The 70,268-nt window shown below is 47.4% G+C and overlaps 3 protein-coding genes across 5 annotated transcripts; 2 read left to right on the top strand and 1 right to left on the bottom strand.

Annotated features, from left to right (window-relative positions):
• The first annotated feature begins 26,301 nt into the window (after positions 1-26,301).
• On the top strand, positions 26,302-43,733 carry ECI2 (enoyl-CoA delta isomerase 2). Of its 3 annotated transcripts, none has more exons than XM_005907022.3 (10): positions 26,302-26,431; positions 29,668-29,821; positions 31,843-31,941; positions 32,155-32,343; positions 32,567-32,636; positions 35,914-36,016; positions 36,701-36,821; positions 41,388-41,477; positions 42,738-42,881; positions 43,471-43,733. In XM_005907022.3, the coding sequence occupies exons 1-10, from the start codon at positions 26,376-26,378 to the stop codon at positions 43,624-43,626; spliced, it is 1,182 nt and encodes a 393-aa protein (XP_005907084.2). In that variant the 5' UTR covers positions 26,302-26,375; the 3' UTR covers positions 43,627-43,733. The 3 variants fall into 3 exon arrangements, with proteins under 3 accessions (XP_005907084.2, XP_070216872.1, XP_070216873.1); XM_070360771.1 differs by having other exon boundaries at positions 26,319-26,431; positions 29,545-29,821; XM_070360772.1 differs by lacking the exon at positions 26,302-26,431 and adding an exon at positions 26,730-26,868 and having other exon boundaries at positions 29,545-29,821.
• Positions 43,734-43,786: 53 nt separating this feature from the next.
• Positions 43,787-50,776, bottom strand: CUNH6orf201 (chromosome unknown C6orf201 homolog). Its single transcript, XM_005907024.1, has 3 exons — positions 50,584-50,776; positions 44,799-44,997; positions 43,787-44,060 (listed from the first exon to the last, which is right to left on the bottom strand). The coding sequence occupies exons 1-3, from the start codon at positions 50,774-50,776 to the stop codon at positions 43,787-43,789; spliced, it is 666 nt and encodes a 221-aa protein (XP_005907086.1).
• Positions 50,777-50,858: 82 nt separating this feature from the next.
• Positions 50,859-68,138, top strand: FAM217A (family with sequence similarity 217 member A). The gene is made up of 12 exons (XM_070361431.1): positions 50,859-50,986; positions 55,459-55,558; positions 55,627-55,799; positions 58,763-58,867; positions 58,927-59,073; positions 59,641-59,725; positions 61,717-61,842; positions 62,593-62,677; positions 62,841-62,854; positions 64,062-64,136; positions 64,228-64,295; positions 66,509-68,138. The coding sequence occupies exons 1-12, from the start codon at positions 50,859-50,861 to the stop codon at positions 67,719-67,721; spliced, it is 2,319 nt and encodes a 772-aa protein (XP_070217532.1). The 3' UTR covers positions 67,722-68,138.
• Positions 68,139-70,268: the final 2,130 nt, after the last annotated feature.

The following is a 70,268-nucleotide window of genomic DNA, read 5'->3' as shown; positions in this document are numbered from 1 at the left end:
GGAAATGAACAGAGATCATTCTGTCGTTTTTGAGATTGCATCCAAGTACTGCATTTTGGGCTCTTTTGTTGACTATGATGGCTACTCCATTTCTTCTAAGGGATTCCTGCCCACAGTAGTAGATATAATGGTCATCTAAGTTAAATCCACCCATCCCAGTCCATTTTAGTTCGCTGATTCCTAGAATGTCGACATTCACTCTTGCCATCTCCTGTTTGACCACTTCCAATTTGCCTTGATTCATGGACCTAGCATTCCAGGTTCATATGCAATATTGCTCTTTAAAGCATCGGACTTTGCTTCCATCCCCAGTCACATCCACATCTGGGTGTTGTTTTTGCCTTGGCTCCGTCTCTTCATTCTTTCTGGAGTTATTTCTCCACTGATCTCCAGTAGCATATTGAGCACCTACCAACCTGGGGAGTTCATCTTTCATCCTATCTTTTTGCCTTTTCATACTGTTCATGGGGTTCTCAAGGCAAGAATATCGAAGTGGTTTGCCATTCCCTTTTCCAGTGGACCACATTTTGTCAGAACTCTCCACCATGATCCGTCCATCTTAGGTGGCCCTACACGGCATGGCTCATAGTTTCATTGAGTTAGAGAAGGCTGTGGTCCATGCTTATAATATACAATTTAAGCTTGAATATAATTTAAATAATAAGACTGAACAGTGCCTTTACCAGCACTGGAATGCGTTCCATAGATCTTGGAACCTGGCCCATTGCCCTTGGAAACTAGGAGGGACTTGTCCCTGGGCTCACCCCCTCCGGGCTTGACTGGGATGGAGCTGGGGCCTCCCACCATCAGCTGCAGCGAGGCCAGGTCACCTGACTCAGATCCAGGTGTCGGTCCCCTGAGCCCCGCTCCCACCGTTTGTGCCCTCCTACCCGGCCCCCAGGCTTCCGCCCAGACTTCAGACCTGCCTTGTGTGTGTGTGCCAAGTTGCTCCAGTCGCGTCTGATTCTTTGTGATCCCATGGACTGTAGTCCCCCAGGCTCCTCTGTCCTTGGGATTCTCCAGGCAAGAATACTGGAGTGGGTTGCCATTTCCTGCTCCAGGGGCTCTTCCTGATCCAGGGGTGGAACCTGCATTTCCTTCTGCTCCTGCACTGCAGGGGGCTTCTTTACTGCTGAGACACCGGAGAAGCCCTTCAGACCTGACTTACCAACTTTCAAGGTGGGTCGTTCGTCATTCAGCATTTTTCCCAACTTTTTCCAGCTTAGCCCAGAACCACATTTTGTTAATTCAAGGGTGGATTCCATGTGAGAATTTCCTGGACTGTTTCACTTCCCTCCTGATCCCTGCAGCTGCTGTCTCCCAGCCACGTCCCTACTCAGCGCCCTGGAGGCTGTTACCCCTGGCCCGAAGCAGGAGACAGATGGGCCCCAGGCTGAGCACTGGAGTCTGTCTCCTGTGGACAGACTCTGCAAGGTGAAGACCACAACAGGAGTGAGGAGAGCTGAGTCCTGCACAGGTAAGAGAGAAACAGGTTACAGAGTCCTCGTTCTCCAGGTCAAGGAGACCGTCCTGACCACCCATGCACAGAAAGGCTCCTCGGGGCTCAGAAATGGAGGGGCGCCACCCCATCCTGGGTGATGCAAACCCACCCAGAGGCCTCTATGCTAGAACCTATCTTGGCTAAGAGATGGGCACACCCACAGGGGAGGACCCGGAGAGGAGCAAATACGGACTCAGAGCCGGGCAAAGCAAGGTGGACACTGGCCAGAGGAACCCAGAGGAAATGCCTCGGAGAAGTGATTCAAACTCCCCCGGACTCAGGGCAAGTCAGGGTCCCAGCGGTGAGGACAGAGCACCTGTCACCGCTCTTCTCACTGTGGGTGACAGAGACCTGACGGAGAGCAGCTTAGGCTATTTCTTTGGAATTTAGTTCTGTATTTTAAATCATTTTTTAAATAATTAAGAGTTGATTGGGGACTTCCCTGGTGGTCCAGGGGTTAAGAATCTGCCTGCCAAAGAAGGGGACACCGGTTTGCTCCCTGCTCCGGGAGGATCCCATGTGCCCCGGAGCCACGAAGCCCATGCTCTGCAACGGGAGAAGCCACCACAGTGAGCCCACGCGCCACAACAAAGCCCCTGCGCAGACAAATATAAATCAATTACATCAATAAATCTTTTAAAAATGTGAATAACGAACGCATCACAAGAAAAAGGACCAGCAAGGGGCACTGTACAGTGGCGGCAGAAGGGAAGCCACAGACACTTCAGGACGGGCTGCGGGGGCATCACACGCCAGCTCAGAGCCACCAGGGAGGCCTGGACCACGTTCAGTTTATGTTGTTTCAAGCAGTTCAGTTTGATTCGGTAGTTCAGTCCCTCAGCCGTGTCCCACTCTTTGCAATCCCATGGACTGCAGCACACCAGGCTTCCCTGTCCATCACCAACTCCCGGAGCTTGCTCAAACTCATGTCCATCGAGTCAGCTATGCCTTCCAACCATCTCATCCTCTGTCGTCCCCTTCTCCTCCTGCCTTCAATCTTGCCCAACATCAGAGTCTTTTCTAATGAGTTAGTTCTTCGCATCAGGTGGCTAAAGTATGGAGTTTCAGCTTCAGCCTCAGTCCTTCCAAGGAATACCCTGTTTCAAGCAGAGGATTTATACAATATTTAAGATTTTCATTAAAAATGGTGAAAAGTCAGTATCTATTTCCTTCGTTTCTGTGAAACAGTGCTTTCTTGATTTCTTTCTCTATGTATCTGTAATGAAGGAGCGTGACCAGCACTCATCACGTCGTTGACAAGGCAGAGACGATGCTGGGATCGGGGCTATAAAGACACGCATGTCCTGCTGCAATGAGCGAGGCCAGTGGGAGCTGAGGACAGAGGGTGTCGCTCAGGCCAGGGGGTCTGGAAGCTCCCAGGATGGCACTGTACAGGGTGAGAGGGGGCTGACTGGGGGGTTTTTGCTTGTGTTGACTGAAAAAGAGGCACAACTTGAGAGCTGCAAGTTCAGTTTTATTTGGGGCAGAATGAGGACTGCAGCCAGGAGGCAGCATCTCAGAGAGCTCTGAGAGATGGCTCCAAAGCGGCAGTGGGGAAGGTCAATGTAAGGTTCTGATGAAGTGAGAGTTGACTACCATTAATTACTCATTTTACAAAAGGTTTTTTGTTAGTTATGAGGCTCTGATGTCACCATGAAGGAAGTTAGTGCTTCTTTAGAGATGAGGAGGCTTCCCTGGTGGCTTAGCTGGTAAAGAATCCACCTGCAATGCGGGAGACCTGGGTTCAATCCCTGGGTTGGGAAGATCCCCTGGAGAAGGGCAAGAGCACCCACTCCAGTATTCTGGCCTGGAGAATTCCATGGACTGTATAGTCCACAGGGTCACAAAGAGTCGGACACGACTGAGCAACTTTCACTTCACTTCGCTTCACTTAGCTATGAGGAAATGCAAGGACTGAGATCAGAAAATCTGTTCCCAGAAACATCCAATGATCTAAAGACCTGTCCCACCAGACTCCCCGGAGCAGAGTGCCTCACTCCACCCTGAACTCCCTCAGGGGTTTATGGAACGCAAACAGCTATAAAGGGTTTTTCAGCACAGGGTTCAATCTCCCTCGAGGCAGATGGCAAGTGCCTTTCTGGTTCAGATCAGATCAGATCAGTCGCTCAGTTGTGTCGACTCTTTGCCACCCCATGAATCTCAGCACGCCAGGCCTCCCTGTCCATCACCAACTCCCGGAGTTCACTCAGACTCACGTCCATCGAGTCAGTGATGCCATCCAGCCATCTCATCCTCTCTTGTCCCCTTCTCCTCCTGCCCCCAATCCCTCTCAGCATCAGAGTCTTGTCCAATGAGTCAGCTCTTCGCATGAGATGGCCAAAGTACTGGAGTTTCAGCTTTAGCATCATTCCTTCCAAAGAAATCCCAGGGCTGATCTCCTTCAGAATGGACTGGTTGGATCTCCTTGCAGTCCAAGGGACTCTCAAGAGTCTTCTCCAACACCACAGTTCAAAAGCATCAGTTCTTCAACGCTCAGCTTTCTTCACAGTCCAACTCTCACAACCATACATGACCACAGGAAAAACCATAGCCTTGACTAGCCGGACCTTTGTTGGCAAAGTAATATCTCTGCTTTTGAATATGCTGTCTAGGTTGGTCATAACTTTCCTTCCAAGGAGTAAGCGTCTTTTAATTTCATGGCTGTAGTCACCATCTGCAGTGATTTTGGAGCCCAGAAAAATAAATCTGACACCGTTTCCACATCTATTTCCCATGAAGTGGTGGGACCGGATGCCATGATCTTCATTCTCTGAATGTTGAGCTTTAAGCCAACTTTTTCACTCTCCACTTTCACTTTCATCAAGAGGCTTTTGAGTTCCTCTTCACTTTCTGCCATAAGGGTGGTGTCATCTGCATATCTGAGGTTATTGATATTTATCCTGGCAATCTTGATTCCAGCTTGTGTTTCTTCCAGTCCAGGATTTCTCATGATGTACTCTTGCATATAAGTTAAATAAACAGGGTGACAATATACAGCCTTGACGAACTCCTTTTCCTATTTGGAACCAGTCTGTTGTTCCATGTCCAGTTCTAACTGTTGCTTCCTGACCTGCATACAAATTTCTCAAGAGGCAGATCAGGTGGTCTGGTAATCCCATCTCCTTCAGAATTTTCCACAGTTTATTGTGATCCACACAGTCAAAGGCTTTGGCATAGTCAATAAAGCAGAAATAGATGTTTTTCTGGAACTCTCTTACTTTTTTGATGATCCAGCGGATGTTGGCAATTTGATCTCTGGTTCCTCTGCCTTTTCTAAAACCAGCTTGAACTTCAGGAAGTTCACGGTTCACATATTGCTGAAGCCTGGCTTGGAGAATTTTGAGCATTACTTTACTAGCGTGTGAGATGAGTGCAATTGTGCGGTAGTTTGAACATTCTTTGGCATTGCCTTTCTTTGGGATTGGAATGAAAACTGACCTTTTCCAGTCCTGTGGCCACTGCTTAGTTTTCCAAATTTGCTGGCATATTGAGTGCAGCACTTTCACAGCATCATCTTTCAGGATTTGGAATAGCTCAACTGGAATTCCATCACCTTCACTAGCTTTGTTCGTAGTGATGCTTTTTAATGCCCACTTGACTTCACATCCCAGGATGTCTGGCTCTAGGTGAGTGATCACACCATCGTGATTATCTGGGTCATGAAAATCTTTTTTGTACAGTTCTTCTGTGTATTCTTGCCATCTCTTCTCTCTCTCTCTTTTTTTTAATTTTATTTTTTTTTTAAACTTTACAATATTGTATTAGTTTTGCCCAACATTGAAATGAATCCGCCACAGGTATACTGCTTCTGTTAGGTCCATACCATTTCTGTCCTTTATCGAGCTCATCTTTGCATGAAATGTTCCTTTGGTATCTCTGATTTTCTTGAAGAGATCCCTAGTCTTTCCCATTCTGTTGTTTTCCTCTATTTCTTTGCATTGATCGCTGGGGAAGGCTTTCTTATCTCTTCTTGCTATTCTTTGGAACTCTGCATTCAGATGTTTATATCTTTCCTTTTCTCCTTTGCTTTTTGCTTCTCTTCTTTTCACAGCTATTTGTAAGGCCTCCCCAGACAGCCATTTTGCTTTTTTGCATTTATTTTCCATGGGGATGGTCTTGATCCCTGTCTCCTGTACAATGTCACGAACCTCATTCCATAGTTCATCAGGCACTCTATCTATCAGATCTAGGCCCTTAAATCTATTTCTCACTTCCACTGTATAATCTGGTTCAGTCGTTGACAATGCTCTTGGTACATGCCGGTTTGTAGTTGACAGTTGCAAGCCCAGAATCTGACTCTGGCCAATGCCAGCAAAAGTAGGCCACATTAGGGACAATCTGAAGACAGATTGGGAAAGACGAGGGCAGAGCAGACGCAGGGCCCAGGGGTCCAGCCAGGACTTACTGAGCATCAGTCAGCGCTTCAGAGCTGGGGAAGAGCTCCTAGCATTTCCTGCCCCTCCTTGAGGCACGCCAGTCACGTTCCAGGTCCTGAGATGAGTGTTCAGGGGCCCAGCCTGAGTTCCATGTGCTCCCCGGGGCCAGGAGTGGGCAGAGCCCTTAACAGGCAGATGGACACTCCTGCACGTAAGTGTGGAGAGGAAACATCCCCTGCAGAGTAAGCAGGAAAAGCTGCCGATCATTAAACAAGCGGAGACCAGTACGCGGGGCGGAAATTAGCTATGGGGAGGAAGGGGAGAGCTCGGCATTTTTACAAAGACATGGTTGCGTGTTTATCGGAGCCAAAGGTCAGAAGTAGGTGATACCACAAAAAATCTCCCAGTCTGAGCTTTAGCTTGACAGTCTGAGAACCCCTGGAAGGTCTGAGGTTTGAGACTTGATGGGATTTATGTTTTTAAAAACTCCCTGCCTGGGACAACCCAGAGGGATGGGGCAGGGAGGGAGGTGGGAGGGGGGCTCAGGATGGAGGGGAGACACATGTACACCTGTGGTTGATTCATGTTGATGGCAAAAATCACCACAATATTATAAAGTAATTAGCCTCCAATTGAAATAAAGTAATTAATTAAATTTTAAAAAGCGAAACTGGAAAAAAACTGCTGTATAATAATATTTAATCATGTAACTGATGAGTAAAATATATGATTTTTAAAATAAAAGTGTAGGGGGAGGAGCTAAGACGGCGGAGGAATAGGATGGGGAGACCACTTTCTCCCCCACAAATTCATCAAAAAAACATTTAAACGCTGAGTAAGTTCCACAAAACAACTTCTGAATGCTGGCAGAGGACATCAGGCACCCAGAAAAGCAACCCATTGTCTTCGAAAGGAGGTAGGGAAAAATATAAAAGACGAAAAAAGAGACACAAGAGGGAGGGACGGAGCTCCGGCCCGGGAAGGGAATCTTAAAAAGAGAGAAGTTTCCAAACACCAGGAAACACTCTCACTGCCGAGTTTGTGCCGAGCCTTGGAAGCACACAGGGCAACATAACAGGGAGGAAAAATAAATAAACAATTAAAACCCACAGATTACGAGCCCAATGGTAACTCCCCCAGTGGAGAAGCAGCGCAGACGCCGGCACCCGCCACTAGCAAGCGGGGCCTGGGCAGGGAGGCGTGGGCTGCATTGCTTAGAGTAAGGATCTGGCCTGAATGCCCTGAGCTCTATCTGAGCGAACTAACTTGGGCTAGCAAACCAGACTGTGGGATAACTACCACGCAAAAAGCCAGCCCTAACCTAAGACACCACCAGGCCCGTGCACGGAATAAAGGACTGAACAGAGATAGCTGGCTGCAGACTATCCCCCTCCGGTGACAGGCAGCCAGAGCCGGAAGGTGGCAATTGAAGCCCCAGAGAGACATTATCTACAAAACTATAAGCAGGCTTCTTTGCTAACTAAGACTTCTTGGGGTTCTGGACGGTCAACATCCGCCTGAGAAAGTACGCCGATTGTACACCCAGATAAACGAGCCACGGGAGGCAATAAGTTGCAGCAACTGTGCTCGCCAAACACCTCATCACCTGAGCTGCTCTGCCGGGAGCCGGTGAGGCATTCCACTCGTGACAAAGGTCATGAGGAAGGAGGCTTGGCATACTCAAAGGCGGGATCGAGCCTCAGGAGTCCCCCTGGATATTCTCGAGCATCTACCCCAAAAACCAGAGTGGTACTTTATTGCTTTGTGCTCTCACTTCTGACTTTACTGGGGGCTGTCCCCCACCACCATCTCGCTCTCTCTGTCAAAGAGTTAACTTACAGCTCCAATTAATAAAGTTCCTGGGCAATTAGGAGTGTTTAAATCCAAAGCCCTCAGATGGCTCTCTAACTCACCTGACAAGTTTACCCGGACTCCTACAGCTATGCATACGATTGTTTACAGTCTAGCTTAGAGCCTCTCAGAGAGTTAGAAACTGTCAGAATAAACTAGTAAAGGATTTCATTGATGAGCCAATGCTTGTTGCCAAGTTTTCACATCCCCTGAATTGTATCCTTGAATATGTATTAATTAATAGTTGGTATGTAGAAAAAATAAGTAGTGGCCTTGGTATTAGTAACTTTAGACCCTTAAGGTAATAAATTCTTTCCTTTGTTGTAAACCCATTACATATCCGCCCTATAGGAATGCAATTTTATCTTTGGAAGATGGCGCCAAACCTTAAAATAATTACTCTTAGAGAAAATAAGTCTTTGTTGATAAGTCCTTGTCAAGAGTCATAAAATGTTAATAGGCCTTCTGGCCAGAAGATGATGTAAATCACCTAAACAATTTGTATACGATAAATTTGCAGGAAAGAAACCATGGTTTTTGATAAGGATCAAAAACTGCTGACTTTGCATCCCCTATTATCCTCTATGTGTAACTTAGGGTATATAAGCCCCTGTTGAAAATAAAGCTACGAAAAAAGAGAAAAAAGAAAGCTACGGGCCTTGCTCACCAACGCTTGGTCTCCCCATGTCATTCTTTTCACATTCTGGCTGAAGTCTCCATCTGGAGCGCGGAGGTCTTCTGCGACCATTTATTTGCCTGGGCTTCTAAGACCCACTTGAGAAGGTGTCTAAGGTGGGGCACTTTCCGCTATTCGAGAGGGCACCTGCGGCCTCCGTGGTCAGAGCTAACCTGGTGTCACGGGTTATATTGATTTTCCCCTTAAACCAAGCTACTCAGCCTCTTTTCTCCACTGAATTTTCCTACTGAGCTATCCTCATTCTATTACTCTTTATATCTCTAATTAACATATAAATAGTCGCCTAGGCCGTCTCTCCTTCGAATACCCTGGATCAGCCGGGGCTGGACCCCGGCACTGCTCGGACCTGGGAAGGGCACAAAACGCAGGCCAACTGAGTCTGTGCCTCTGAGGACTACCTGAGTGCCTGAACCTGAGCGGCTTGGACCTGGGAGGTACAGGCAGCCCAGGGCCGGCCTCAGATGGTTCCCGGCGGAGCAACCTAGAACCTGAACAGTGTGGGCAGGGAGGCTACACGCGCCATGAGCAGGGGTAGGCCCAGTGTGGCTGAGGCACTGTGAGCAAACGCCAGTGTTATTTGTTTGCAGCTTCCCTCCCTCCCCACAGCGTGACTGAACAAGTGAGCCTAAAAAAAAAACTGTCCTCCACCGCCCCCTTTGTATCAGGGTGGAAATCAGACACTGAAGAGACCAGCAAACAGAAGAAGCTATAACAGAGGGAACCGCCTTGGAAGCGACTGGCAATAGATTAAAACCCTGTCGTTAGTACTGACTACATAGGAAGGGGCCTATAGATCTTGAGAAATATAAGCCAGACCAAGGAACTAGCTGAAAATGAACTGACCCCACAATACCCACAAACACCAGAGAAAGTCCAAGATATATTTTTACTATTTTTACAATCATTCTTTCTTTCTTTTTTCTTTTAATTTTTAAAAAAAAATTTAAGTCCTCTATTACTCCTTTAATTTTCACTTTTATAACCTACTATTACTTTTAAAAAAAAAAAAAAAAAAAAAAGACCCTATTTTTTTTAAAAGCAAACTTCATATATTTTTTTTTATAATTTTTGTGACCTTGTTTTTTTTTTTTCCTTTTCTCTTTCTTTCTTTCTTTTTTTTTCTTCTTTTTCTTTAACATTGTATTTTTGAAATTCCAAACTCTAGATTTTTAATTTTAGCTTTTTGGTATTTGTTATCAATTTTGTACCTATATTTTTTTTTTTATAATTTTTGTGACTTTATTTTCTCTCTTTCTTTCTCTTCTTCTTTTCTTTAACATTGTATTTCTGAAATTCCAAACCCTACTCTGCTGCTGCTGCTGCTGCTGCTGCTGCTAAGTCGCTTCAGCCGTGTCCGACTCTGTTGCAATGCCATAGACAGCAGCCCGACAGGCTCCTCCATCCCTGGGATTCTCCAGGCAAGAACACTGGAGTGGGTTGCCATTTCCTTCTCCAATTATGCTTTTTGATATTTGTTATCAATTTTGTACCTATATTTTCTTTATAATTTTTGTGACTTCGTTTTGTTTTTGTTTTTTTTCTTTTTCTCTCTTTCTTTTCCTTCTTCTTTTCTTTAACATTGTATTTTTGAAATTCCAAACTCTACTCTAGATTTTGAATTTTTGCTTTTAGGTATTTGTTACCAATTTTGTACTAAAGGTACAAAAGGTTCTTCAAAGAGAACCCAATCTTCAGTATCCATTTTTAACTCGGGAGCAAGATTACTGGCTTGACTGCTCTCTCCCCCTTTGGACTCCCCTTTTTCTCCACCAGGTCGCCTGTATCTCCTCCCTAACCCCTCTCTACCCAACTCTGGGAATTTCTGTGTGTTCCAGACGGTGAAGAACACTTAGGGAACTGATTACTGGCTGGATCTGTCTCTCTCCTTTTCATTCCCCCCTTTTATCCTCCTGGCCGCCTTTGTCTCCTTCCTCCCTCTTCTCTTCTCTGTATAACTCCGTGAACATCTCTGAGCGGTCCAGTTGTGGAGTGCACATGAGGAAGTGATTACTGGCTAGCCCGCTCTCTCCTCTATTGATTCCACCTCATCTCATTCAGGTCACTTCTAACTCCCTCCTCCCTCTTCTCTTCTCCATGTAACGCTGTGAACCTCTCTGGGTGACCCTCACAATGGAGAAACTTTTCATCTTTAATCTAGATGTTTTATCAGTGGTGCTGTATAGAAGGAGAAGTTTTGAGACTACTGTAAAAATAAGACCGATAACTAGAAGCAGGAGGCTTAAGTCCAAACCCTGACTCCAGGGAACTCCTGACTCCAGGGAACATTAATTGACAGGAGTTCATCAAACGCCTCCATACCTACACTGAAACCAAGCACCACACAAGGGCCAAAAAGTTCCAGGGCAAGACATACCAAGCAAATTCTCCAGCAACACAGAAACACAGCCCTGAGCTCCAATATACAGGCTGCCCAAAGTCACGCCAAAACCATAGACATCTCATAACTCATTACTGGACACTTCATTACACTCCAAAGAGAAGAAATCCAGCTCCACCCACCAGAACACCGACACAAGCTTCCTTAACCAAGAAACCTCGACAAGCCACCTGTACAAACCCACACACAGCGAGGAAACTCCACAATAAAGAGAACACTACAAACTGCCAGAATACAGAAAGGACACCCCAAACTCAGCAATTGAAACAAGATGAAGAGACAGAGGAATACCCAGCAGGTAAAGGAACAGGATAAATGCTCACCAAACCAAACAAAAGAGGAAAAGAGAGGGAATCTACCTGATAAAGAATTCCAAATAATGATAGTGAAAATGATCCAAAATCTTGAAATCAAAATGGAATCACAGATAAATAGCCTGGAGACAAGGATTGAGAAGATGCAAGAAAGGTTTAACAAGGACCTAGAAGAAATAAAAGAGTCAATATATAATGAATAATGCAATAAATGAGATCAAAAACACTCTGGAGGCAACAAATAGTAGAATAACAGAGGCAGAAGATAGGATTAGTGAATTAGAAGGTAGAATGGTAGAAATAAATGAATCAGAGAGGAAAAAAGAAAAACGAATTAAAAGAAGTGAGGACAATCTCAGAGACCTCCAGGACAATATTAAACGCTACAACATTCGAATCATAGGAGTCCCAGAAGAAGAAGACAAAAAGAAAGACCATGAGAAAATACTTGAGGAGATAATAGTTGAAAACTTCCCTAAAATAGGGAAGGAAATAATCACTCAAGTCCAAGAAACCCAGAGAGTCCCAAACAGGATAAACCCAAGACAAAACACCCCAAGACACATATTAATCAAATTAACAAAGATCAAACACAAAGAACAAATATTAAAAGCAGCAAGGGAAAAACAACAAATAACACACAAGGGAATTCCCATAAGGATAACAGCTGATCTTTCAATAGAAACTCTTCAAGCCAGGAGGGAATGGCGAGACATACTTAAAGTGATGAAAGAAAATAACCTACAGCCCAGATTATTGTACCCAGCAAGGATCTCATTCAAATATGAAGGAGAAATCAAAAGCTTTACAGACAAGCAAAAGCTGAGAGAATTCAGCACCACCAAACCAGCTCTCCAACAAGTACTAAAGGATATTCTCTAGACAGGAAACACAAAAAGTGTGTATAAATTCGAACCCAAAACAATAAAGTAAATGGCAATGGGATCATACTTATCAATAATTACCTCAAACGTAAATGGGTTGAATGCCCCAACCAAAAGACAAAGAATGGCTGAATGGATACAAAAACAAGACCCCTACATATGTTGTCTACAAGAGACCCACCTCAAAACAGGGGACACATACAGACTGAAAGTGAAGGGCTGGAAAAAGATTTTCCATGCAAGTAGGGACCAAAAGAAAGCAGGAGTAGTAATACTCATATCAGATAAAATAGACTTTAAAACAAAGGCTGTGAAAAGAGACAAAGAAGGTCACTACACAATGATCACAGGATCAATCCAAGAAGAAGATATAACAATTATAAATATATATGCACCCAACATGGGACAAATGCTAACAAGTATGAAAGGAGAAATTAACAATAACACAATAATAGTAGGAGACTTTAATACCCCACTCACACCTATGGATAGATCAACTAAACAGAAAATTAACAAGGAAACACAAACTTTAAATGATACAATAGACCAGTTAGACCTAATTGATATCTATAGGACATTTCATCCCAAAACAATGAATTTCACCATTTTCTCAAGTGCACACGGAACCTTCTCCAAGATAGATCACATCCTGGGCCATAAATCTAGCCTTGGTAAATTCAAAAAATAGAAATCATTCCAAGCATCTTTTCTGACCATAATGCAGTAAGATTAGATCTCAATTACAGGAGAAAAACTATTTAAAATTCCAACATATGGAGGCTGAACAACATGCTGCTGAATAACCAACAAATCACAGAAGAAATGAAAAAAGAAATAAAAATTTGCATAGAAATGAATGAAAATGAAAACACAACAACCCAAAACCCGTGGGACACTGTAAAAGCAGTCCTAAGGGGAAAGTTCATAGCAATACAGGCATACCTCAAGAAACAAGAAAAAAGTCAAATAAATAACCTAACTCTACACCTAAAGCAACTAGAAAAGGAAGAAATGAAGAACCCCAGGGTTAGTAGAAGAAAAGAAATCTTAAAAATTAGGGTAGAAATAAATGCAAAAGAAACAAAAGAGACCATAGCAAAAATCAACAAAGCCAAAAGCTGGTTCTTTGAAAGGATAAATAAAATTGACAAACCATTAGCCAGACTCATCAAGAAACAAAGGGAGAAAAATCAAATCAATAAAATTAGAAATGAAAATGGAGAGGTCACAACAGACAACACAGAAATACAAAGGATCATAAGAGACTACTATCAGCAATCATATGCCAATAAAATGGACAACGTGGAAGAAATAGGCAAATTCTTAGAAAAGTACAACTTTCCAAAACTGGACTAGGAAGAAATAGAAAATCTTAACAGACCCATCACAAGCATGGAAATTGAAACTGTAATCAGAAATCTTCCAGCAAACAAAAGCCCAGGTCCAGAAGGCTTCACAGCTGAATTCTACCAAAAATTTAGAGAAGAGCTAACACCTATCCTACTCAAACTCTTCCAGAAAATTGCAGAGGAAGGTAAACTACTAAACTCATTCTATGAAGCCACCATCACCCTAATACGAAAACCTGACAAAGACGCCACAAAAAAAGAAAACTACAGGCCAATATCACTGATGAACATAGATGCAAAAATTCTTAACAAAATTCTAGCAATCAGAATCCAACAACACATTAAAAATATCATACACCATGACCAAGTGGGCTTTATCCCAAGGATGCAAGTATTCTTCAATATCCGCAAATCAATCAATGTAATACACCACATTAACAAATTGAAAAATAAAAACCATATCATTATCTCAATAGATGCAGAGAAAGCCTTTGACAAAATTCAACACCCATTTATGATAAAAACTCTCCAGAAAGCAGGAATAGAAGGAACATACCTCAACATAATAAAAGCTATATATGACAAACCCATAGCAAACATTATCCTCAATGGTGAAAAATTGAAAGCATTTCCTCTAAAGTCAGGAACAAGACAAGGGTGCCCACTTTCACCATTACTATTTAACATAGTTTTGGAAGTTTTGGCCACAGCAATCAGAGCAGAAAAAGAAATAAAAGGAATCCAAACTGGAAAAGAAGAAGTAAAACTCTCACTGTTTGCAGATGACATGATCCTCTACATAGAAAACCCTAAAGACTCCACCAGAAAATTACTAGAACTAATCAATGAATATAATAAAGTTGCAGGATATAAAATCAACACACAGAAATCCCTTGCATTCCTATACACTAATAATGAGAAAATAGAAAGAGAAATTAAGGAAACAATTCCATTCACCATTGCAACGAAAAGAATAAAACACTTAGGAATATATCTACCTAAAGAAACTAAAGACCTATATATAGAAAACTATAAAACACTGGTGAAAGAAATCAAAGAGGACACTAATAGATGGAGAAATATACCATGTTCATGGATTGGAAGAATCAATATAGTGAAAATGAGTATACTACCCAAAGCAATTTATAGATTCAATGCAATCCCTATCAAGCTACCAACGGTATTCTTCACAGAGCAAGAACAATTTCACAATTTGTATGGAAATACAAAAAAACCTCGAATAGCCAAAGCTATCTTGAGAAAGAAGAATGGAACTGGAGGAATCAACCTGCCTGACTTCAGGCTCTACTACAAAGCCACAGTCATCAAGACAGTATGGTACTGGCACAAAGACAGAAATATAGATCAATGGAACAAAATAGAAAGCCCAGAGATAAATCCACGCACATATGGACACCTTATCTTTGACAAAGGAGGCAAGAATATACAATGGATTAAAGACAATCTCTTTAACAAGTGGTGCTGGGAAAACTGGTCAACCACTTGTAAAAGAATGAAACTAACACCATACACAAAAATAAACTCAAAATGGATTAAAGATCTAAACGTAAGACCAGAAACTATAAAATTCCTAGAGGAGAACATAGGCAAAACACTCTCTGACATACATCACAGCAGGATCCTCTATGACCCCCCTCCCAGAATATTGGAAATAAAAGCAAAAATAAACAAATGGGACCTAATTAAAATTAAAAGCTTCTGCACAACAAAGGAAACTATTAGCAAGGTGAAAAGACAGCCTTCAGAATGGGAGAAAATAATAGCAAATGAAGCAACGGACAAACAACTAATCTCAAAAATATACAAGCAACTCCTACAGCTCAATTCCAGAAAAATAAATGACCCAATCAAAAAATGGGCCAAGGAACTAAATAGATATTTCTCCAAAGAAGACATACAGATGGCTAACAAACACATGAAAAGATGCTCAACATCATTCATTATCAGAGAAATGCAAATCAAAACCACTATGAGGTACCATTTCAGTTAGAATGGCTGTGATCCAAAAGTCTACAAGCAATAAATGCTGGAGAGGGTGTGGAGAAAAGGGAACCCTCTTACACTGTTGGTGGGAATGTAAACTAGTACAGTCACTATGGAGAACAGTGTGGAGATTCCTTAAAAAACTGGAAATAGAACTGCCTTATGATCCAGCAATCCCACTGCTGGGCATACACACTGAGGAAACCAGAAGGGAAAGAGACACGTGTACCCCAATGTTCACTGCAGCACTGTTTATAATAGCCAGGACATGGAAGCAACCTAGATGTCCATCAGCAGATGAATGGATAAGAAAGCTGTGGTACATATACACAATGGAGTATTACTCAGCCATTAAAAAGAATACATTTGAATTAGTTCTAATGAGGTGGATGAAACTGGAGCCTATTATACAGAGTGAAGTAAGCCAGAAAGAAAAACACCAATACAGTACACTAACACATGTATATGGAATTTAGAAATATGGTAACAATAACCCTGTATATGAGACAGCAAAAGAGACACTGATGTATAGAACAGTCTTTTGTACTCTGTGGGAGAGGGAGAGGGTGGGATGATTTGGGAGAATGGCATTGAAACATGTATAATATCATATATGAAAAGAGTCGCCAGTCCAGGTTTGATACACGATACTGGAAGCTTGGGGCTGGTGCACTGGGACAACCCAGAGAGATGGTATGGGGAGGGAGGAGGGAGGAGGGTTCAGGATGGGGAACACATGTATACCTGTGGCGGATTCATTTTGATATATGGCAAAACCAATATAATATCGTAAAGTTAAAAAATAAAATAAAGTATTTCCTTTAAGTAAAAATAAATAAATAAATAAAGGTTACAAAAAAAAAAGAAATACAAACCCTTGGATTCTACCCAGACCTACTGTATGGCCACTTGGGTCTGGAGTTCTGGGTCTGAACACCCCTACTGGGTGACGAATTCTTAAGCTGGGAAATCACTGGCCTGGCTCAACCTCCTCATTTAACAGAGGAGCAAATGGAGGTCCAGGGAGAGGAAATTGCTGCCCAAGACCAGTTAGGGTCAGGACTGGAATGTGGAGAGGGACTGAGCTGACTGCCCTCTGCCTCATATGATGGCTCTGGGAGTCCACATTTTCTGTCACCTCCCAGGGATCAGGGAGGGTCATGGCAGAAAGGCATTCCTACCTACCCAACTGTGAGCAGGCCTAGTGAGCCCTGCAGACTCCAGACGGTTTGGTGAGCGGGGCTGGTGTCTGTCTTGGGTGGCAGGGGTCCTTAGGTGCTTTATTAATTGATGTGAGTGTCCTCCATCCCTCAGCTCAGAAAGGGTGGGTGGGATTGAAGAGGGAGAGTGAAATTCCACTGGTGCCCAGACCCCTTGGCCAGGTGGTGTGACTTGAAGAGGTGCTATCACTGGCCATCCTTATGGGCTACACTCGGGAGTCAGGAGTCCTGGGTCCTGGTCCCAGTGGCTGCTGAGGTGCGCCATGACTGGGTGAGTCCCTTCTGCCTTTCTGAGCCTGTTTTCCCATCTATAAATTCTGTGACTCAAACACAAACTATTCCCAGCCAAAGTTTTAGCTGGAATTCAAGATGAACGGAGGGCCCAGGGAACACCTTTAGGGATACTGCCCAAGAAAGAAGGGACAGGGAGCCCAGCCACCATGCCCTCAGGCCCAGCTCTGTAGATTCCCTGGGTCCATCCCACCCAGCTGCTGACCAGGAAGCATGGCCCCTCTGGGGCTCCTGGAGCTGAGCCATTTGACTTCTGATGCCCGAGTCTCTCGTGATGGGCGCCTTCCCACATCCCAGAGTATGACCTTTGACTCTTCCGCAATTTGTCTACCTCACCGTCCCCATGGCCCTCTCCCACATGGCTCAGAGTTGCTGCCTGGACCTCATGATGATTTTCCCTTTGAGGGCTAAGCCTGGGGTGCAAGCCTAGGGGGAAATTTGGGGGCCTTTGACCATTACCTCCAGTCTCCCTTGGTGATGGACTCCTCTTCCACTCGGAACTGCAGGTCCTCCACCTTCCTGCGGAGGGGAGAGGGGGCTGAGCAGGCTTCACCCAGAGGGGTCCGTCCATGCTCCTGCTCAGTCGTGTCTGACTCTTTGCGATCCCCCGGACTGTAGCCCACCAGCCTCCTCTGTCCATGGGATTCTCCAGGCAAGAATACTGGGGTGGGTTGTCGTTTCCTCCTCCAGGCGATCTTCCTGACTCAGGCATTGAACCCATGTTTCCTGCATTGCAGGTGGATTCTTTGCCCGCTGAGCCATCAGGGAAGCCCATAAGTGACTCCTACCCAGAGGGGTGGGCTTTGCCAAGTCAGCAATGGCAGAGAGAGCCAAGGCCACCAGAAGCCACATTCAGAGTACCCAGAAGGTACTGTCCCAGGGCCTCATGGCTGATGGGGACGGAGCCTCCTGGAAACAAAAAATAAATAAATAAAATAAATAAAATAAAAATGTATTTACCAGTGAGGTGTGAAACTTTATAAACTAATGGAACTGAAACAGTGTAAAGATTAGTTTCTGATAATATTTTGAGAGATTAAATTAAATTGAAATTTATTCAGGTTTAGTTATTGAAAGAAAAAGCATTAAATTATTTTCTGATTAAAAAAAAAATAAAAAGCTCCCTGCCAGAGCTGGAGCTGGCTGGGAGGCGGCTGCTGGTGGAGGCAGACCTGGTAGGAAACTGCTGTGGGATCCAGGTAGAGTGATAAGGGGCAAGGCGGGAGGGAGAGGTGGAAGGGCCTAGGAGGTGAAGGGGCAGAGCTCCAGGGCTTGGCTGGATGCGGAAATGAGGGCAGTGAGTTATTTCAGACATGAGATTAGCCACAGAAATTCCTTTGGCATAATTTATTTTAGTTTCCATTCAATCAGTGTATCTATGTTCACATGCGTATATACATCACATTGCCACGCACACTGAAGAGAGTTGACGAAATAGCTGCACAAAGAGCGAGTTGCTGCAAGCATGACCTGATACAGAGCCAGGTTGCTCAACGAACCCGGGTCATCTCATGACCACCGTGGGCCTGGACCCAGGGCAGCCGGGAGCACTCAGTGGGCAGGAAGCTGGGCACTAGCTCAGGTCCTGCCTCCAGCCCTGCTGTTCTCCAGCCCTGGACCCAGAGGCCATTCCCCATGTCTTCATGTTCATGGACGCACGCGTTCCTGTGGGCCACCTCCAGGAAGCCATGGAGGAGCCTGTGCTGGGAGATGTGCTGTGACGGTGCCACCGGTGCCATGGCCGCTGTGAAGAGCACAGGCGCAGGGGACGCAGCCTTCCTGCCTCAGAGGGCGGCCTGCTCCTCGTGATGGCCGTGACTCTTGAGCTGAAGGCCCACAACTGTCCAACCAGTGACCGCTGAACACAGGTTCTGACTGCTTCCTGGCGCCGGCTGTGACAGTTAATTTTATCTGTCAGCATGGCTGGGCCGCGGTGTCCAGATGTGTGGTCAAATGTTATTCTGGATGTTTCCGTGTAGGAGTCTTTTGGATAAGATTAGCATTGAAATCAGTAGACCTTGAGTAAAGCAGATTGCCCTCCATAATGTGGGTGGGCCTCATCAGATCAGGTGAAGGCCTGAATACATCCCCAGAACAAGAAGGAATCCTGCCTGTGACCGCCCCTGACACACTTTCCAAGGCCTCCAGCTTCCAGCCCACCTTGCGAATATCGGGCTCAGGAAGCTTCACAGTCACAGAAGCCACTTCCTTAAACCTGCTCTCTGTGCATACACGTGTCCTGCTGGTTCTGCTTTTCTAGCAAACCCGAACACTCTTCAGCGTGCGTGTGCATGCCAAGTCGCTTCAGTCGTGTCCGACTCTTTGCAACCCCATGGACTGTAGTCCGCCAGGCTCATCTGTCCATGGGATTCTCCAGGCAAGAATGCTGGAGTGGGTTGCCATTTCCTTCTCCAGGGGATCTTCCTGACCCAGGGATGGAACCCGGGTCTCTAACATCTCCTGCACTGGCAGGCGGGTTCTTTACCACGAGCACCACCTGAGAAGTTTTCCACCCCAGGACCTGCAGCCAGTGCCTCCTTGCCCCAGATCTGCATGGTTTCTGGAACCTGCCACTTTCTGGAGCAGAAAGCGAGGAGGAGGGAGCCAGGCAGCCATGGCCACCCGCCTGCAGGCTGTCTGCCCTTCCTCTGCCCCCAGTGCCCAGCTCAGACCTGCTCCGAGAGGCGAGAACTTCCAACCAGGCTGCATGTCACTCGAGAACACGGCAGGGTAAATGAAGGGAATGTGCTATGCACAGGCCTGTACTATAATTAATGGGGCTTCTTTGAAAAATAAGCATGACTTTCTCATCACCCCCGGGCGAAGGGCTGGGTGACTGATGGAAAGCCATTAGTGACTGTTCCCCTAACCAGAGCCTTGAGGGAGTTGCTGAGAAAGGGTGTCACTAGCCAAAAGGGCTTCCCTGGCGGCTGAGAGGTTAAAGCGTCTGCCTGCAATGCGGGAGACCCGGGTTTGATCCCTGGATCAGGAAGATCCCCCGGAGAAGGAAATGGCAACCCACTCCAGTATTCTTGCCTGGAAAATCCCATGGACGGAGGAGCCTGGTAGGCTACAGTCCACGGGGTCGCAAAGAGTCGGACACGACTAAACAAAGTCACGAACGGCCTGAAGGTTTGACATTGAGGACTGTGCACTGCATATGTTTATCTGCGATCTGAGATTGTAAAGAACAGATATCTCTGGAGCATGAACAAGGCCGTAGATGTTCACAATAAAAGCCATGCAAGGAATAGGATCTGGGCCTTTGCCTGTGGATGGCATCAGCCCTCTGATCTCCACTTTATTTCTGAGTCTTCTTTCTCTTTACTCTTCTGCGGCCCCGCTCCTTCGGGTCGGTTAGTTGTTGGGCTGGTCCTGACATATGATGCCCGAACAGGGACCTGAGGGCGCAAGTAGGGCTCAAGGCTCTTTTTCGGCAGCTCCAGAAGATGCAGGGAATTCCAGCCAAGAGATGGGAGGACGGTGACAGTACTTGGTGAGTACACCCCCCTGGATTTGTCAATCAGGGGCACAACGGGGCAAGCTCCTTCTCCACATGCTGACTATACTGTGCTTCTAAAACCTTACTACGTAGCTCTGGAGCGAAAGCGAAGGAACAGAATTTTCAGGAATTATTTCAGGCAATTCATAAGCGCTGTCACTGTTTGGACCCAGAAAAAGGGACTTTGCATCTTAATGAGTGGAAAGAAGTGATGAGTGGAAAGAAGCGATGCGTGGCTTGCGTCAAGCCTATCAGTCTGGGGACCTCATTCCTACTAAGCGTGTGGTCTCTGTGTAACCTTATTTATACCACTTTGGCTCCTTCACAATCTGAATGGTCTGACTGTTCTGATTCAGAATCTGATACTCCTGCTCTTTCTGCATCTCAGGAATTGCCTGTCCAGCAGCCTCATATTTATGAAAATCTGGATAAAGGGAAATATAATCCTTTGGAAGGGGAGAGAGAGGCTCAATTTTTGAGTTCTAATTCCCTTGTTAACTGTGGTACTGAGCAACATCCTGAAGCTTTCCCTTTATCGCCAGTCTCACAGCCTTCGGGTCCTTCGCCAGAGCCCCCTATAGTTTAGGACCCCCTGCAGTAGATCCTGATACACCATGGGATGATGGGGTATTTAGAGCCGCGGTCACATTCCAAAGATGTCTACACCTGCTTTCTCATCTTTTCAACAAGCTGAGGAGCAGTGAGGCGAGAAGGTGACCTTGATGCTTTGGTTTTGCCTGTTATCATGACTGAGATGCCCCCTAATGCTCAGCTTCCACAAGCCAGGGTACAATTTGAGCATACGCCTCTCTCTTTTAAAACTAATAAGGAGATTAAACAGGTATGCACACAGTAGGGAGCTACATCCCCTTACACCACGGGTCTTATTCAGGGCTTGGCTCAGTCTGAACGACTAATTCCATATGATTGGGAAATGATCGCTAGAACGTGCTTATCCACTTCAGAATTTTTACAGTCCCGAACATGGTTGCAAGATGAAGCATCTCAACAGGCTCAAAGAAATACAGCGACTAATCCTCTTCTTAACATTACTGTGGAGCAATTAATGGGGTCAGGGGCATATCAAAGGGTTCAGAGACAACTATAATTCGATGATCAACTTATAAGTCAAATTAGATTTATTTGTCTTAGAGCATGGGAAAAGGTTAGCCCCCTGAGACAGTCTCATCCTTCTTCTGTTAATGTAAAACAATCTAATGGAGAAACTTATACTGATTTTATCGCCCAATTAAAACAAAATCTGGTGAGAACTGTTGCTCAAACTGAATTAAGGGATATGTTATTACCGATGCTTGCCTATGATAATGCGAATTCAGAATGTCAAAAGGTTTTACAGCCTCTCAAAGTACAAGGAAAGCCTCCAGAGGATTATATTAAGGCTTGTCACGATATTGGATGAGAACCCTATAAGATGCAAATGTTGGCTCCACCCATTACAGGCTTGAAACAACGAGCAGAATCAGCAGGTTAAGTTTTAGTTGTCGTAACAGAGGACATGTGCAGAAAAACTGCAAGACTAGTAAAAACACACCCACTAAGCCTACTCCCACAGAGGAGAAGACACCTGGATTATGCTCTCGCTGTCATAAAGGCCATCATTGGGCTAATCGGTGCAGATCTAAATTTCATAAAAATGGATCCCCTTTGTCGGGAAACTGGAAGAAGGACCCCACTCAGGGCCCGTCAAACAATACAGGCTCTCAACAAACATGGAACGCTGTTCCTTTTGTGTACCCAGCCGGCGAACAGCAACCTCATCCAAAGCACACACCTGTGTTGCCAGCTTCCTTCCTGCAACACCCAGGAGCTCAGCACTAGATGTCCCCGCCACTGGTAATTTACTTCTTATGCCAGCTATGGGAATTTATAAAATCCCTACTGGAATTAAAGGTCCAATACCTAAAGGAAGTGTGGGATTATTATTAAGACATAGTAGTTTAACAAGTAAGGGAGTTCAAGACCTAATGGGGATTATAGGTGAAGGTTATGAGGGCGAAATTTCTATTATGATGAAAACAGAGTATCCTTATCAAATAATAAAAGGAGATTGTATAGCTCAATTGTTATTATTACCTTATATCACTACTAGTAAATCTCATATGAAAAGAACTGGAGAATTTGGAATTACAGGAAAACAGGTATATTGGCAAACTTTTGTACCTGATTCTGAAAGGTTGTTGCTGAACCACGAAAAGACACTGGGATTCTTGGCCTCTGGAGGACAAGAATTCAATCCGGGGCCAGAGACGAGGCTTGATCGCTCAGAGCTTTTGTGTAATAACGTTTTATTAAAGTATAAAGGAGATAGAGAAAGCTTCTGACATAGGCATCAGAAGGGGCAGAAAGAGTACCCCCTTGCTAGTATTAGCAATGGAGTTATATACTCTCCAATTCGTTATTACAGTGAATGAAAAGAATGTCTGGAGGCTGTAAAGACCTCACTAGACCAACTTCCATAATTTACATTTTAAGACAGCAGGATTAGCCAGAAGTTTTAATCCAGAGACTGTCCTCAGGCAGGATACATTATTGTTATATAATCCTAAGGAATGAGAAAAAAAGTTTGTCCTTTCTTCCTCCTTGAGAATTCCAGACCCCTCTCTCCTTGGGGACCCCTAGGCTTCTTATCAACCTGCCTAGGAAATGACTCTATCAATTCTAGACCCACATTATCTGTATATATTAATAACAAGCAATTTTCAGGACTTGTGGATACTGGAGCTGATGTTTCTATAATATCTAAAAAGCATTGGCCAATTTCTTGGCCTTTAACAGATGTTCTTATTATGTTAACTGGAATTGGAACTATGCAAAATATTCAAAAAAGTACTAATATTTTGAACTGTTCAGGTCCTGAGCAACAACCTGCAACTTTGCAACCTTTAGCTGCAGATATCCCTATTAATTTAGGGGGATGAGATCTACTGATGCAATGGGGAGCTTCTGTAACAAGTCCTACCAGATCTTCTCAGGCTAAACAAACTATGGCAAACATGGGATATAATGCTGTTGAAATACACAGGCTTTTTAGTGGGGGCCACTGCTGAGCAACAAAAGACAGCACTTAAATTGACATGGAAATCTGATGAACCTCAGAGCAGTGGCCGCTATCACATGAAAAGTTACAGGCTCTTGAACAGCTAGTAGAGGAGCAATTATCTCTTAATCATATTGCCTCAACTACTAGTCCTTGGAATTCTCCGGTCTTTGTTTCTAAGAAGAAATCAGGAAAATGGAGAATTCTAACTGATTTAAGAAAAATTAAAGCTATAATTGAACCTATGGGTGCTTTACAACCAGGCATTCCGTCACCCTCTATGATACCACAAAGTTGGAAAAGACTGGAATGCAAAAGTAGGAAGTCAAGAAACACCCAGAGTAACAGGCAAATTTGGCCTTGGAATACAGAATGAAGCAGGGCAAAGACTAATAGAGTTTTGCCAAGAGAATACACTGGTCATAGCAAACACGCTCTTCCAGCAACACAAGAGAAGACTCTACACATGGACATCACCAGATGGTCAACACCGAAATCAGACTGATTATGTTCTTTGCAGCCAAAGATGGAGAAGCTCTATACAGTCAACAAAAGCAAGACCAGGAGCTGACTGTGGCTCAGATCATGAACTCCTTATTGCCAAATTCAGACTGAAATTGAAGAAAGTAGGGAAAACCACTAGACCACTCAGGTATGACCTACGTCAAATCCCTTATGATTATACAGTGGAAGTGAGAAATAGATTTAAGGGACTAGATCTGATAGAGTGCCTGCTGAACTATGGACTGAGGTTCATGACATTGTACAGGAGACAGGGATCAAGACCATTCCCATAGAAAAGAAATGCAAAAAAGCAAAATGGCTGTCTGGGGAAGCCTTACAAATAGCTGTGAAAAGAAGAGAAGCAAAACGCAAAGGAGAAAAGGAAAGATATAAACCTCTGAATGCAGAGTTCCAAAGAATAGCAAGAAGAGATAAGTAAGCCTTCCCCAGCGATCAATGCAAAGAAATAGAGGAAAACAACAGAATGGGGAAGACTATAGATCTCTTCAAGAAAATTAGAGATACCAAGGGAACATTTCATGCAAAGATGGGCTCAATAAAGGACAGAAATGGTAGGGACCTAACAGAAGCAGATATTAAGAAGAGGTGGCAAGAATACACAAAACTGTACAAAAAAGATCTTCACGACCCAGATAATCACGATGGTGTGATCACTGACCTAGAGCCAGACATCCTGGAATGTGAAGTCAAGTGGGCCTTAGGAAGCATCACAATGAACAAAGCTAGTGGAAGTGATGGAATTCCAGTTGAGCTCTTTCAAATCCTAAAAGATGATGCTGTGAAAGTGCTGCACTCAATATGCCAGCAAATTTGGAAAACTCAGCAGTGGCCGCACAACTGGAAAAGGTCAGTTTTCATTCCAATCCCAAAGAAAGGCAATGCCAAAGAATGCTCAAACTAACGCACAATTGCACTCATCCAACACGCTAGCAAAGTAATGCTCAAAATTCTCCAAGCCAGGCTTCAACAATACGTGAACCGTGAACTTCCAGATGTTCAAGCTGGTTTCAGAAAAGGCAGACAAACCAGAGATCAAATTGTCAACATCCGCTGGATCATCGAAAATACAAGAGAGTTCCAGAAAAACATCTGTTTTTTGCTTTATTGACTATGCCAAAGCCTTTGACTGTGTGGATCACAATAAACTGTGGAAAATTCTGAGAGAGATGGGGATATCAGACCACCTGACCTGCCTCTTGAGAAACCTATATGCACGTCAGGAAGCAACAGTTAGAACTGGACATGGAACGACAGGCTGGTTCCAAATAGGAAAAGGAGTATGTCAAGGCTGTATATTGTCACCCTGCTTATTTAACTTCTATGCAGAGTACATCATGAGAAACGCTGGGCTGGAGGAAGCACAAGCTGGAATCAAGATTGCTGGGAGAAATATCAATAACTTCAGATATACAGATGACACCACCCTTATGGCAGAAAGTGAAGAACTAAAGAGCCTCTTGATGAAAGTGAAAGAGGAGAGTAAAACAGTTGGTTTAAAACTCAACATTCAGAAAACGAAGATCATGGCATCTGGTCCCATCACTTCATGGCAAATAGCTGGACAAACAGTGGAAACAGTGTCAGACTTTATTTTGGGGGGCTCCAAAATCACTGCAGATGGTGACTGAAGCCATGAAATAAAAAGACTCTTACACCTTGGAAGAAAAGTTATGACCAACTTAGCATATTAAAAAGCAGACATTACTTTGCCAACAAAGGTCCATCTAATCAAGGCTATGTTTTTTCCAGTGGTCATGTATGGATGTGAGGGGTGGACTATAAAGAAAGCTGAGTGCTGAAGAACTGATGCTTTTGAACTGTGGTGTTGGAGAAGACTCTTGAGAGTCCCTTGGACTGCAAGGAGATCCAACCAGTCCATCCTAAAGGACATCAGTCCTGAATGTTTATTGGTAGGACTGATGTTGAAGCTGAAACTCCAATACTTTGGCCACCTGAGGCGAAGAGCTGACTCATTTGAAAAGACCCTGATGCTGGGAAAGATTGAGGGCAGGAGGAGAAGGGGACGACAGAGGATGAGATGGTTGGATGGCATCACTGACTCAATGGACATGAGTTTGAGCAAAGTCCGGAAGTTGGTGATGGACAGAGAGGCCTGGCGTCGTGCGGTTCACGGGGTCTCAGAGAGTCTGTCTTGACTGAGCACTGAACTACTTCGCGTCAAGCCCCGCCCCGTCCCCCGTCTCCGCCCCGTCCCCGCCCCCGGCCTCCACTTCTACCTATGGTGTCAGATACCCCGGTCCCGCCCCTCTACGGCCCCGCCCCCGGCCTCCATTTCTACCTATGGCTTGAGGCCCCGCCCCTGCCCCGCCCCCGGCCCTGGCTTCTACCTATGGTGTCACGCCCGGCGCCCTGTCAGGCAGTCCCGCTCTTGTACTCGGGCGGCCATGGCGGGGTTGGCAGGCAGGTTTGCCAGGCGCTGGTGCTCTGGGCTTCTCGGCAGGTACGTGCTGAGCCGGGTCCAGGGCCGCCCTTGGACGCCGCGTCCTTGCGGGAGCTCGCTGCCTGTCTCCGCCTCCTGCCGCAGCGGGTCGCAGCGGGCCGCGCGGGCTGGCCGGGGAGCGTGACGTCAGGCGGCCGCCTCGCGCTCGCCGTCCTCGGGGCCCGAAGGAGGTCTGGCCCGCCAAGCCCGGTTCCGCCCCGCCGGCCGCTGCCGGGCTCGGAGGCGCCGCCCCGGGCGGGTGGGGCGCCGTGTGCGCGGCCTGCCGGGTCGGGCCTTCCAGAGGAGCGCCCCGCATTCCGGGGGGTGACCTGGGTGCTTCGCGGAGGACGTCCTCCGGGTGACTCCTGGTGGGGCGCGCGGCGGCCCACGTGAGGCCGGACCCGGGGCGCACAGGCGACGGGGAGACCGCGGGACGCGCCATCCGCCTACGTGGAGAGGCACGTTCCCGGTTTATGTATTAAACGGTCGTGCTTTTAATTGTTTTTAAAACTCGATTTTAAAATAAATACGTTTGTATCGTATTTTGTGGGAAAAAAATGCACATTTCGGCCTTTATGGACATTTAAAATTTTCCGTTCGTTTTCTACTTGAAACTTTCCAGCTGCCAGATTCGTGTAGGATTCAAAGTTTTTCCTTTTTAGGGGGAAAAAAAATGATTCAGTTATTTAATATAAAACGTGTCCTTTAGTCGCTAAATCTTTTGTGACCCAATGGATTATAGCCCTCCAGGCTCTCTGTCCTTGGATTCTCCAGGCAAGAATACTGGAGTGGTTTGCCATTTCCTCCTCCAGGGAATCTTCCCCACCCAGGGATCAAACCTGGGTCTCCCTCATTGCAGGCAGATTCTTTACCACTGAGGCACCAGGGAAGCCTAATGTAAAACCAGAAGGCTAATTTTACTGAATGGCATTAATTCAAAGTTTGGTCTCAGTCTTTGAAAATTACATTATTGCAGAGGAGGTGATACATTTGTTATGTTTGGGATTTATTCATAACTTATTTTAATCATCTTGGATGCGAGTCATTGCTGTAAACATCCATTGTTTGTTTATGACCTCACTGCTGTGCTGTGATGCTTTTCCCTTCCCTCTGCTTATAGTGTGTGCTTAAAAAGGACTTAGCCATGCTTGCTGTCCCCACTCTGCTGCTGGCTCTTTAGACTGCTGGAGGTGAGGACTGAGCGTGTCTGCTCAGTGAGTGTCACAGCCTAGCATCCAGGCCAAGTAGATTCCCCCAGGTAGGTCCTCCACCTCTCTTAAGAAAGAAGTGCTATCTGTAACACCAACCAGTTTTCCTTCTGAAAACCTACCTTCCTTCTCCTCTCCTGTTATCTGTGTGTGTGCTGGGACTCAGGTGTTTGCTGAGCAGAGTTAGGCATTGACCTGATAAAAGATTTTACTTTGTTAATCAGTGACTACATCATTGAGCAAAAGGCTCTTGTGCCCTTGGAGCAGAAGACCAAGTTCCAGCAGCAGGAGCTGGCAGCAAAGTACGGATTTATTGCAGGACTCCAAGGGGGTGGGAGAAGGAGCCACAGAAACCCCCTCAGGGGTTTTTTGGGGGGAAGGGGGGAGAGCAGAGAAGCTGAAGTTAATTATCCTCTGTTGACAGTAATCATTGGATGTCTCTGGTTTATGACTCTCTGGCCAGGTGGTCCGTGGCTTGGAGGTCTGTGGGCTTATGCTGCTCTGGAGAAATAGCCTGAGTTTGCATGTTTCAAGGGCTGTTTAGAACGGCAGTTTTAGTGCAAGAACGATAGTATCGGCAGCAGCAGTTTTAGTCGTCTGACTGGTTTCATAGTGCTCAGTTCGCCCAGCATTGAGGTCAGAGGGGACGAGAAAGGGGACGGAATTTGGGGCATAAGAACGACTCACAAAGTCGGTAAGGAAATTTGGTCCTAGAGGGATGCAGGTTCAGCTGCAGAGGCTGCGTCTGGATCTTGGGATGCTGAGTTCTTCCTGTACACTTTACCCGGTGGTCTCGATGTCCTTGTTTTGTCTGTGGGGTGCGTGTGCACTTGGTCGTGTCCGACTCTTTGTGACCCCATTGGTTGTGGCCCTCCAGGCTCCTCTGTCCATGGGGTTCTCTGGGCAATAATACTGGAGTGGGTTGCCGTTATACTCAGAGGTTGAGATTGTCAAGTGTTTTATTTGACATGGGTCCGTGCCGGGAATTATAATCATTTCACAAGCCAGAAGTATACAGGATAGTGTCTCTTAATAAGCCAGTAAAGAGTTTTGACTTTGCCATCCAAGAGCTGGGCTTCACTTGTGGCTGGCTCAGCTGGTAAAATAATCCACCTACAATGCAGAAGACCTGGGTTCAATCCGTGGGTTGGGAAGACCCCCTGGAGAAGGGAAAGGCTACCCACTTCAGTATTGTGGCCTGAAGAATTCCATGGACTATACAGTCCATGGGGTCGCAGTCAGACATGACTGAGCAACTTTCACTTTTCCAAGAGATAATGGCCAGCTGCCAGCCTCAAAATAAAAGTCTCTTGATGCTGGAGCAGTTTGCCTGGGTGGCCAGACAGGCGGATTCCACCTTTAGCTTTTGCCACTGCTGATAAGAGTCCCCTTCACCATGGCAGGAACGAGTGCCCCAAGGTCTTGGAGAGTTATTTAGATCAGCAGAGGGGAGCTTTACCCAGGCTGAAACTCTCAGATCATTCCCACAAACTCGGCATTTACAGTCTGAATGTCCCTTCCCCGCAGTTGCTTCAGCGGTTTTGTCTGTTTGTTTTTAGCTGTACCGGCTCTTGCAGCCTGTGGGATCTAGTTCCCTGACTAGGGATCAGACCCAGGCTCCCTCCATTGGGAGCACAGCATCTTAGCCATGGGACCACCAGGGAGGTCCCTCATAAAACAACTGTGCTTCTAAAAAGAACATTTTTTTGCTCTTTGCCACCATCAAGTGGGTTAAAACAACTTCAGTTGCACAGGAGGCTTGGCAGCTCTCAGATCCTGCCTGGCGCTCCTGCCCCCCACCTCCTCCCAGGCCTCTTATTTACTTCCTGCCTCTGACAACGTTACCGGGCTCCCTGGCTTCTGGCTGCTTTTATCTCTGAGGGCCTTCCTTACCGAAGTTAGCTTCTGTCTGGATTTCTTATCCAGGGACCAGTTTGGAAACCACTAACCACTGGCTGAGGCAAGTGCAAGGCAAATATTGCTGGAGAAACGTAGCATTTCGGCGTGGAGGAGTTGGAAACAGTTAGGAACTCGCCTGCCGGTTTGCAGCCCCCTGCAGGTCCCAGCCCTTGGGTTACACGTGGGCGGCCCCGCCATGCTAGCCAGCCAGAAGGACTTTAACAACGCGGTGAGCCAGGTGAAGCTCCTGAAGGAGGATCCGGGCAATGAGGTGAAGCTGAAACTCTACGCACTCTACAAGCAGGTGAGCACCGCAGGTGTTTGGGAGAGAAGCATCTTGAGCACAGGGGTCCTCAGATAGACACGCTGTCTGTTGCTCTGAGAAGACAGCCTGAGTGCGTTGCTGGCTTTCCTCTAAAGAGTGTATGCGTGAGAGTTTATTGGATAAGATTCAGAGCACTGTTAAGGCAAACAGTCCCTCCTTAGGATCACTGCGGAGTAAAAGAGACTTCAGAGATACAGCAACCAGAACGACAAGGCACGGCCAGCCGGCAGCGTGACCTTGAGACAGCTGGGAAACTTGAATAGGGATCGAGTATTAGATGACACCTAGGAACTATTCTTAATAGCATCATGGTTATATAAGAAAAATTGATTTTTTTTTAGGAGTGCATACTAAGTACATGGAGTGAAAAATGGTGTGGTGTTTGCCATTCTCTAAAAAAATTAAGCATAAACGGAAAAGGATGGTTGAAGCAAATATAGCAAAAATGAGAGTTAATTGAATTTGCGGGCTGAATATTGGGAGTTCATTATAATATTCTACTCTTACATATATTTGAAAATCTTTATAAAAACATTTCAAAACTTGAGTTTTCAGTTACAGTGTCTGAAAACTATCCAGAAAATCAGACCCTCTGGGCTCCTGTGTCCTCTTTTTCTCTGTGATCCCTGTGAGCCCCTCTTACTTTGATACTAGTGTGTATATTAAAGAATTTAACCTTGCCCCACAAGGTTCTGACCCTTGCCCTTGGCTTCTGGGAGGTAATTTCTAAGCCCTTGAAATGCCAAGCAGGATAGACCGAGTCTTTGTTTGCCTGGAGAGTCTAAGGATGGGATTTAGAGGGGACTGGCCCCCCAGGTAGAGTTGGAGCGGAGGCTGCAGTTACAGAGAATCACTCAGAAGTGGCGGAGCCCCAGGGAAAACTCTGAACACCAAGGAGGCTTGGATGAGCTTCCCTGGTGGCAGGACGCTGTGTGTGCATCACACGGCAGCTGGGACTGGGAAAGTATACAGTCCTGACTCTGCAGTGGCCGCTGGGGGCGGGTCACACTCATCTCTCCTTTACTCCACCGCTGTGCTCCTTCCTTGCTGATCTGAGTCCCGTCTTTTCCCTGCCTCCCCTCACCCCCACCCCCCACCCCCCCACTGCAATGACTGGTAACCGGGAGGACGAGAGTGTGTCCTGTGAGCCATCCTCCGGGTCATTGCCCAGAGTCAGCACTTCCAGGAGCCCCTGGTCTCACACCCATGTGTCACAAGTGGGGGGCAGTCTTATGGCCCGTGTTGCCTCTAGCATCCCCGATGGCTAACTCTTGAGAAATAAGTCTTTTTCTTCGGACCATCTTAGCCTCCTTTACTGTCTTCGTCTTTCAAAGCCTCTCTCTTATTTTCTCTTTTAGCTAGAAATATGACAATTATGGTTATTAAATGGAGTTTTAAGTTGCCATTTCTGAAAAGAATAGTGCATATATATTTTTTAATCTCAAAACACTCACTGCACCTCCTCCTCCCCAACTGCATGTCCTTCAGTTAGGTGTCCTAAGGGCCAGTGGCTCCGGTGCCCACCCCTGCCCCCGCCCCCCTCTGGGGCAGCTCTGTTGCTCACTTACGGACATCCACCACCACAGATTTGTGAGGAACTGGTGGGGAGTGGTACCTTTGAATGAGCTTTCAGGATATACCGTGTTTTCTAAGTGTTTGTTGGCTAGTTTCCTTTAAAGACTGCTTGAACCATCGATACAAACCTAATGAACGATTAGTTTTTTGAAAGCATTTCCCCAAACCCTGATCTTGCATTATGTTCATACGGAGGCAATTATAACTTTAGGGACTGATAACCCATAATAGCCTATTTTGGCTCTCCAGTCTTTTTTCTCCTGTTTGAGAGGGCAGGGGAGAGGAGAGTTCAGATCAGTCTCTGCCTTGTGAAGCTGCCTGGGAGAGGAGGCACCATCATGCCAGTGTGCATTGCATGGATCTCAGCTGTTTAAGGCCCAGTTTGCATGTGCGTTTGACCAGTAATTGCCCCTCTCCTTTCATAGGCCACTGAAGGACCTTGTAACGTGCCCAAACCAGGTATGCTGGACTTTATCAATAAGACCAAATGGGATGCATGGAACGCTCTTGGCAGTCTGTCCAAGGTACATGGACTCCCATCCTGCTTTTATTTCACTTACTGTGCTCCTAAGGGAGGTGGGTGTTTCTCCCTATTAAGACATAAAGATGAGCCCTCTGGGGATAGAGGTCCCTATATCCAACCAGGACTTTCATTGCCATCAGGTGTACTGAGTAGGACAGGAAGTGTCTCAAAATGCTTGTTCATTAACTGGGCTGAAATCACCATCTCTCTTTAGGAAGCTGCCCGACAGAACTACGTGGACTTGGTGTCCAGGCTGAGTGCTTCCTCTGAGTCCCCCAGCCCAGAGGCCCCTGCAGCAGACAGGAAGCAACCGGAAAGCGATAGCCTGGTGGTGACCTCCGAAGACGGCATCACCACCATCAGGTTGAACCGTCCAGCCAAAAAAAATGCTCTCACCACTCAGGTAACGCCATCTGCCCCGGGAGTCCGTCCTGCTTGTCTTGTCTCCTCTGTTTCACTCAAAAACCGTAGTGTATCAGCATCCTTTTTGGTTCTGTAAATACAGCCGAGGTAAGCGTTTGGCACTTTGCAAAGAGCGGGCTTGCAGACGGACGTGGAGAGGACCCACTGGGTAGGAATGATCGTTTTCAGCTTTCTCCTTTCCTTGTCTTCCCTCTTTCACGCAGATGTATCATGACATCATAGCTGCACTTCAGGCTGCAAGCAAGGATGAGTCAGCCATAACTGTTTTAACAGGTAAGACATTTCCTTGGATTTCTTAATTAGATTTCTGTTTGGGGGCAGGGGAGGATGTTCTCCTAGAAAAGAAATTGAGTAAATAAGCTCTATTATCTTTTCTAGTGCTGAGATACCCTAATTCTTAAATATATAAACAATATGGTAAGACATAGGATTGATATCTTTATCATGTAAAAAGCAGGTACAATTTGGTAAGAAAAGTGCTAAACCTGTTAGATAAATTGGTGAGTAAAATGAATAGACAGTTTGATGAGAAAGTCTTGGCATCAAAGAAACAAGGAAAATGCAACCAGATTAATAAGTAAGAACACAAATAAAAATGATGAGATACCAGTTTATATTAATGCTTATCTGAATTAGCAAACTTTTATACTATACTGAATTTTGAGAAGGTCATGGTAGAATAAATGCCCCTTGCTGACAGCAGCAGAAATGACTTTAAAAAGTGTTAGGTACCTTTTAAAAAGACAGCATTTGACAATATGTAAAATGCTCACATACTTTGACACAGGAATCTCCCAAAACATTCTAAATACTCTAAATAACCATAATAAACCATATGCTAGAACATCCTGTAGACTCTGTATTGCAAAAGCATTAAAAAGTGTAACTGTAGAGAGTCACCGTATAGAAAAATGTTTACGAAATAAAACATTAGCAATTATATCAGCACTGTGATAATTATTGGAAAATATGGATGCTGATGGGCCTGGGCTGATGAGAACTTGATGATTGAACTTGGTAGGGGCTTTGCATGTGTATAGCGGTGAAGGCTAAGGTTCTGGACGCAGATCAACTTGAGTTTAAATCCCAGCTTCACTTCTTACTACTTGTGGGTGAATTCTGCTTCCTAAGTGGAGAAGACAGTGTCTTCCTAACCCTACAGAGTGGTCAAGATAGTGACCTGAGGCAGGGCAGGGCAGGGCTCACACCGCACTTGGGAGGCGGGAGCCACCGCTGCGTGTTGGCATGGCAGAAGCAGGAGTCATTTTATTTTATTTATCTTTTCTTTTGGCTGTACCATGCAGCTTGTGGGATCTTAGTTCCCCAATCAGGGACTGAACTCCCGTCCTTGTCAGTGAAGAGTCCTAACCACTGGATCACCAGGGAATCCCCAGGAGTGATTTTAATTTTCATTGAAATTTGTAAAATATGTAATATCAGAGCACTTTTAGTTTAAAAAAAAAAAAGAGAGAGAGAGGTGAGGAGAAAGATCCCTAACAGCTAATGAGAAAGAGTGAAGTGGGGAAGACGCAAAGATGCTCTGGCATCCCCTGTGTATGCCTAGGAGCAGGATCCCCTGTGTATGCCTAGGAGCAGGATCCCCTGTGTATGCCTAGGAGCAGGAAGGCAACGGGAACAGTCCAGAGGCAGCACTAGCTGCTTATAGGAGAGGAACAGTTTCTGATTTTTTAGTTAACATTTTTTAAACTGAATGTACAATGCAGGTGCATCATTTTTTAAAAACCCAAAGACTGAAATGCACATAACTAAACTAAAACCCCAGGCCTGCATCCTAAAACACCTCAGCTTTTCTTGAGCCTTCTAGAAACTGCTTGTGTGTGTGTGTGATTCTCCCTACCCCTCCTTTTGTAAACAGAAGAGGAAGCACATAATACACACACACTATACCTACCTTTCTGTCCTAACTGCTGTCCTGAAAATTTGTTCTCAGTCAGCACCTGCACATCTAAGTTTTCCTCTGCAGGACTGCAAAGTATGAAAGTTTCAGGACTCCATAATTTGTTTCATTATTCCTCTGTCAGTGAACAGGTAGGTTGTACTTAGTCTTTTGCTATTAAAATCATGCTGCAAGGAATATCCTCAGGCATACATCTTTCAGTAAATATGCAAAGATATCCATGTTGTAAAAGTGAAACTGCTGAATTTCATATTAGCTGGTCATAACGGCTAACGTTTGTATCATACTTCCTGTTTGCCGAGCATTGGGCTAAGCATTTTAATTTGTTTGGTAGCTTTCTTAATTCTTAACTCTTCTAAGCTTTCTTGCAATAACCCTATGATATTAGGCCCTATTATTACTAGTATTTTACAAGTAAGAAAACGGAAAGATTAAGTGCTGATAAATAGTGCTTGTTCTCTGGGCTTCCCAGGCGGCGCTAGTGGTGAAGAAGCTGCCTGCCAGTGCAAGAGACATAAGAGGTGCGGGTTTGACCCCTGGATTAGGAAGATCCCCTGAAGGAGGGCATGGCAACCCACTCCAGTATTCCTGCCTGGAGACTCTCCATACCCAGAGGAGCCTATACAGTCCAAAGTGTCACAAAGAGTCAGACGTGACTTAGCACACATGCTTGTTCTATAGTTATTTTCTATATACCCTTCACTTTTGGTTTCTTACTTACTCTTTTTATCTAAGCGTTGTAATAATAGGTCCTTCAGTTTTCAGAAAGGATTTTGTTTGTTTTGCATTTCTGTTATCAATTCCTGGCTTATAATCAGAGATGATCAGTTTTTCTAATTTTTTTTTTAGAATCTGTTAAAATTTCATGTATACTAGATATATATTGAAATCTCTACCTTGAAGATTAAGAAGTAAAAAAATGGCCAATTGTTTTATATCATCCACAAACACTTAAAAAGTGACTTCAGGGACATCCTTGGTGGTGCAGTCACTCCCTGCTCCCTATGCAAGGGACACAGATTTGATCCGTGGTCAGGGAAACTAACATCCCATATGCCACACAGCCTGGCCAAGTAATAACAATAAGTATTTAAATTTTTAAAAAATTTTAAGAATTAAAAGTAAATTCACTCTTGATTATTAAGGTGTAGAGTTATAATTATGTCGATTAGACTTGCCTTTCTAATTCATGTCATATAGATTCCGTAAATTCTGCTTTCCCTTCTAACTTATCTGTCTTGGACTGAGAAGAGCAAGCTGAAGGCAACTGTTACTTTGTGATGGTGCCTCTCTGGGCCCATCGAGCGCCGGGTGACCCGCCCCAGAGCCTCACACGCGCTGTCAGCTCCGGAGAACACCCCCGCCCTGTGCCCGTACCCGCCCCCGCCTCCCCGAGCCCCCAGATGAGATCAGAGCCCCCCTGCCTGCTCTCGCGTCCCTTCGTGGCCCAGCCGCGTTGCCTGCGTTTGTCAGCGTGTCCTTAATGCAGCGTCTGGCCGACCGGTCGTCAGCCAGGGCGGGCACCCCCGCGGGTTCACGGTGCTCTCGCAGAGCGTGGCGCCGAGCCTGGCGCCCAGGAGGTGCCCGGAGCGGCGGGCGCCTGAGTGGCGCGCCCATGGCTTGTGTTCGCAGGCAGCGGGGACTACTACTGCAGCGGGAACGACCTGACCAACTTCACGCATCTGCCCGCCGGCGGGCTGGAGGAGATGGCCAGGAGCGCGGCCGCCCTCCTGAGGTGAGGGGCCGGCTGACCCGGGGGCTCGCCCGGTTCATCAGGGGGTCTGAGCTTGCAGAAAAGAGAAACACTGGTTCCCTGTGGTCGGCGGTGACTTCCGCCAAGCGTACTTGTCCGGCCGCCGTCAGGAAGGGCGTCTGGTTCCTCGCGGTGACTCCCGTTCCCCTGAGCGCTCCTCACGGGAGGGCCCGGCAGCCAGCTCCCGGCGCGCTCTCAGTTCTCCGCGTCGAGGCTGCGGCGGTCACGACTCAGCGACAGCGCCGCCGCCGCCGCACCGAGGCGGAGGAGCCGAGCGCCGTCTCCCGGGCTGGGGGAGGCCTCGCTGCCGGGACCGCTGCGCCCAGGGGGCTGGAGGCGGGCCCTGCTGCCCAGCCGCTTCTGATGCCCGGCGCTCTGCTGCCCAGCACGCCGGGACCCCGCGGCCCGTGCTGACTCACGGCCCTGACTGAAGGCCCAGGACGCAGGATGTGGACCGAGGCCGGCCCCGGGGTCCCTGCAGGCACCCCTCCAGTGCCCCGCAGACGGGGCCCGGGTGAATCGCGGGCTGCAGGCCGGGGAGGTGCCGGGAGCTGGAAACGTCTCCAGCCCGCCCAGAGAAGCGCGTTCCGGACCCCGGTCCTGCTTGTACCTCGGTGACGCTGCTTGGGAACAGCTCAACACGCCTGTCTATTTCCGTGTCTGCAGGGATTTCGTCAACTGTTTCATAGACTTCCCGAAGCCTCTGGTGGCCGTGGTGAATGGTCCGGCCGTGGGGATCTCCGTCACCATCCTCGGGCTGTTTGACGTCGTTTACGCGACCGACCGGGTAAGTCCGCGGGCAGAAGCGAGTGATGTCCGGCTGGGGAAGACACGCTCCTCCAAACGCTGCTTTGGCGTTGCCGGTAGTAAACAGGGCATGTGGTCGGGGTTAGAAGGGATGAAAGTTACATTTTCCCCAAAGAATTAGTCTGCCTTGACATGCTGTATTCTTCCTTCACTCTTAACCTGAATTTTCCTAAACACCAGTGTCGTCATGAACATTGTCCCAGCCCTTTTGGTTCTGTTTATTCTCAGCCTATGACACAAGAGTTATTCAACTTTGCTCTAAAATAGTCAGGAGACCTTCAGACTTGCAAGCATGGGTAAAAAAAAAAAAAAGCAGCTTTGAAGGTTATGCAAGTGAGTTATTTGATCTTTTTTTTTTTCAGTGTAAATGAACCCTGGAATCTAGAAATCTAGACTAAGAAAGGACTTTCAGGCAGTATCTACCTTCACTCCCCACCCGCACCCCGCCCTTAGCAGATAGGAAAACCGAAGCTCAGAGAAGTTACTGCCTCATGCTCACCATTGAATTATATAGATTTTCACTTCAGTTCCTACTATAGTAGTAATGTATGTCATAGTAGAAAATAAAAATTTGGAAAATATGGAAAAGTACAAAGAAAACAGTTGGTTTAAAAATCACTCCTTGGGACTTGCCTAGCGGTCCAGTGGCTAAGACTCCACACTCCCAATGCAGGGGGCCCAGGTCCACCCCTGGTCAGGGAATTGGACCCCACGTGCCAACCAAGAGTTTGCATGCCACAGCTAAAGACCCCTCGTGCCGCAGTGCAGAGCCTGCGTGCCACCACTAAACCCGCCGTGGCCAGGTAGATAAATGCTAAATATTTTTAAAAAATAAAATCACTCCTCTCCCCACTCGGAGATAAGCAGCGCTAACACTTGGGTTATTTAGCTTACCTAATTTAACAAGTCCCCGACACTGGAACCCTAGCATGCCTAGTTCTTTTCCTTATAAACAAAGATGATGTGATAAACATTTATCTTAGCACCTTGACCCTAGAACTTCTCCTGTAGAACTAATAACCACCTCTTAGGGTTATCAGAGTCTTAGAGTGACTCTTGCTTTTGTGGCAATGAAATTTGCTGATGTACACATATCCTTGCAGGGAACAGTTGGTTTTTGCTGCTGAAGAGATGCCTGGTTTTGTTGGAGGTACCTTCTCCAGTAACAGGGCCATTTATAAGGGTCCTTTACTCCCATCATTGACTGGATTCCTTTCAATCCGATTGGGCATATTGTCAGATCTAATACTTATTAATAATTTCCCCGTAAAAATAGCAAGTGCAATTCTAGACGCTTGGCCACCTAACCTTTGTAGGTAGAACTTTCTGCCCAAAGGCAGAACTTCACAGTCTTCAGTCCCATTCTGTGTGTTAAATGACCCATCCGTTGATCTGCTTTGAGCAGGGTAAGAGCAGAAGTTCCTGACCTGAAGTTGGTGGTCTCTTTCTGTAGGACTTGAAAGCCAAATAGTGTCATATTTGCATCTTACTCTCCCACTAGATTCCAAATGATTGTCATGAGCATCATCTTGATAAAGATTCCTAAGACTCCGTCTTACGATACAACTTAAATTAAAATTGAAATCAGAGGGAAATGTGTGTGTATTATATATGCTGACAGATTGGGCCCACAGTAAGATATTTGACAGATAGTGACCACCACTAAGATTTCACCCAACTGAATTAAATCAAGATTCAATTTCAAATCAGAGAAAGACACAGAAGAAAGAAGCTGTGGAGAGAAATTGATTTTATAGGATCTGTTCATTCCTGGCTTCTTGAATGTATACCATATTAAATGTGGGTTAACATTTAACCCATATAACCAATTATTCTTCATTATGGGCAGTAGGTCATGCCTGCCTATTAGCGTCTCCGTCAACAAACAGCACCTTTCTCCTTTGAGCTCATGAAAAGGTGGAAGTCATAACAATAGTAGATAATTGAGTGGTCAGTCCACAGGAGACACTCTGCTGATGCCCATTACACATATTCAGTAAGCACCCACAGTAATGGCCCCGTGAGGCAGGGGCTCTCATCCCCATTTCACAGATGAGAAAACCATGGCACAGAGGTCAAGAAGCTCCAGGGTCACCAGGCAGCCTGATGCCAGTGTCTGACCGTCTCTGCCTCTATTGCTCTTGTTTCTGAAGTTCACTTAGTGTTGCTTATAATGATGTTTGTAAGTAAGTAAATGCTGCAGAGCCTTAGCTTTCCGTGGACCTGTTTGTGACACTTTCCAAGGTTGGCTCCTTTGTTTTTTGATTATGTTCCTTCTCAGCACATTTTCTCAAAAGGCTTTCTTTTGGGGGCAAAAGAGAAGGCAGGTGCCTTTAATTACTGTTTTCCGTATACTTTTATTATTTTGATTTGTATGTGTCGCACATCATATGTTTTTATCTTTTAACAGTATTCACTGAAAAAACCTCAACATGTCTGATTATGGAAAAATGAAGTCTAAATATGCTGTTTACAGAATTGTCAATTATAAGTTAATTTCCTAAGAACTTTTCATTCATCAAGAAACACAAAAATATTTCTGACATCTAGGAAAACACAGAAAACACAGTTATTGTAGTTGAATAACTGACTGACTCTGTAGCCTAAATAACCAATATTAAAGTAGTTTTGGGTATTTAAAGCCAATCAAAAACCTCTGGGGCAAAATCAAGACAATTGAGAAAACAATAGAGGCTAACCTTGCTAGTATAGTTTTAAAAATGAATCAGTGAGGTGATGGATCAACAATGTAATACAGAAACGCAAGCTGGAGAGGAATAATACGGCTCACAGAAAAGAAAGTGTAAATGGCTCTTAAAAATATGAGAAAGACACCATTAAGAAAAGGATTTGTAAACAGAACATGTAAGAAACTCTTACAGCTCAATAATAAAAAGATAACCAAGCCAACTTAAAAACAGTGGACAGAGAATTGCAAGTTACTTCACCAAAGGAGACACTAAATAGCTGATAAACATGTGAAAAGATGCTCAGCATCATTAGCCGTCATTGTTTAGTTGCTCAGTCATGGGTGACGCTTTTGTGACCCCGTGGACTGTAGCCCACCAGGCTCCTGTGTCCATGGGATTTCCCAGGCAAGGATACTGGAGTGGGTTGCCCTTTCCACTTCCAGGGGATCTTCCCGACCCAGGGATCGAACCCAGGTCTTCTGCATTGTAGGTGGATTCTTTACCGTGGAGCCACCAAGGGATTAAAACCACACCAAGACACCATGATACACCTATGAGACCGGGTAAAATTGAAAAGACTGATGATGACAAGGTTTAGGGAGAACTTGGAGCATTTGGAACATACACCGCTGGTGGCATTGCTAAATGGTGCATCCTCTCTGAAAATAGTCTGGCAACTTCTTAGAGAGTTAAACCACACATTTACCACACAGCTCAGCAATTGCAAGCCTGGGTATTTACCCAGGAGAGTTGAAAATAGACATTCATCATAAGCTTACAGTATCCAGAATACTGGAAATGCCACAGTGGCTTCAACTGGTGAATGGATAAATGAATTCTGATATACCCATCCAATGGAATACCGCTCAGAAATAAGAAGGAACAAAATCCTGGTACATGAGACAGCAACGTGGAGACTCAGGAGCCTTCTGCTAAGGACAGAGGCCTGAAAAAGGAGAAGTGGGTACAGGATGTATGATTGCATTTATACACATGTGAGAAAGGGCAAAACTGTAGGAACAGAGCCCGGATCGGTGGTGGCTCAGGGATGAGAGGAACAGCCTGCCTGCGGGAGGGCACGAGGAAACAGGCTGTGCGCTCAGTCGCGGCTGATTCCGTGACCTCGTGGACTGTGGCCCGCCAGGCTCCGCTGTCCACGGGATTCTCCAGGCAAGAACACTGGAGTGGGTTGCCATTCCCTTCTCCAGGGGATCTTCCCAACCCAGGGATCGAGCCTTTGTCTCTTATGTCTCCTGCAGGCAAGTTTGTTACCACCACGGGCAATAGAAATATTCTATATCTTGACTATGGTAGTGGCTACATAACTGTATATATTTGTTTAAAACTCATCAAACTGTGTATGTCCAGAGAGTCAATTTGTGTGTGTAGAGCACACTTTGAAGACATTGTGGGTCCACTTCAAGAGCACCAGGATAAAGCAAATATCACCATAAAGTGAGTCAAAGGAATGTTTTGATTTCCCAGTGCTTTGAGAAGTTACATTTACATTATAGTGTAGTCTGTTGAGTGTGCAAATAGCATTGTGTCTAAAAAACCATGAGCTATTTTTAAATGTTTTAAAAACATTTTAATTTAAAAATAGCACTGTTGGGAAAATGGCGTGGACAGACCTGCTTGATACAGAGGTGCCACAAACCTTCAATTTATTCTTCAAAAAAGAAAAAAGCAGTGTCTGTGAAGCACAGTAAAGCAAAAGCTTAGTGGAGTGAGGTCTGCCTGTGTGATACGATAAAGTGCTTCAGTTAAGTACCGTAAGGAGGACATAAACAGATGGTGATGTTTCTGAAATCACATGTGAAAAGATGATTTTCTTTTCTCTTTTTCTCTCCAAAAAGGCAAGCTTTCACACCCCGTTCAGTCACCTGGGCCAGAGTCCGGAAGGCTGTTCCTCTTACACTTTCCCCAAGATAATGGGCTCAAGCAAGGTAGGTCTCGGAAGCCTTAAAAATAAACGTTAGAAAGTCTCTCCACTCCGAAAGCGTCCCGTACCCCCTGTTCTTTCCCTTGATAATAGGGATGACACAGAAGCACATGATCTGCCCCGCAGATCCGAGAGTTTTAAAGAGAGGAGCCGGGCCGTGGGGAGGGTCTCGCATGGAGGGGTTGGCGCTCAGTCCGCAGCTCTGCAGACCGCGGGTCACGCTGAGCTGCATGCCCCTGCGCCCGGAGCCGTCCTGGCCTCTCCAGCCTTCTCTCCAGCCTGCTCGGGGCAGGGCGGGCACCCAGGGGCCTGTGGCCACTCCGGCCTGTCCCTGCGGCGGCGGAAGCCTCAGTGCCCGCCCAGGACCCCACCGGGGTGGGAGGGGCTTGGCAGACATCCTCCAAGATCTGAGAGAGGAGTGGGGATGGAGCCTTTGCCTGTTGCTGTCAGATTTCCATGGGAAAATTTTTTTTTTTTTTTTTTTTTTTTTTTTGGCCATGCCGCATGGCTTGCAGGATCTCAGTTTCCCGAGCAGGGATTGAACCTGGGCCACAACAGAGAAAACCCAGAATCCTAACCACTAGGCCACTGAGGAAGCCCCCTTTTAAATCTCTTTCTTTTGACACATTCCCTGAAGTGTTACACAGATTTGAACTTGAAAAGTCGGGCAGACCCAACTCAAAGGCTTAGAGCATTTGGCTGTGGAACAGTCTTTGAAGAAAAATGGCAAACACAGAGAAAGTTACCCTCTCAGTGACCCCAGTTCTGTTAAAATCTGAACGTTAGTCTTCATCACGTTCCTCCAGTGAATTAGAGCTCACCTGACTCCCCAGACCACTGTGTGAATTTCCAGGGAAGGGAATTGACCGTTGCTGTTTCTAAAAGCTGGTTGTCGTCCTCTATGACCATGAGTTTTCATTTATTGTTGTGGTGGTTGTGTGTTGTGTATGAAACGGGAAATCATAGCTGCCATTTGTCATAGACCCAATATGTGGCATTTCTGGTCTAGGTCCCAGCTCTTACCTGCCCAACATAGACACACAAGAGAAGCCGCAAACTCCACAAGCCTTCTCGAAAGCCTGGCGGTCTCAGCACACAGCCTGCACAGCATTGCCTGTGGGGCCATCAATTTCTCCCTTAATGAGAAATACTGGCGATCTCAAAGACCGAAGGAAGTGGCCGCATGTCTGCTGAGAGCAGCTCACTCTGAGTTACTGAGCCTTTCTTCACTGAAGTCACGTCCTAACCTTGCTTTTCATTCCAGGCGGCAGAGATGCTCCTTTTTGGGAAGAAGTTAACGGCCCAGGAAGCATGTGCCCAAGGACTCGTTACCGAAGTTTTTCCCGACGGCACTTTTCAGAAGGAAGTGTGGGCCAGGCTGAAAGCATATTCAAAGCTGCCCCCAAATGTTAGTATTCGGGACCCTTTTGTTTGTTTGTTTGTTTTACTTGCAAGAACCATTTGCCTTAAATAAGCAATTTAAAAAAAACAAGACACCTTCGCTTGCTCTGAGCACATGTAAATCTGATGTTAAAAGTAACCATAATAACGTTAGAAATACTGACTTTTTACGAAACTTTCCAAATGGCCGTTCCACTTCTGGGCTGTGGCGGCAGAGGGGCAGTTCTTCCTGGGCATGACTTTGAGGAGGCTGTTTGGCCGCCTCTGCTGGGACTTCTGGCCTTGAGCCCAGGTGAGCAGGCAGATCGGTGAGCTTCCCAGGGACGCTTGTGCGTCCACACGTGCCCGCCGCTGAGCGACTCTCGTCCTCGCTGCTCAGAACGCAGTCCTGGAGCCAGAAGTGTGTGGTCACAGGGCCCGCCCCACCCCTGCCAAGGTGACGTGTGCACACTCGAACATTCAAGAAGCCCTGTCTTCCTTACAAGGTATCACAGGATCAAAGGAACTACTGAGCCACACAATCATCAGAATTCTAGAATGATTCCAACTCCTCTTAGAATACCTCTTCAGCTAACTGTTGGTTTTTGATTTTTCAGGCCATGAGAATTTCCAAGCAGATCATCAGAAACAGGGAGAAAGAAAAGTTGCACGCGGTCAACGCGGAAGAAAGCAGTGTCCTAAGGGAGAGGTGGCAGTCAGACGAATGCATGAATGCCATCGCAAGCTTCCTGTCCAGAAAGGCGAAGCTCTGATGGCCTGCGCGGCAGCCGGGCGCCTCCAGGGAAGCGCTGTACCGCTGCTCCCGCGTGTCAGCCCCCGAGCCGAATAAAGCTCGCTGTGCCTTATTTCAGTGCTTAAATACCACTTGCTGTGATTGTATTGTGCTGGAGCCTTGATGGGAAACAAATGATGTCAAACGCGCTTGGGGAACTTCTGTGGGCTCTTGGTCGGGGGCAGCCTCAGCTCTCGAGACATGAACCGCTGCTGCCAGGCACACTGGAACATGCTGCCCGGCGCCCTGCTCTGGAACGCGCTCACCGCGTTGCAGGCCGAGACCACGTGTTTGAAAACCACCACGGCGCTCTGCCGTCCGCACAGCGTCACCGACTCGATCGGCCCGAACACCGACAACCTCTGTGTGACCGAGGCAAGGTCTTCGGTGGGTTGCATGTTCTTTTTCAGCCACCTGGCATCGGGGAGTGAGCAGAAAGGAGCAGGACTATCAGAGGGTCAATTAGAATCTTAGCTTCATTCCACCCCTATCATCTGCCAAAAAGACACGGAGAATTAGACCATTTCCCAGGAACGTGATATTCCGAATCAGTGGTTATTTCCTCATGTATTGTCTCATCTTCATTCTCATTTAAGAGGGTCTCTTATAAAAAACACATCTGAAAGCTGCCTTCACTGTCCTTGTAATCTAATAAAAACACAACTTACGGGGTATAGTGAAACTGGTGCTGAGTGGAAACATGTATAGCTTGTACATGCTTACGTGAGAAAGAAGGAAACTGGTGAACTAGGAATAAAGGCAAGGCTCTGCCACTCGGGTTGTGCCCTGGGTCCCTGGCCGAGTTGGGGCGGGCTGGTGCTTCCTGACTTGTGCAGCATAAAAGCCTGCAGCTCAGTGGCTGGGTCCCTAGGATCCCCCTCCAGCCCTGCTAGGTCTCTGCTCCCCGACCTGGAATGCGGCGGCCCACGGGGATCCCACACGCCTGCTCCGCCTCTGAGCATGCCTACAGACCCTGGGTGCGGCAGGGGGTGAAAAGGCGGCTCGTGTGTTTTATGCAGAGCAGAGCTTGTTTTCACACTCAACCACATATGCCAGAGACAACTTCAAGTCACTTTTTCGCTAAGGCATCGGGTTCGTGGTCATCCTGTAACATCTCTAAACAGGCCTGCCCGGGACAAAGCTGGCCCCCACCTGACGACGATGGTTGACGTCGGAGGATCCTTCGTGTTTTTACCCCACAAGCGGCACGTCTTCCACCCTTGATTGGCGTCGTTGTTTTGCCTCCTTCTCCACAGGGGCATACTGCTTGGTTTGGGGGTCAGATTAATCTCTCTTGGAAACTGATGTCTTTCTAAGATCCTTTCTAAGCCAGAGAATTCAGAGTTCTCACCTAGTAGTAGAATAAATTAGTGTTAGTCGCTCAGCTGTCTCCAGCTCTGCAAGCCCCTGGACTGTAGCCAGGCTCCTCCGTCTGTGGGATTCTCCAGACAGGATACTGGAAGGGCTGCCATTCCCTTCTCCAGGGGGTCTCCTCAGTCCAGGCATTGAACCCAGGTTTCCTGCCCTACAGGCAGATTTGTTTTTTTTTTTAGCCAGTAAACAACTTTGTCTTTTATTTGCCCGAGGCCAACTGTTGCCAACTGCCCCAATCTTCCAGAAGGGGTGGGGGGCAGGGTGGAGACCCGTCCTGCCTGCCAGGTGCTGTCTGCCCCATCCTGCTTCCTGCAGGAGATGGGAGAACAGATAAGTGTACCCTTGTGCCAGCAAGAATCTCCTCCATTTTGTGTGTCAGTCACTCAGTCGTGTCTGACTCTGCGACCCCATGGACTGTAGCCTGCCAGGCTCCTCTGTCCAAGGGCTTCTTCAGGCAAGAGTACTGGAGTGGGTTGCCATTTCCTTCTCCAACCGGCAGACTCTTCACCATGTGAGCCCCCAGGGAAGCCCTGGTGCAGCGAGCATTAGAGTAACTCGGTGTTTCTTCCCATCTCTGCTTGGGAAGAGTCACATGGCATTGGTTTGAGAATGGCTATTTGTGCCATTAATCCCTGGGTCGGGAAGATCCCCTGGAGATAGAAATGGCAACCCACTCCAGTATTCTTGCCTGGAAAATCCCATGTATGGAAGAGCCTGGTAGGCTACACTCCATGGGGTCGCAAAGAGTCGGACACGACTGAGTGACTTTCTTTCTTTCTTTAGCTCTGCCATTTCTTCATTCCAAAAATACCTGTGAGCAGCATTTAGACCTTAGCCTGGTCCTGGACATCTGAGAGACGCCCAGCAAGCAGAGAATGAAGGAATGCACAGGGCAGGCACTGAGGGTCGATGGTGTGATCTGTCTGTGATTCTCAAAGGTCAAGTGCTTCAGTGATAGTAACCACACACTGCCCTGACATCACACTTGCTGCTTCACACGGATGGCCCATAAGTCACCCGTCGGCAGTGAGACAGAACTTGTGTCAGAAAGTGTTCCAGGACACCGCTTCCTTCCTTCATCAAAACCATCTCTACCCCCACCAAAAAAAAAGAGGGAGGGAGAAGGGAAGTCAGTTAAAATGCACGTTGTTTACTGACATAGCTGAGTTATCTTGCAGGGCAGGCTTTTTATCTCTTTGCCAACTGGTAACACTTTGAGAAGCAAAAGCCAGTTTGCAGGCCGTGCTCCGAGCATCTCTGCAACCCAGTCAGGTGCATGGAGAAGAAGCTGTCACACAGCTGCTGCAGCAAGAGGAGCTGAGCCTCAGGAGATTCAGGGCGGCCCTGCATCGAATTAGATCAGAGCTCATCCAGCCCCCGTTATTCCACAGGCTGTATCCCTGAAGGTCCTTCCTAGGCAGGGTAATTGGTAGAGACCCCCAGGAACACTGCCTCATGCAGACTAAGTGAACTAAATGGTATGATGACAGTGATCAGCTTCATCCTTAGAGGCCAGACAATCACACCAAGTGACTCAAGAGCAGGCCTGAGTACGGAGCTCCTGGGTGAAGGCCAGGGTTCTCGCAGCGGGTCCTTAGCCCCATGACCACACAGCTGGGCCGCCCAGCCTCCCTCAGGCTCCCCCCGCCCCACAGCATGAGTGTAGGGTTTGCTTGGTTGTCAGGATTTCAAATATATGGATAATTCAGCGGACCGCAGCCTGCATGGCAGGAACGCTACCAACTGCTAAAGGTGTCCATACCTATTTGTGTCTACACTGGAAGGCTAGGAGAACAAAGTCCATAAATCAACATGTAACTGGAATATCATTGAGAAATCAAAACGGAACCTCACATAAACGCTCACTGCATTTTCAATTTTAAAACTGAATTTTAATTACAAAAATTAAAGATGCATGGAAAGACGTTCATTAAAATAAAATTAAACAACTTAAGTATAGTGAGTGAAAGTCGCTCAGTCATGTCCGACTCTTTGCAACCCCATGGACTGTAGCCCGGCAGGCTCCTCTGTCCATGGGATTCTCCAGGCCAGAATACTGGAGTGGGTAGCCTTTCCCTTCTCCAAGGGGATCTTCCTAACTCAGGGATGGAACCCAGGTCTCCCAAGTCGCAGGCAGATTCTTTACTGTCTGAGCCACCAGGGAAGCAGTATGCTGCTGCTGCTGCCAAGTCACTTCAGTCGTGTTCGACTCTCTGCGACCCCATGGACTGCAGCCTACCGGGCTCCTCCGTCCATGGGAGTCTCCAGGTAAGAGTGCTGGAGTGGGCTGCCATCGCCTTCTCCAGGGAAGCAGTGTACACAGCGCAGAAAATTAATCAACAGAAACCTCAGAGCCAGGAGACCAGCAGGGGGCGCTCTCAGCCCTGTGTCCACAGCGGAGCCCAAACCGGAAGAAGAAAGACCCGCCCCTCCCTCCTGTCCCGCGGGACTCAGCCGGTTTGTTCACTCCGTTGGTTGCCCTCCGGATTCCTTTACCTTCCGTGAAAGCGTTCTCCTGTCCTTGCCCTGTGCTGACTTCCTTGTGGTTTGCTGATTTGCACTTCTCCGTGGATACCGAATAAACCCATCTTTGCCGGAGAGGTTCAAAGTCAACAACAGTCAAAGGAACCTCTTCCTTCCCGTCGTCGCTATCCTGCCACCGTCCCGAATTTGCTGTGTCTCCATCTAGAACCCTTTTCTAAACATTCATGTACATATTCCCATCTCTGAATTTACACTCTTCTTTTGGCAAAAATGGAATCGCTGTTATTAAAACTCTGCAGTGTGTTTTGTAGATGTTTTAATATCGACTTTTTTTTTAACAGTATTTCGCAGTATGAAGGTGTCTGTTTAACCATTCTGTGGTTGAATGATAATAGGTTTTTTAGAACTTTTCACCTTTATAAAAGTGTTTCAGCACACACCTTTGCTCCTGCATCTGTGTGCAGGGCGGGCCAGTATTTCTCTAGGACGCTGAATTGAAGGACATGCATATCTAACAGGATTTTAGCATGCGCATTTTTCTGTTGTCTCAGTCTTGTCCTAAGCCCACACGGTCTGAAAAGCATCCAGTGGCGCCAGATATCCAACTATGAACAACAAACTTAACTATATAAGAAAAAGCTAAGCATTCTGTTAGGCACATGAGGATTTCTTTAGGCAGAGGTGCTGTAGTTCTGGGGACTGTAGCGTCTCCTAAGCCCCAGTGTCCCCGGATGTGGCCTCACTTGGAAATACCCTGCAGATGTAGTTAAGATGAGGTCATACTGGAGCAGTGTGTGCGCTAAGTCACTCAGTCGTGTACGGCTCTGTTCGACCCCATGGACTGTATGCCACCAGGCTCCTCTGTCCATGGGGATTCTCCAGGCGAGACTCCTGGAGTGGGTTGCCATTTCCTACCCTGGGGGTTGAACCCGAGTCTCTTGCATCCCCTGCATTGGAAGGCGGGTTCTTTACTGCTAGGACCACCTGGGAAGCCCTGTTCTGGAGCAGAGCAGGTTCTTAATCCAATATGGGCTCCTTGTGGGAGGACAGACGCCTTCCTACACGCAGATAGTGGCCGCCCACGGAGAAGATGGATGTCACGTGTGCACACGCACCTGTGGCAACGGAGGCAGAGTCGAGTGATGTATCTGCAAATCAAGGAACACCAAGGATTCCCAGCGAACTCAAGAAACCAGGAAGAGGCAAGAAAGAATCCTCTCCCAGCCGCTTCAGAGCCTGCTGACACTCTGGCTCTGGACTTGTAGCCTCCAGGCCGCGAGACCATACATTTGTTGCTTTAACCCCCCAGTCTGTGGGTCTACATCCTGGCAGTCCCAGGACACTCTGCTTACTCTTTACTGAGTTCAACTCATTCAGTAAGCCAGCAACATACATTTTAAACTTTGACAAAGACTTTCAGGTTACCTTCAAAAAAGCCTGAAGCAATGAACATACCATCAGTTAGTTGTGAGGCTATTAATTTCCCCATGTGTTTATCATTATTGATCTTACAAAATTTGACCTCTCTGATGGCTTAAAAATATCTCCTCGATTTATCTTTTTAAATATATTTCTTTCTTTTCTTTGGCTGCACTGAGTCTCAGTTGCAGCAGGGAAGAGCTTGCATCTCTGTCGCTGAAGCGGGATCTTTAACTGCAGCCTGCAGACTCTTAGCTGTGGCATGTGGGATCGAGTTCCCCGACCAAGGGCTGAACCCAGGCCCCCCACACTGGGAGCTTGGAGTCTTAGCCACTGGACCACAGGGAAAACCCCTCGTTGGTTTTCTGTTACTTCCTTGATTACCAGAGTGTGTGAACACCTCTCATGTCTATTGGCGGTTTGCATTTCATCTTGTGAACTGCCAGTGTATAATGTCTGTCTATTCTGAGTCGCTTACACTTTTCTTGATTGTTACGTAATCTTTAATATAACTTGGATCTTGGGATTGATTCACAATACTGTACGTTCAGAAGACAAAATGCAGCAGACCCAGATTTGATTCCTGGGTTGGAAAGATCCCCTGGAGAAGGAAATGGCAACCCACTCCAATACTGTTGCCTGGAGAATCCCACAGACAGAGGAGCCTGGCAGGCTTCTGTCCATGGGGTCGCAAGAGTCGGACACGACTTAGCAACTAAGCCACCACCACCAGAAGACAACTCGCCAAATCAGCCATTGTGTTCTAAAATCAGCACCCCGATACCCGCCTTCCTACCCAGAACTTGTGTCTTCATCAGTGCGGCAGCTGCCACTTCACTCCTTAAGCCCCTGGGGGCCAGTGGCTGCCCTCTACCTCTGCCCTTCACCTGAGCTAAACAACATGGGAGGCAGACTCCACCCAACTCTGCAAATCAGTCCAGTTATCACCCTCCCTGGCGGATCCAGGAGGGGCAGCCACTCCACCTTGCAGAGCCTGTAAGGCCTGGGGGAAAACAGTGTTCTTCCAGGGCGGTGCAAGCCTGGAAAAGGAAAGGAGGAGGGGTAGGAAACAGAGCCGAGGAATGAACTTCAAAGCCTGGCCTTTAACTGGGAAGATATCCCACTAAGCTTAAAACCAGATCTAGGACTGAACTTGTACATTCACTGGTATTTGTCACTTAGGCCCCTTCCCGTCTTTCCACAGATTCATATAAGTCTAACTTAAGAGGAGCAGGAGGCGGCGCTGGGAAGGCCAGTGTGTAGGTGAACCGCGTGTGAGCTCTGAGCACGAAGCACGGACGCGGTCGAGGCCTCAGGCGTGAACCACACCTGCTCTGCAGGACTAGCTTAGCACTCGTGACTGCAGAGGGGCTTCCCGGGTGGCTTTAGTGGTAGAGAACCTGCCTGCAATGCAGTAGATGGTTCCATCCCTGGGTCGGGAGGATCCCCTGCAGGAGGGCATGGCAACCCACTCCAGCATTCTTGCTGGAGAATCCCACGGACAGGGGAGCCTGGCAGGCTACAGTCCATGGGGTCACAAAGAGTCGGACGTGACTGAAGCGACTTAGCACACACACACGCATGACTTCAGAAGGGGCGTGGGTACCACGGTAAAGGGCAGGCTTCCTAAAGAGCTGGCGCCCACCCTCTGCCCACATACATTTTTTCTTGTCCTCCTCACTCTTGCAGGAGTGGAGCAGCTCCATCAGATGATTGGGAAGCAGCTTGTGAAGGTTGGACAGAGTCTCAAAGGTGCGATGGAGAACCTCGGGGTGGCTGTAGTTTTTCGGGGTCTTAGGCTTCTCGAGGAGCGGGAGTTTCAGCTCCACTTGGCTGTTGCTGGCTGTCCCCATGATGACCCTCCGAGTTACGGAGAAGAGTGGAAGGAGAGCGGAGGCGGGGAGGCCCTGGCAGCGTCATCTCCAGGAAGGCACCATGGGCCCTCCTTTCTGCCCTCTGCTGCTGAGCGTTCTGAGGGTCACAATAGCCCAGAGCTCAGCCTGGAACCCTGAGCGCCTCGCGCCTCCCAACCAGAGGAAGTTCGCCTTTCACGAATACCCAGGGTCTGACGGGGATTTTAGGCAGAAACCTGTTTCCTGTCCAGACATGGACGATACCTAAGGAAGGCAGGGTGCTTTCCTACAGGAGGGGGACCTGGTGTGCGCACATCAGTGGTATGTTCCCATCCGGCCCCCAGTGGAAGGCGAGCACCTTGTGTGAATCTAATTAAGGATCTGCAGACCAACCTGGCCCCCGGGAGTGTGGCTACAGCAGCGAGGTCTCCAAGCAGAACCGGGGAAAGAGCGTCATTGTCCACGGCTGAGGACATGTCCAGATTAACCCAGGTAAGAAGCTCAGCTGCTGCTTATTTTCTTACCCAGACTAACACGAGGAGACAAAAGGAAGCAAACAAAAGATGCTCAGCTCCGGCTTTCCTAGAGAAGCCATTCTCCATCGTGGACCAAAAGCAGACGGAAGATCAAGCAGGCAAACAGCAAGGGCCTACTGTGCAGCACAGAGGACTGCACTCGGTGGCTTGCAATGACCTCTCAACAGAACGGAAAAGAATCTCAGAAAAGAATGCATATGTGTGCGTGTGTATGTGTGATGTGTGTATAACTGAATCACATTGATATACACGTATGCTCCCCTGCCCATGGGATCCTCCAGGCAAGAATACTGGAGTGGGTTGCCTTGCCCTCCTCCAGGGGACCTTCCCGATCCAGGGATGGAACCCAAATCTCTTACGTCTTCTGCAGGTTCTTTGCCACAGTGCCATCTGGGGAAGCCCTTTAAAACTAATACAACATTGCAAATTACCTACACTTCAATAAAAATAAAGAAAGAAATAAAATAACAAAAGCAGACATACTAAATAATCTTAAACCACCACGCCTGACAGCACAGCCCCCAAGAAAGACAGAAGTTGCCAAGAACTACTCCCAGAAATTGGGCAAAAATGCAAATAATGAAATCTATTATAGGTAGTCCTGGCCAGGCTCCAACTGAGCCAGGCTCACCATAGTTGGTCTATTCCATGAACTGGCTGGACAATGACACTGCCAAATGGTCAGAAACAGGGAAAGCCATGGTAAAAACTGGGCTTCCCATGTGGCTTTGAGGGTAAAGCATCTGCCCACAATGCGGGAGACCTGGGTTTGATCCCCAGGTCAGGAAGATCCCCTGGAGAAGGAAATGGCAGCCCACTCCAGTACTCTTGCCTGGAACGTTCCACGGATGGAGGAGCCTGGTAGGCTGCAGTCCATGGGATCGAAAAGAGTTGGACACAACTCAGCAACTTCACTTCAACTTCAGGTGGTGAAAGCTAGGAGTGTTTGTGAGTTTTTGTTTGGTTTTTTTTTCCCCTATTTTTTGGTGGCGCTGCGCAGCATGGGGGATCTTTGTTCCCCGAACAGGTGTAGAACCGTGCCTCCTGCACTGAAAGTGCAGCATTTTAACCACTGGACTGCTAGGGGGAGTCCCTGAGTGCCAGCTTTTTATCAAACTTCAAAACCCTTGGCCAGGACTATAAGAAAATGATGATGGTATCATGGTCCCCAGCACAGGAGACACAAAATTCCACTTCTGAATTTTCAACTTGCAAATTTAAAAAATACAACTTTAAAAAGTAAACAGAAAGATGCACTTTAAATACAAATACTTTTTGAATAGGTATAGAAGTAACCAGAATCCCTGGGATTGGGTGTGAGTCTCATAATTTCATGGGTGCTTTTGGAGAGAGAAAGGAATTGGTGAAGGGGGAGGGTAGAATATTCTGGAAGCCAGAAGTTTCTCTCTTCCAAGCAGATGTGACTGGGTTACTCTAAATCCTCTTTCACATAAATAGGGAAGAACAAACCATGTTTTAAGCCATTCAAAGGCCAAGGAAGGGATCTATTAAAATTGATTTTTTCCAGTTCACATAAATTGACCTATATGTTCTTTTTATATTTTTATCGAAGTATAGTTGATTTATAATGTGCTAATTTCTGCTGTACAGTGACTCAGTTATACATATACACACATTCTTTTTCATGTTCTTTTCCATTATGGTTTTTCACAGGATGTTGAATATAGTCCCCTCCACTTTACAGGAGGACTTTGTTTCCCCGTCTATATATGACAGCTCACATCTGCTAACCCCAAACTCCAGTTCATTCCTCCCTTACTCCCCTCTCCCTTGGCAACCACAAGCCTGTTCTTTATTTGACCCATATATTCTTTTTAACGTTTTATTTAGTATCCGGGTATAGCTGATTAACAAATAATATTGTGATAGTTTCAGCTGGATAGCAAAGGGACTCAGCCCTACACACACACGTTATCTGTTCTCCCCCAAAGCTCAGCCCCATCCAGGCTGCCGCATCACATGCAGCAGAGCTCCGCGGGCTGTGCAGTAGGCCCTTATTGGTTCCCACTGTATCTTTAAGAGCTCCGCGGGCCGTGCGGTAGGCCCTTATTGGTTCCCACTGTATCTTTAAGGCAGTGTCTGTTTCTGCCTGTGTTGGGTTTGGTTTCGGCACACAGGCCTCTCTTTTGTTGCGGCCCGCAGGCTCAGTAGTGCTGGCGCATGAGCTTCGTGCCCTGTGGCACACAGGATCTTAGTTCCCCGACCAGGGGTTGAGCCCACATCCCCTGCACAGCAAGGTAGATTCTTAACCCCTGGACCCCTCCTGGGGTCCAGCCCCGGTAGGATCCAGGGATTCCCTCAGGAGGACGGCATCGGCGATTAAACGATTAAAGGGATAGCGTCAGTGGAGAGAATCAGAGGCCTAATTATAATTGGTTTACTTGGGAAATCAATGTACCCCCACACTCCAATTACTTTGGCCTGAAGAAAGAGTAGAGACAAAAGGAAAGAAAAGGAGATGAGAAAGAACGACACGGGGAGACCAAGCCTGTTGAGCAAGGCCAGTAGCTTTATTTTCAAAGGGAGCTTATATACCCTAAGTTGCGCATAGAGGATAATAGGGGGTGCGAAATCATGAAAAGTCAGCACTCTTTGATCCTTATTGAGACCAGGCTTTCTTTTCTGCCAACTTATCGTATACAAATGGTTTAGGTAATTTACATCATCTTCTGGCCAGAAGGCCTGTTAACATTTTATGCCTCTGATAAAGGTTTGTCAACCATAAGACTTATTTTCTCTAAGAGTAATTATTTTAAAGTTTGGTGCCATCCTCTGAAGGTGTTAGATAAAGTTGCATTCCTATAGGGCAGAGGTGCAGTGGTTTACAACAAAGGAAAGAATTTATTACCTTAAGGGTCTAAAGTTGTTAACACCAAGGCCACTACTTATTTTTTCTACATACCAACTATATTAATTAATACACTTCCAAGGATACAATACAGAGGATGTGGAAACTTGGCAGCAAGCATTGGCTCAACAATGAAATCTTCTACTAGTTCTATTCTGACAATTTCTGACTCTCCGAGAGGCTCTATACTATTTGAATATCTTAAGCTTCCTGTGCCTCTCAGGGTTGGGAGACTGTAAACAATCATATTTGTAGCTGTAGGAGTCCAGGTAAACCTGTCAGGCAAGTTAGAGAGCCATCTAACCCCAAGTTAGAGAGGGGTTTGGATTGAAACACTCCTATTATGCCCAGGAGGCTAATTAGCTAGAGCTCTAAGTTGATTTCCTTCAGAGAAAAGGTGTCGGGGATAACCCCACCCCCGTGACTGTCAGAGGAGTTGATGAAAGTCATGAAGCAGTAAAACAGACAGACTCTGGTTTTGGGGTAGACGCTCAGCCAGGCCCAGAGGGGCACCCCTCGAGTTCTGGCTCGCCTTGCCCACCAGAACTCTCCCACATGACCTTGTCATGGGTGGGGACTCCCATGCTGGCTCCCAGCAGACCCGGAGTGAAGTCCGTCCATTTTAAATATAGTGGTGTGTGCATGTCGATCTCAGACTCCCTAACTATCCCTTCCCCCATCCATCCCCCCACCACACTGCCCCCGACCCGGCAACCATTAGCTGGCTCTCGAAGTCTTCGAGTTGATCCATATATTCTTACTCTTTGCTCTAAATAACAACTGTTGGAATCTTTGCAGCAAATTTACTGACCTTGGCTGAAATCAGGAGGCCACGATGATTACCTTTTATTTTTAAATAAACTCTTGGAGGAATAAATGTTTTCTGCCACAGGTACATCTTCTTCAAGGAGCCAGATTCCATCCCTTTGTTCTGATGATGGTGCGGTGGCAAGAACACTGTTGGGGGCGGGGGGTGTGAACAGTCTTCACAGGGCAGGCGCGGTGCCAAGCCCAGCTGTGACCTTCAGTATAGTAGCTGCGTGACTTTCACTGTGGCCAAACCGCTCTCAGCCTGCGGTGCTGATGTTGAGGACACAAACCCCTCCCCTGTGAGCCTTGTTCTGAACCCCTCTTACTTATAATTCTGCTCTGTGGTGACTGGTACATTTACCTCTCAAAACCGAACCTGGGGTCGAGTATTATCTTCTCCCAAGAAAGGATCAGGAAGACTTCCGCTTGGCCTGCCCCTGCTCCTCCGGTCACTGTGATGCCCTGAGTTGCCCTGAAGGGCTGGCAGCCCCCCGGCGGGGGGCAGGTGTTATCAGCGCGATTGCTCCCACAGCAGAGCTGCTGCAGGACTGGGCGCTGGTCTTTTGGGTAGGCTGGTCTCCCATTCTTGACTTCCAGGTAACCGGCAATTCCTTTCTTTGTCGTTGTTCCCACAGAGGACTGCCGTGTCTCCCGAGCTCCTCCCGCTCCCCCTCTTCCATGGTGGGTGTGACAAGCTCAGCTGGCTTCCCGAGGGCAAGGTGTTCAGTAATGTCCAGAGAGAGAGGATCATCTCCAGGTTCCTGAAGGAGAGCGTGCTGAAGAGAGTGTTCCGCTCCAAGCAGCTGAGGTGGGAAGGCCCCAGCTCCCAGGAGGAGGGTCCACGCCACACCTCTCCTGCCAGCAGAGTGTAAGTGCTGTGCTAAGTTGCTGAGTGTGTCCGACTGTTTGTGACTCCATGGACTGTAGCCTGCCAGACTCCTCCGTCCATGGGTTTCTCCAGGCAAGAATACTGGCGTGGGCTGCCATTCCCTCCTCCAGGGGATCTTCCCGACCCAGGGACTGAACCCGTATCTCTTAGGTCTCCTGCACTGGCAGGCAGGTTCTTCAGTGCCGGTGCCACCCAGAGAGTAAGTTCTGATCCCCAACCCCAAACCAAAATCCAAAGTGAGTGGGGGATATAAAGCTAAGGAAACCCAGCTACGGAGAACAGGCATCTGGAGGATAGGGAGACATATAAAGCAACTCAGGTAGCAGAAATCAAATCTTGCAGAAAAATCGAAATAAAGGTGGAAATATGATTGAGAACTGGATCAACAGAGGCAGGTGTGGAACGTACTGATGTCCGTGCTTATCTTACGTTTGGAAAGATATTCGTGCACGTGTCTATCACACACCTTCCAGGAACAGATTTTAAACAAGATTTCTTACAACAAAACTGGGGCCTCCCAAATAAGGAAGGAAAGTGTTACAGCTTAATTTTTAAAACAAAAACACAACTTGTAACTGAAAGTAACTCCATGAATATTTCTTAGAGCAGAATTACACAAATACAAGGAAGTTAGGCTATTTAAGGTAAATCTCACAGAAATGGAGTCCTAAATTGGAGGTAAATATAATTGGCCCTGACTGAAAGACAAACCAGAAGCTGGAAAATGGGGAGGTAGGTGGGGGGTGGGGTAGGGGAAAACGAGTTACCTGGATACACTAAAGGCAAGCTGCCCATAGTTGAATGGGAGTCTTTCCCGCTGTTACGGAGTCTTAGTGGAGAGCAGAAATGCACGTTATTGGGACTTCTCTGGTGGTCCAATGGTTAGGGCGCCAGGCTTCCGCTCCCAGGGGTATGGGTTCAGTCCCTGGTCAGGGACCTAAAATCCTGCATGCCACGCACTGCGGCCAAAGAAATGCATATTAGGAATTAGAAAAGATGGTCCTGACTTTCTGAAAGCAAGCCCATAGTTACACTGCACAAGATCCTTCAGCGGAACATGCCCCGCCCCGAGCTTGGCAATACCTGGGAGAACCAAGGGAGCAGGAAGGGAGTGTGTGGAGCCACGGAGGGTGTCAGCAGAGGGAGGCGGATGCAGAGAACTGTTCCCTTCAGGAGAACGAGAAGTTAAGCACTGTTGTTCCTGACCTTGTCCATAAGCCTGGACAACGAGAAGGAATGTATGTCAGAGCGCTCGCCAAAATAGTTGTCAAGGGTCCGTGTCACCTTCCCACAGCAAGAGAACCCGAGGTGGGGAGAAGGCCCCTGGCCCACAGGGTGTGTGGCCTGAGGAGCTCCCCTTCTGCCCACCCAGACTAGCTCCGTCCCGACTGACGGAAGAGCTTGTCCAATGCCAAGAGACAGAGGCAACCTGGCCCTGCTTCATGGGTTAATAGGGAGGACTGGGTTGGAAGTAAGGCTACCGGCAGAACCGAATCCCGCAGAGGCCTGGGGCTGGTTGAGAAGGCTGGCCCAGGACCTGAGCTGCTCTGGAAAACAGCCACGTCCAACCCGCACCTTGACTCTCAGGGCTGGACTGGGGGCAGACCAGCCTGCAGCCAGGCTCTGCTTGGGCTCCCCGGCTGCTGCCCGGCATCCTCCACATCCACGGCTTGGCCCTTCCGCCCCTCAGGAGGCCTGGCCCCTTGCTTTCCCAGAACACCCTGCGGGGGCTGTGCGGTCACTGCCGTGTTGAACATGTGATGCTAAAAACCTTATCAATTTGGAGGAAGGGAGGCAGGGTTTTGATGCTGATGCAAAGCCTTCAAAAAGTCTCCAGAGACAGGAAGAATCATCAAACAGAACAGGAGAGTTTTTAAGAATATGTTCCATCAAGGAAAAGAGAGGATCTTAGAGGATGTGCTTATTCCTGGGTGCCATAGCCCAGAAGGACCTGAGGGGATTAGGAACCAGGTCAAGTTCTGAAGCTAAAGGAAAAGCAGAAACAGAAAGCAAGGATGGGGGCTGCATAAGCTACACACGTGACATGCACTCACATGTGAAACACACACGCGTGTCCACATACACACACCATTTCTGTCTTCCAGCCGGAGAACAGAAAACCCTTCCCACTTAGACACATTGGTCAGTGTTAGCTAGGAATATGTGGACGCCCACATGTACCCAAGTCACTATTTTTCAAGAAATTATAAGTTGGGAAATGTAATATTTAAGGCCAGGTTAGTCATTTATAAAACAAGAATCTCTAGAAGTATCGCCCTCGCTGGGCTGTTGAGTATTACGCTGGTTAATCTCTATGAAATGTTTGGCAGGATGCCCGAACACAGTAACCACACCATACAGAAAAACGTCATTTTGGGGGTAATTTAACCCAAACATGTACGGACTGTCTGTTATGCCAGGCACTCTGCCAGTCAGAGAAAGGCCAGGTCTCATCTTCAAGGTGTTTAAAAGGTAGCGAGTGAGAAATTTAAATGAGTAACTCTGATGCAACAGGTGAGCAACGAATTGAAAGCAAATCCTACTACAAACCCAAATCGGGGTCTCGAAGGAGGGAGCGGGCTGGCGGGGCGGGGCAGAGTCGCGGGCGGGGTGGGACGCAGGGTCGGGGTCCTGGGTTGGGGGCGCGGTCACGCTGCGGATCTGCGGTCAGGGGGCGGGGCCGGGCTGAAGGTCAAGGATGGAGCCTGGACCAGCTGCAGGGTCCGGCGGGAGGCCGGGGCGGGGCCGGGGTCAAGGTCGGGGGCAGGGGTCAGGGGGCGCGGTCCGGCGCGAAGGTGAGGTCGGAGCGGGGCCGGGGTCAGGGTCAAGGTCGGGGCGGAGGTCGGCGGGCAACGGGGCGCTGCGCTCTGTCCTCCCTGCAGGCCCGCCGAGCCGGAGGCCGGGCGCGCGGAGCGGCTGGGGCGCCCGGGCGGCAGCGCGCGCGGAGACGCGGCCGGGGACGAGCCGGGGGCCAGCGGCGCCGAGCGGTAAGAGGCGGCTGGGCCAGCCGGACGCCCCCTCTTCTCTCCCCTCCCGCCCCGGTTAGGAGGCCGGGCCCCCCCGTCCCGGCGCGCCTCCCCCGGTCCGCCCCGTCGCCCCCGCCTGGCGGCTCCCCGGGCGCCGAGCGTCCCCGAGCGGCGTCCCTCCCGGAGCCGCCCGGCGAGCGCCCTGCTCTCCGCGGTAGCTGCCGTCTGTCTGCGTTTTTGCAGCGGGTCCGAACTCGCGCCTTAATCTGCCTCGGCAAAGTCGTGACGCTTGCTGCGCCCGCAGGCTCTGCCTCGAGCGGCGGTGGCCCGGGACCAGGGTCGTTTGGGGTGGCGAACAGGCCTTTCGGCGGATCTGAGGCCCTTGGCGGGGTGGGGCGCGGGGGATCTGCCCTGCCCGTGCAGAAGGTGGATCCTGCTTTCCAACGGGGCCCCTGGCTTAAATGCTGAAAAGCAGACTGCACGACCCTGTGTCTTAATTCCAGACGATTCACCAGATGTCTAGTTTGTGTTTTAACCTTCCGATCTGATAGTGGCTCCCTTCTCGCTTCAGACCTTCGCGCCCGTCTTCTGTCACTTAGGTCTTCCCGTTTTCTCTTTTCTGTGGCCCCCCTCCCTTTGGCTGGCTGGCCTGGGTTCCCAGTTAACCCCCTCTTGTGAGCCGGCCTGCCCTCAGGCCAGTTTCTCCTCTTCTAAAGCGTTTTCTTAACCTCTGGACGCTCTCTCTGCCTCAACCGCGGGCCTCACCCTCCGTGTGCTGTCCCACACCTGTGCAGGATTCCCAGGAAACCGAGGAGCAAGATGGGCAGAAAAACCGGTGAGAGCCGTGGCCCCGGCCCGGCCGCGGCCGTCCCCTGGGAGGTAGGTGCAGCGGACCGGGCGGGGGCGCAGCATCCCCTCCCCACCCACCCGCTGCGGTCAGCGCCTCTGCAAGGTGCCCCCGCGGGCCCTGCTGGTCTCTGGGAGCAGTTTGCACTCCGCCTCTCGGTGCATTTGCAAGACCAGACGGAAAAAGTTCTCTTTAAAAAGTTTTTAAATTTTATATTGGAGTTTAGGTGGTCGGCAAGGTTGTCTTAGTTTGAGGTGCACAGCTCAGGGAGGTTCTGCTGCTGCTGCTAAGTCGCTTCAGTCGTGTCCGACTCTGTGCGACCCCATAGACGGCAGCCCACCAGGCTCCCCGTCCCTGGGATTCTCCAGGCAAGAACACTGGAGTGGGTTGCCATTTCCTCCTCCAGTGCATGAAAGTGAAAAGTCAAAGTGAAGTAGCTCAGTCGTGTCCGACTCTTCGGTATTCCATGGACTGCAGCCTACCAGGCTCCTCCGTCCATGGGATTTTCCAGGCAAGAGTACTGGAGTGGGGTGCCATTGCCTTCTCCTAGGAAGGTTCAGTCATACAGATATCCACGCTTTTTTCAACTTCTTTTCCCGTTTATCTTATTACAGAGTACTGAGTAGACTGTCCTGAACATTTTTATGTCCTTTAACAAAGGACAAATTAACCAGCTTCTCTGCAAATCTCCAAACATTTCTGATTGCAATGGGATTTCATGAAACATGATTCATCGACCCTTGATTCATCGACCGTGCTCACCTGTTTAATATCCTTACACGTTTTCTGTGAAAAACATTGGCAAGGCAGGTGGATATCAAGTAGGAGGGCCCAGTTCCCCCCTGTAGGGAGTTTACAACGTGGCAGATGTCGTGGGCGATGGCCCACGTGGCGTGGGCGACGGCCTTCCTTACCTGGTGACTTTGCTTCCTCTTACGCTGTGATCTCGGCGGGTGACTTGGCTTCCTCATGCTGTGATCTCAGTGGGGGACTTTGCTTCCTCATGCTGTGATCTCAGTGGGGGACTTCGCTTCCTCTCGTGTTGTGATCTCAGCGGCGCAGTTTTCATCCGCTGCCCTTTATCTTGTTACTGTAGGGCTGTTCCTCTCACGGGTTGTTTTGCACCTTAGGGAACCAGGATTACAGAGCAGAGAGAAGCCTGAGAATCTGTCAGGAGGCTCTAAAAATACAAGTGTCTGGCCTCATCCTGCTTAATCAGCATCTGTGTTTTTCAACTTTTTTGTTTTTTTTTAATTGCATGTATTTACAGTTTTTTTTTTTTTTTTTCCCCCCGGCCGTGCTGGGTCTTCCTTGCTGGACGCGGGCTTGCTCTGGCTGCGGGGCTTGCTCTGGTTGCGGTGTGCGGGCGTCTCACTGTGGTGGCTTCTCTGCTTGCGGAGCCCCGGGCCTAGCTGTGGGAGTTGCAGCTTGTGGGCTCTACGGCTCGGGCTCAGCTGCGACGCTCTGGCTTAGTTGCTCCGCAGCCTGTGGAACCTTCCCCAGCTGAGGACCAAACTGGTGCCCCCTGCCTTGGCAGGCAGATTCTTAACCACTAGACCACCAGGGAAGCCCTCAACTGTTATTTTTAAAGAGCACCCCTGGAGATTCTCATGAGGAGACTAGATCCAAAGCACGTTCTCTCAAAGAACAAAGAATTTTATTAACTTTTTTTTGTAAACAAAAGCCTCTAGGAAAAGATAAACCAAGGCCCACATTCCAAAGGCCAGCTCTCCTTCCTGCCAGGAGGTAACTTCCTTGTGGATCAGTTAAATTCTCATCCTGTATTTAATCCTGTATTTAAGCTGGTGTGTCCCTCTTTCTCCTTAGTGCAGTGATGATGACCTAATACTACCTAACATTTCATTGGTGTGAATGTTGTTTAAAGATTAGTTTATAAAGGGTTTTCTCATTTGAGGTAACAAAGCTGCTGAGTTCATCCCTCAAATATTACTTTTAAAATTTTTATTTATTTACTTGGTTTGGCTGTCCTCGGTCTCTGCCGCTGCCTGCAGGCTTTGTCTAGCTGGGGCGAGTGGCGCTGCTCTCCTCGCAGGGCTGTGGCCCCCTGTCGCAGAGCCGGGCTCTGGACTCGCAGCTGCAGTGGTTCCAGTTTACAGGCTCCGGAGCACAGGTTCAGCAATTGAGCTGCGTGGGCTTAGCTGCTCCATGTGGGATCGTCCAGTATCAGGGATTGAACCCATGTCTCCTGCATTAGCGGGCAGATTCTTCACCACTGAGCCATCAGGGAAGCCCTCAAATATCAGTTTTTTTTAAAGTAAACTGTCCACCTCTTCACTTTCTCTTTTCTAGGATGAATTACTGCAACCCTCCCCTGCACACAGCCATGTTTTCCCCGCAGCGCTCAGCAGTGTCTGGAACGTGGGTCCTCAGGAGATATTGTACCTTTCCTTATTCGTGTCTTGCCTTAAAAAAAAAAAAAATTTCCTGCATGTTTTTCAACATCTGGAGTCTGGAATGAGATGTGGGCTAGTCAGTGTTGAGTATGTGAGGGTCAGAGAATTTTGTTCTGTTGATGGAAAGACTTTCATAGACTCTCAGATCCGGTACTCAGATACATAAAATCTAGTGGATGAGCCCTCGTGTGCCCAGGACACACTGAACTGGACACTTTATCATATTTTTAAAATCATTTTCGAAATGAAGCCATCAATTCTTGTAAAAGCCTTTCCATTTCCTGAGGTCTTATCCAGCTGATAACAGTTTAAGGTGAACGTTTCCTGCTCCTCAGAAATGCTGAGTGTCCGTATGGGGTGGAGGTGGGGGGTCATAGAACTTGGTGCCTTTTGTCATATTTTACCCAAAGGACCTATAAAATCATGTACTTGGGCTTGTAACATTTTCTTACATTAAGTTTATCCTGAAACAAATATTGTTTTAGAACTTGTCTCACTGGAATTTGGATGCAGAAGTGCCTGCTCCTGAAAATAAAAGCCCCCCACCTGGGAGGGACAGCGCCACAGGTGGTAAGAGACCCCTGATGTGTCCGCTTATATTTATAAATGTACAGAAACTTACACCCCGATCTGTAACAGGAACAACCACTCATGTTAAAGGGGGCTTGTTTTGAGTATCACCGGTTTTATGTAACTATTAATTGTCATTTTTTTTCTGTACACATTCTTTCAGGCAAAATTAACAAGGTAAGGATAAATATTTGGTTTTAAATAATTCACAGCACATTAACATGACACTGTATGTTCCTTAAAGAAAGTTTCTTTCCTCTAAGTTAAACTTTAAATTTTATTTCTATGGAGTTCTTCAAATAAGTCAAGTCAGTGCTTTTGCTTACTGTTTTACAAAGCTCCAAATAGGTCATTAAGTGAATACCTTATTATATTGCTTTTTTCAAAATAACAATATTATACATGGAAATTAACGTTGTAATAAATATAATATGTTCTGCTGCTGCTGCTGCTAAGTCACTTCAGTCATGTCTGACTCTGTGTGACCCCAGAGATGGCAGCCCACCAGGCTGCCCCGTCCCTGGGATTCTCCAGGCAAGAACACTGGAGTGGGTTGCCATTTCCTTTTCCAATGCATGAAAGTGGAAAGTGAAAGTGAAGTCACTCAGTCGTGTCTGACTCTTAGCGACCCCATGGACTGCAGCCTACCAGGCTCCTCCTCCCATGGGATTTTCCAGGCAAGAGTACTGGAGTGGGGTGCCTGCCAAAAGGGAGGTGGTCTCGCTCTTGAAATGCATTAAGTCAGTTGAAACGGTTGTATTTTGAAGTCGTGAAAGAGTTAGTCTTTCATTTGCTTTTATTGATCAAAATGTAAAACAGTTAACTGTTAATAAAATAAAGTGAAAGTGAAGTTGCTCAGTCTTGTCTGACTTTTTGCCACCCCATGGACTGTAGCCTACCAGGCTCCTCTGTCCATGGGATTTTCCAGGCAATAGTACTGGAGTGGATTGCCATTTCCTTCTCCAGGGGATCTTCCCATCCCAGGGATCGAACCTGGGCCTCCCACATTGTAGACAGATGCTTTACCGTCTGAGTCACCAGGGAGGTCCAAAGATACAGGTCTTCTCAGCTGGTTCCACTGGGGATCAGACCCAGGACCTTCTGCATGTAAAGCGGATGTGCTAATCACTACACTGTAGAACCATGAGCTGTTAATGAAGACAATTTTAATGACAGTCAAGTCTTACTAGTTAACATTGTTTAGTTGATTTTTATAAATTGATTATACTATTCCTACTGAGGTCAGTACAGACCAAAATGTATATGAGGGCGAACTGTCAGATTCTAGCATATATTGCTTGGTTAGAACAAGAACTGTACATTCTTAGAACGAGAGTCGGGAGTAGAGATGCTGGGTGTTTAAATGTCTTCTGCCCCTTTATAGAACCACCTGGAAATTCCAGCAGAGCAGCTGCTGCTGGAGCTCACTTTCTCAGAGTTCGTGCCCCAGAGAACACAGGTGGGGTTCTATCCATCACACTCTGAAAATATTTTATTATTTTTAAAAAGGCATGCCATTACTAAAACGTCCGTGGTTTTTCTCTTCTTAGGGTAGTAAACAAGGGCTCCTCCAGCTGTGGGGTTACCCTCCGAGCGAAGCAAGCACCGCAGAGCTCAGGTGAGCGAGTGTGGCTGTCAACCCCTAACTCGGTGAGATAAAGATAGCTACAGATGAATTAGCTCCTCAGTTGAAGTAGGAGGCCAAAAAACAACCAGAAGCAAAAAGGACTGTGTGCAAATCCTGGGGAAGCCCTGAGAAAGGGAGTGGCCGAGCGTGTGGGGAAGCCGTGAGGAGGCCTCGCCGCGGAGGGGCTGGACGTCTCGTCCAAAGGAAAAGGAGCCCCGACGGGACAGGAGTAATTCACGTGCCAGCGACGGTTTTCATCTCGTCCCTGTGTTCGCTCTGAAGCCGCACGACAGTCCCGTTGGGAGGTCTGCTGGCATCGTGTCTGTTCCATAGGTGAGGACAGGGGGCAGGAAGGCTGAGCCGGATGTGAGAGCTCGGCTCGCGCTCGCAGACCCCGTTCCTCGCTTCAGACCCTCTCTGGGGTCCGAATTCTTCCTTTTTGGTTCTTCGGTGTGCGGGAGACCCAGCTGGAAGGCGTCTCCACATCGCAGGTCAAAGTGCCGGGGACGCTTCCGTGGACTCAGCGCCGCCGTTGGTCACTGTCCGTCATGCGTCGTCTGCGGAGGTTGCTGAGCTGGGCTGCTCTCTGCTCCCCGTTCTGACCGTCGGGCGTTTCCCCAGCAGCCGCCGTGCCCTCCGCGGAGGTTCTCTGCGCTCGGGGCGCGGCCCTCCTCGTGCTGAAGCTGAGGGCAGATCGGAGGCGTGAAGGCGGTTGTAGTGATTTGTGTCCGGGCGGATGGTGCTGATGGGGGGTGGGGGAAGGCTGCCTTTACGGGCAGGAGCTCGCAGGATGAGGTCAGGTGAAGCAAGAGGACGCGGATGGAGTCAGGCGAGGGCAGTGGCTGGGGCCACGGGCGCGGAACCCTCCGCCCCGGCTTAACCCCAGCTCCTCTGCTTCCGGGATGTGTGACCTCAGCCTGCCTGGCCCTGGGATCCCTGATCCGTCCAAGGGAGAAAATGGAACCGCCGATCTCGTGGGCTGTTGGGAGGACTACAGAGTTGATGGGTGTTCACGGCGGGTGCTGGCGAGGCCTGGTGATGGTGCAGAGTTGGAAGCTTGGGGGCAGGGAAACATTATGCTAATGAGATGTTTCTCCTCAGTGTCAACAAAGAGAGTAAAAGCCATGACAGCTTACGTGTTTGGTTTGCAGAGTGCGTTGGTGTAATTGTCTCACCTCTCAGACCACCTCCAGGGTGGATAATTTCCACTTTGTTCGCTGGTGGCAAACGGGTCCAGCCACAGTCTTCCATATTGAGATTCCATGCTCGCTCTCTTTTTTTTTGCTACATGGATTATGCTATTAGGTATAGATTTAAGGTGATTTTCCTGTGATTTTTCAGAGGCAAGTCATTAAACCTAATGCTTAGCTAAATGAATAGATTTTTACCATTTTCTGTATTTTTGTAAACCCCTCAAGACTACCTTGTTGACTTTAGTGTAAGTTGGCTTTAAAAGAAGCAAGAAGATACTGGAACTGTATATATGTCAATTAATGCATCAAATCTTTCCATGGCAGTATTTCTAGTAAGTGTATAAAACATACTAACTGTGAATTCAGTATTCTATGGCCTGGCTTTTTTGCAGTTTTCATTTGAATATAATACCTAGAAGTATTACCCCTAAAATGAAAGTGTACCATCAGATGGAAATTGCTATAGACTGTATCTGGGATAATTTTTGTTTATAGCTAGACATTGTTTTGCTTCCTTTTTTGGTTAGACTAATTTTTAAAAACCACAGTGGCCCAAGTAGAAGCCTTTCTTAAGTAACCTGACTACACTCTTTGAGTTTCCTTTTGTCTAATTCTGGGTCAATAAACGTTTCAGTGTAATTTCAGTTTGAGGTGGAGAGCCTCCTTCTCAGACATTATAGTTACACATGTGGTATATTCATAGGCGAGTGGCTATGATCAGCCACACGTAGCCTCCTGGTCATTCGGAGTCAGTCAGCCATTTCTAGGTAGAATGGTCTAGTCACCTATGCATGTACAAAGGACTGCCCAGTTATTATTTTAATCTATACTTTTAAAAACATAGATAGTTGTATATAGTTAGAGCGTATTTGAAAATTAACATGTTCTGTTACAGATAGATATACATGCCATTGGGGGCTAAACATTAGTCTTTGATAAAGCTTTCTTATTATTTTAATAGCATTTTAATTCTAGGCAACCAACCATTCATTATATAAATCATTTTTTAAGGGATTTCAAAATATCTCCAATGGAAACTGGCTGTAATGTGACCAATAATCCCATGAGGCTCTTCGGTGTGAACCCACTGACAGGTGCGTCAGTGGACAAGCGAGTTGGCTCCCACCCTGCACTGCAGGCACCACCAAGTCTCTGCCGTCCATATGCTGATGGAGACTCTTTCAAGGACAGGAGTGAGCCTCATATTAATTTATGCTCAACTCTAGAAAACAACAGTGGAGAACTTTTAACTGCTCCAAACTGGAATCTGAAGTATGGAAATAGCAGTGTGGAGGAAAATTTAACAGATGAAAGCGATTTATCAGAAAATGAAAAAGCAAACGATACTTTACTCAGCTATTTTAAAAAGATGGACCTGCACTTAAAGCCAGAAACAGTAGAAAATGTTGAAGAACCTTTCACAGAGGAACTGAATGAAGTATTTCCATATCCTGATTTTCTTCCCCCTCCTTTCAGTACTTTGGACTTGCACAAATTAGCCCTCTCAAAATCTGACAGTTGGAAAATGACAGTGGAGACGCCAGACAGCTCGCTGGAGCCACTGATGGCTCGTTTGCTGGACATGGAGAGACTTCAGCACCTGACCATTCAGAGAGAAAGGCCCAGACTCCAGACCTCCTTCTGTGCCCCAGTCGCCACCGAACGACCCCCTTCCTCCAAAGCTGTCTCCAAAATGAGACAGCCCAAACCTCCTGACCCTGTGGGGCTTCAAATGGCTTGTGTAGAGAAAAGTCATGAGAAAATTAAAAACAGCTCTGGTTCTTACAAGCCTGAACACGCTGCTCCCAAGTGGAACTGGAACTGTGCTGGCAAATACAAGTGGAGTTCTAGACCAGCTCTGAAAACCCCAGCCACCCCAAAACAGGTCACTGTAGTTCACGATGACTTTAAGAATCCCAAAATCTCCATTTTAAACCCATGCCAAGAACTCACAATCAAGCCCACTCCTGTCCAGACGACTCAGCTGCTAGTTAAAACGATCTCAGCCAGATGTCCGCCACCAAAGTCTCCTACCCCAATTCCACCCATACCTCTGTCTCTTCCTGACAGTCACAGGGAAGAGACTCAGGCACCAAGGACCAGAAAGAAACTTTACCGAAAAGACGTGGTGCTGAGCAGACCGTTCTGTATTCAGAAGCTGAACTGTTGTTTATCACCTTTAGTGATAGCTAAGGACAAGCGCTCACCCACTGACCAAAAATAACGTGACTCTTCTTTCCTGCATCTCAGCATGAGCAAATCTATTCCAAGAAGCCCAGCTGAAATATGGTTCCTCATTCCGAGATACAGGTATTACAGGCACACACACATACTCACTCACTCATTCACTCTCTCATGTGCGTGTACACACACGTGCACACTTGCACTCGTGTGTACACACACACACGTACGTGCACACACACGCTTATGTGCATGTACACACACACGCGTGCACGCGCGCGCGCACAGAATCCCCGAGTGTGCTGTGGAGTGGGGCTTGTGAGAGCCCCAGCTGAGATGGCTACACAGTAAACCAAGGGCTTCCCTGCTGACGCACTTGAGTCTCTTACATGTTCTAAGGAATGTCTCTCAGAAAACCATTCTACTCAAGGTGGTTCTTTATGATTATTTTCCAGTGTAATTCCATCATCAATAAATGGTATAACAGACTTATCACTGGTACGAGTATTTTTTTATTCTATCAGTCATAAAATAGTTTTTTGTTATAGTTGATTTAGTGCTGTTTCAGGTGTACAGCAGAATGATCTAGTTTTATACATATATATATACTTTCAGATTTTATTGTAGACTACTACAAAGTATTGAATGCAGCTCCCCTGTGCTATACAGTAGGTCCTTGTTGGTCATGTTTTACATATAGCAGTGTTATCTATTAATTCCAAACTCCACATACATCCCTCCGTCTTTCCCACTGGTAACCGTTTGTTTTCTATCTGTAGGTCTGTCTGTTTTGTGAAGAAGTTCATGTGCATTTTTTTAAGATTCCACCATATAAGGGACATCATATGCTATCTGTCCTTCTTGGTGATTTTTTTCCCCCTCACTGGTACCCTTTACCCTTCTCATCTCCACAAATCTCCTCTGTCACTTTGACCTAATCTTTGGGCATTGGCTTTGCCTTTAAAAGCTAAGGAAGTTGCTATTTTATTAAATTAACATACAAGACCCTCTGGGTCCTTCCTTGAAGCCTCAGTAACTTACCCTTCCCCAGGCCCTTGGTCACAGGCGTGACAGCAAGGTCAGTTCTCTCTGAGGCCCAGCTACAGATACAGGCTTGAAACAACCCTCTTCCCTCAGACTGGATAGCTTTAGGATGTTCAAGGGGAACGGGGAAAGGTCACTCATCACAGAATAGCCCAAATGTCTCATTCATTGAATTGTCCCCAAGACTCCCTATTGCTGGAGTCTTAACCCTGGGTTAGTTGAAACTCAAACAGCTGAAACTTAACTCATCAACTGGCGAACAAGGCAAAAAACTGTAATTAGCCAGGTGGTGCGAGAGGTAAAGAACCTGCCTGCCAACGCAGGAGACTAAGAAACACGGGTTTGATCCATGTTTGATCCAAGGGTGGGGCAGATCCCTTGGAGAAGGAAATGGCAACCCACTCCAGTCAATATTCTCACCTGGAGAATTCCAAGGACACAGGAGCCTGGCGGGCTACGGTCCGTAGGGTCGCAGAGTCTGACCCAATTGAAGCGACTTTGCACACATGCGTAACCGACATCCTTTTCTGCACTGGAGAATCAGGCAAAGAAGACGGTCCTGGTTTCTCTTGGAGCCTTAGGAAACAGGGTCTTTGGGAGGGGCCCAGGGCTCCACTCTGAACACAGTATCCCAGGTGAGTTTGATGCAGGTGGCTCTTGGAACACGCCCGGAAAACGCTATACAGAGTGGGGAGCCTGAAGCAGCCAGCCTGGACCGGAGTCTGGGTGTTCCAAGGGGCAGTGGGCTTTGGTTTTAGTGGGTGGCTGGTGAATTTAACACTTCAAGCACCACCTGAGGAAAAACAGAAAAGCCTTCTTCCTACCCCCATCCCCCTCCCACAGAGGCAGTCTCTATTAAGTTTTTGCATATCATCTCCCCAGTAAGGTGGCAAGTTGGAGTGGAGATTAAAGGGTGACTCTAATCAATGCTGAAGAGGCAGTTGTCGCTTGTTTCCTCCATGGTATCACTAGGAAAAGAACACGATTCAAATCGTACTTAAGAGGCAGGGGCCAGGGTATGCTTAGTTTTTAGGTTAATTTCAAAGAAAGTTCTGGAACCTTACAGCAGCAATAAAAAAAAATAAATTGTTCAGGATCCCTTATAATAGACACTTGAATCCCACACAATTAGGCTCATTAGCCAAATGGTGTAACAGCCTCTCCACAGATTTTCACAGAAATGGGATTGTGCTTTAACTCAATCCTGACCCGTTTCCCCACCAGCGCGTCCTTGTTTCCTACAGTTCTGAGTCCTGAACCTACACACCAACCCGCTATCCATCCCACTTCTACCTTCACCTGTCGGCACCCCAGGCAGGCCCTCACCTTCAGAACTGAGAGGTCTCATTTTCATTCGTAAACCCTTCTGCGGGAGCGTGCGCCCCGTTCAATGCTGTGTCCTGGTCGTTGCCTGGCACGTCGCAGACACCCTTTAAGGTCTCCGGCTAAGTAAGACGTGGAGTTCAGCCTCCACACAGGCTCGTGAGGTTCCCGCAGCAGCTGCGAGCACTGGCCCCACTGCCAGCCGTCTGCATGGGGACCCAGG

The sequence above is a fragment of the Bos mutus genome, chromosome 23 (genome assembly GCF_027580195.1).
Source record: "Bos mutus isolate GX-2022 chromosome 23, NWIPB_WYAK_1.1, whole genome shotgun sequence".
In the NCBI taxonomy this organism is placed as follows: domain Eukaryota; kingdom Metazoa; phylum Chordata; class Mammalia; order Artiodactyla; family Bovidae; genus Bos; species Bos mutus.
Note: the sequence above shows the minus strand (reverse complement) of the source record. Positions and strands in the feature narration are given on the sequence as shown.

Coding starts and splice junctions, on each gene's coding strand:
- ECI2 (XM_005907022.3), top strand. CDS start 26,376: ATGGCGGGGTTGGCAGGCAGGTTTGCCAGGCGCTGGTGCTCTGGGCTT. Junction 29,822..31,842: donor TCTACGCACTCTACAAGCAG/GTGAGCACCGCA, acceptor CTCCTTTCATAG/GCCACTGAAGGACCTTGTAA. Junction 42,882..43,470: donor ATTCAAAGCTGCCCCCAAAT/GTTAGTATTCGG, acceptor TTGATTTTTCAG/GCCATGAGAATTTCCAAGCA.
- CUNH6orf201 (XM_005907024.1), bottom strand. CDS start 50,776: ATGGGGACAGCCAGCAACAGCCAAGTGGAGCTGAAACTCCCGCTCCTC. Junction 44,998..50,583: donor TGAGGAGGACAAGAAAAAAT/GTATGTGGGCAG, acceptor TTCTACTACTAG/GTGAGAACTCTGAATTCTCT. Junction 44,061..44,798: donor ACGTCAACCATCGTCGTCAG/GTGGGGGCCAGC, acceptor CCCCGATGCCAG/GTGGCTGAAAAAGAACATGC.
- FAM217A (XM_070361431.1), top strand. CDS start 50,859: ATGGGCCCTCCTTTCTGCCCTCTGCTGCTGAGCGTTCTGAGGGTCACA. Junction 58,868..58,926: donor GGGGCCAGCGGCGCCGAGCG/GTAAGAGGCGGC, acceptor CGCCCCGGTTAG/GAGGCCGGGCCCCCCCGTCC. Junction 64,296..66,508: donor GCAAGCACCGCAGAGCTCAG/GTGAGCGAGTGT, acceptor TCATTTTTTAAG/GGATTTCAAAATATCTCCAA.